The sequence below is a fragment of the Galeopterus variegatus genome, unplaced genomic scaffold (genome assembly GCF_000696425.1).
Source record: "Galeopterus variegatus unplaced genomic scaffold, G_variegatus-3.0.2 Scaffold3411, whole genome shotgun sequence".
NCBI classification, from domain to species: Eukaryota; Metazoa; Chordata; class Mammalia; order Dermoptera; family Cynocephalidae; genus Galeopterus; species Galeopterus variegatus.
In genome coordinates, this window is record NW_007729522.1 from 61,869 (window position 1) to 133,957 (window position 72,089).

The following is a 72,089-nucleotide window of genomic DNA, read 5'->3' on the forward strand; positions in this document are numbered from 1 at the left end:
AAGTCACCTGGAAGATGGATGGCCTGGTTCTGTTCTGCTCAGCACTAGCAGGAAAGGCCTTCCCAGGTGCAGGCCTGCATTTCCTCCTGCTTAAAATCAAAGTCTGGGGACAGGGCTTGCCTCTGAGGTTCATTCTGGCTCTAAAATTTTACAATAAATACCATTCATTTAGCACTTCCCACTAGGTATAGCACCAAGCTCTTCACAGGTACTATTCCATTTCATCATCCCAGTGGTCCCAACAGCTCAGCCTTGGGAGCCCCATTTTACAGATCAGGAAAATGAGGCTAAGAGAGGTTAAGTAGCTTGCTCAGGGTCACCCAGCTGGTGAAAGAGCTTGAGCAACAGTGTTACACATTGGGTTTCTCACTTTCCCATATGATTAGAAGGCTGAAGGTCAAAGAGTGGTGTTGCATAAATAAAATATTTATATATTTTATTTTTCCTATATTTTAAAATATAGAAAAATGGTCAGGGCCCCTGAGATGTTCGGAATCTTGCCGAGCATTTGATGTAACTATACATGTGTGCCCAGGTGTTCCTTTGTTATTGCCTAATGAAATTGTGCATGTGCACCCAGGTGTCCTGGGTTATGCACTTAAGTATAAAGGATGAGTGGCTCTGATCTACAGTGCCCCCCAACCCCCGAGATGCCCCCCGGGAGGTCATGGGGAGGCTGCTAATGCTGCTGGAGGCTGTTGCTGCAAGTGCCCCCAGGACCCTCCAAGAGGCCACCACCGCCGCTGCTGCTGAGGACTGAGCTCATGTCGTCTGCCAACAGCTCCTGGGTTCTTTCCCAGTTATCTAGTGTGGACCTGCATGTGAGGGGTCTGATGACCCAGCCTAGCATGTGAGGGGTGTGGTGGCCCAGTCTGTACAATGGGTTTGAAGGGTCTGTGGGCCCTAACTGTGACAATACAAATGGAAACTTAGTATAACTAAAATAATGAAATGTTTTGTCTCTAGTTATGAATTGCCTAATCCGACAACTGGCATAGTCACCTAGCTTTATAGGTGTGCAGCACCCCTGCTGGGAGCAGTACAAGAATCATGTCCCATAGAGCAAGGAGGACTTCTGAGCCAGAAGTTCCTGGGGGGGGCAAGGCTTACAGCCTCACAAACAATACTGTCCTCCCCTTCCAGGTTCCTCAGTGCTGCTATTTGTAGCCCAGAATCTTGGTTCTGACCATTTCACAGAGGAGAAAAAGCAAGCTCAGAGAGGTCCATCAGCTACAACAGAGGTCCAACAGGAATTGGGAGTAGAGAACCTGGGATCCAAGCCCAGGGGCCCTGACTGCAGCTTTCATGTGCTTTTTAATACATTCTGCTGCCTTCCTTTATAAATACCCCTTTCTGAAATCCCAGCAGCACTTTTAAGAGCCTCCCAAAGGTACCATGATGACTTTTATGGCACTTCTGAAGCCCCTGGTGAATACTGTGCTCCATGTTGCTTCTGCTCAGATGTTTGGCAAAGCAGACACTCCCCCCAGCCTGCAGGAAGCAGCTGCTGCCTCTTGGAGCTAACAAGCCTCCAGCTGCCATGCAGCCCTCAGCTGTAGAGCTTGAAGTGGATGGGAAGGGAGCCCAGCCCAGCCCATTCGCATCCCTCACTTTGACCTCTTCAGGCACTGCTTACCCACAGAGCAGGTACTGCCCAAAAGGAACAATCTGGTAACTTGTTGGGGCATTTCTGATTTTCACAAAGGTTTGGGGGAGTACTACTGGCATTTAGTGATTGTCTTAGTCCATTTTCTGTTGCTATAATTGAATACCTGAGACTGGGTAATTTATAAAGAAAAGAGATTTATTTTTTTACAGTTTTGGAGGCTGGGAAGTCCAAGGCTGAGAAGCTGCATTCAGGGAGGGTCTTCTTGCTGGTGGGGACTCTGCAGTCAGAGGGGGCACAGGTCATCACCTGGCAAGGGGGCTTTTATAACAGACCCACTTTTGTGATAACCCATTAATCCATGAATGGGTTAATCCATTCACAAGGGCAGAGCCATCATGACCTAATCACCTCCCAATCACCACCCACCTCTCAGTACTGCTGCACTGGGAACCAAGTGTCCAGCACATGAACTTTGGGGGGACACATCCAAACCATAGCAATGATTGAGGGTCAGTGGTGCCAGACATACCAGAACATGCAGGACAGTCCACCACATTAAAGAAGTGACCCAGGTCCCGCATGGCTCAAATGTCCCATCTCAAGTTCCCTTGAGCAAAAAACCCATTCAAAACTTATCTGAGCCTAGACCTCCACAGTCCCAGGGCTGTTTTATTTCATATAAAAATGCACCATTTCCCCTGTTTTACTATGCAATAAATTTTCTATGAAGACAACTACCACATAAATCAGTGGAAGATTTAAATTTTGTTTTGTCTGGAATTTTACCAAGCATTAGTTACAATTTCAGAAAATCATATCACTGGTAGTAATATTGGTTGTAGTACTGAATGGCCGACACTATGGAGTGCCAGCACCGACAGAGACTCTCACACTGCCCTGCATCTGCCGGCAGCCCTACATCTTCCAGTGTAGTTATGCCAGAGCATCTGCATAGTCAAAGACACATTATTTTCTCATAATTTACTTTTACTTCACCTTCATATTATACATAGAGCATTATTGTGTTTTGTTTTGTTAATTTTGTGGGTAGGTTATACTAATCATAAATTTCACTTCAAGGGTAGTAAGGGGCACATTAAAAAAAAGGGGGAGTCTGATAAGTCTGAGGAATCTTGTCTTAAAGGATCTGTGCAAGCGTTGATTTCAAGTACTTGAGGATTCATTCTCATGAGTTCAGCAAGATTGGGAAGTTATAAATTTATCTTGAAATAGGCTTTGCATTGTATTGATTACCTGTCTCCCTCACTGTACTGACAGTTGCTTGGGGGGTAGGAGAGCAGGTCTTAAACACCCCCTGCTAACCACACACAGGGCCCAGTACTGGGTTGGGGTCCCAGGAAGCACCCATGAGACCCGCCATGGCCTTGTTTCTCATGAGGTGTCTAGCACCCAGAGTAACTCAAGAGAAATCCCCACAGCCCATCCCAGAAGTTGAATCGTACTAGGGCAAAGCCTTGAGTTGAAAAGCAGAAGCAGCTCTCATGGTGGAATTTCAGCCATATTCAAGGTTGCAGAAGGAGCTGGGGAATATGGGAAGCCTCCCTCTAAGTCTGTTTTTCCAGAAACTCCATCATCTCTGAGCAGGATGTTAATCAGCAACAGTCCCACAGGGGTGAGGAAGTGGGGAGGCAGGGATCACACTTTGGAACAGCAAATATTTGCTGAAGGCTTTGGGCTGCGAAGCTTAACTTTGTCTTTGCTCTTCCCAGGTACCAGAGGCCACACACTGGTAAGAGGTAGTGGATTACAGGGAGAACTTCAAAGTGTCTAACTAGAGAGGGATGGGGAGAGACGATGTTCTTGTTTCCTCTCAGTGGGCACCAAAGTGAGTGGGTGGGTATCTGGACATCCCAGAGTCTCAGCCCTAGACTACACAGGGACTGTGCATCCAAGCTTGGGGCAGGGGTGGAGTGAGAGTTGTGCTGCAGACAAAAAGGGCTCCTCTGCAGGGAGGAGGGCAGGGGAGGGAGGCTTTGAAGGCTTGATATTTCGTCCACCACAATTCATTGCCCAGGTGAGCAAGCCTCCATCTTCCAGGGCTTGGGGGAGGAAGGGAGTGCTGCTGTTCCAGGCACACTGCACCAGGGCTCAGAAGGGGCAGGTGAGCTGCTGGTTTCTTACCACTCAGGTTCTAGTTAGGAAGATGTGTCCTCGTCATGCTTCACTGCTCCCTAGTCCCAGGAGCACCCCCTGCACTGCATACAGCTTCTGTACTATTCGGGAGACAAACAAAGACCTCAGGAGAGACATGGCATCAGCCAGCAAGCAGGTGCAGGAGCACCCATGTATTCCTGGGCTGCCACTCCGCAGACTGAAGGAAGAGCGTCAAGAAGGGAAGGTACGAATTAGCATTTGGAAGGGGTGACATCCAGCTGGTGTGCTGGGATAATTCCCTGACAACTGTGAAAGACAGAAGTACTTCTGAATTCAGGAGTATTCTGCCATGGGCTTAATTTACAAAGTAGTGCTAAATATGGTACATGATTGTCTTAGCTCAGGTTGCTATAACAAAATACCATAGAGTGGCTTAAATAACAGACATTTATTTCTCACAGTTCTGGAAGCTGAAAGTCCAGGATCAGAGTGCCAGTATTGTTGAGTTCTGGTGGAACCACTTCTTGGTTTGCAAGATGACTTCTTGCTATGTCCTCACATGGAGAGAAAGGGGAAGGCTCTGGTTTCTCTTCTTCTAAGCACTCTCATCCTTTTACGATGGCCCCATCCTTGTGATCTCATCTAAACCTCATTACCTGCCCAAGGCCCCAACTCCTAATGCCACCACATTGTGGGTTAGGGCTTCAACACAATGCTTCAGTCCATAACAACGACGAAGGCATGAAGCTGGGGAACGCTTGGTACACTGAAGGTGTTTACCCAACATTTACAGTACTAGAGTGACCCATGGAACTTTGGTTTGCCATTTAGAATTGGAAAGGATTTCCTAAACAGTGACATTTGGGAAATGCAGCAGCAGCATTTTATTGTTTCTGTAAGGTAGTGCTGTTCGGGCTGCAAGGAGTGAGGCCTAGAATTCTGTGGTGACATTCAGCATACACAAGGAGCAATGTACCGAGTCCTGGGGCTGGGTGTGGTTTTGTACCAGGCACAGATGAGGACTCAGCTCCCACATCAGGCACAAGAGGCCTAGGAGCTTCACTGGTCACCGCATTTTGCTGCAGGTGGCCCTGGGTCAAAATGAGGGTCTCTGCTGATGGAAGCAATCTTGAGGCCTGTGTCGCCCCCCTCCCCTACACCCACTGGGCTGGGTGTCCTGACCCACCCAGGCCCTCCAGGGGCAGTGGGCCCGAAGAAAATGAGGATAAAGGAGAGGGGGTATCATGGCGGCCTGCCCAGCCAGACACTGTGACACAGGCCTGGTGGTGTGGGCTGAACACCAAGACACAGCCAGGTGGCAAAGCCCAGCCCACACGCAGGTGCTTGGGGGCCAGGCTCTGTGTCCAAGGATGCAGAGATCCTGAAGAGGTGGCAGAAGTGGGGACAGCTGGTGGTGAGGAGCATGGGGTTGGAGCATCACCACCAGGGTGGAAAGTCTGGCTCCACTAGACCATGTGACCTGGGACACTGAGAGCTAGCCCACACCTCACAGGTGGCTGTGAGGATTGGATTAGATTGCACATGTGGAGTGAGCCCCAGGCTGTGTGCCTCAGCTTTGCCTCCTGCTTCTGTCCTGGGGAGCTCCAGGTACAGGAAGGAATTAGACCTATAAGGAACTATGTAAGAGAGGTGCAGGGGCGGAGAATTTTGAGCAAAAATTCAGAGAAGCTCCCCCATTTTCTCTTTTCCTTGCTTTGATTGCTGCTCAGGCCCTGCAAATCCCCAGCCAAACACATCACAGACCAAGGGCCCGCAGCCTAGTTTGCAATCAAGGGCAATGAATGAAGCAGACCAGTAAAAGTTTTGTGAGGACCTCCTGAGAACCCCAGGCCCTGTTCTTACCCCATCCTCTGCTGCTCCTCCCAGAGCAAATTGAAGGAAGTTTGCTCTGTGAAATAGTGCCCCTTTCTCTGTGAGCAAATGCAACCCCTACTTACTCCAAAGGCAGGGCTAAGCTGCAGAAGCCTAGAGATGGGCCCCACCCTGCAGGGAGGAGGCAGGGTCACTGATAATTGCTGACCATCTCACAAGGAGGAGACGTTTTATTAGGCATTGAAATAACCTCTGTCCTCTTTCCTCCAGAGGAAGTCTTGCTACTGAGGGAACAGACTCCTTGGCCTTTGCAGCTGACCACATCATGCCCAGCTTCCTGTGCCCCATCCTCCTGGAGGAAGTGTGGCTGGTGCCCAGTTTGTCCCCTGGTCCCAAGTCACCAGAGGCCCAGGCAGGGCTGGAGACACTGGAGACCCAGGCTCCTCAGAACCAGACTGGTAGGTAAATGCAGGCTCCCGTAGAGGATGAGGAGGATGAGGAGGAGGAGGAGGAGGAGTAGACCTGGTTGGAAGCCAGTAGGCAGCAGCTCTCCAGAACACTTCGAACTTCAGGTTCAGCCTGCTGCGAAAGATCTCCAAGAGACACGATGGCAACATGGGTTTCTCCCCACCTGGCATGTCCTTGGCCATGGCAGGCATGATGCTGGGGGCTGCATGGGCAGACCAGAGCCCAGGTCAAGAGCAGCCTCCAACCTGCAGGCCCTGAATGGGACCGAGCCCACACCTCTGCCTGCCCTCATCCACAAGGATTTTGGTACGAAAAAGGCCTTCTTTGATTTATCCAAGAGGTATTTTGATACAGAGTGTGTGCCTACAGACTTTCACAATGCCACACAGGCCAAAGGGCTCATGAATCAATACATTAACAAAGAGACTCAGGGGAAAATTCCCAAACTCTTTGATGAGATTAATCTTGAAACCAAATTAATTCTTGTGGATTACATCTTGTTCAAAGGTACTTTGATAACGTTCTGCTCTCACAAAGCCACAGGGCCCTAGGACTGTCTCTTCCTTTTCTTCCATTTGGCCAGCATATGGTTAATGCTAAATGATTTTCTATGAACATGTTTTCAGGTTTCACAAACAGACAGAAACGTGGATTGAACAGTACCAGCTACTTCCACTCAAAGCCCCAGCCCTGGTAGTCCTTGTAGTCATTAGTTCTCAAAGCACCTCTGCACAGCTCCCTTCTGACATTTGGAAGCAGCAACGTAGTCATTTTTTTAAAAAAGCATATTATCTGAGAAATTTAGGATTGTATCTTTGCTCTTTCATTCTCTATTTTTGTGATCTGGGGCAAAGTGACAAAGTCTCTGTCCTTGGATTCTTAATATAGAAAATAGGGACACTCCCACCTACTATAGAGTTTGGAGGCTAAATGAGATAATGAATGTAGAGTCCAACTATGCTTGGCAAATAGTAGACACTAAATATGTATTAACTACTTTTATTATTTGATAATCCTAAGCACCAAGGCAGCAGGCAGAGCAAGGGTCTGTGAAGCTCTGAGAGGCTGGCTTAATCAAGGTCACACAATAATGGCAGAAGCCAAACAAACAAGGGTCTCCTGACACCCTGATCCAGGTTCTTCTCAGCCCTGCCTCTCTATCAGGGTATTGGACATGGTGTAGATGCTGCTGTGACAGAGAGCTGGCACCAGAAGACTTGCCTTTCCTAGTTGGAGAAAAAAAGGCGATAGAACTCTCCCCCTCTATTACTTGAGCAAGAACAATGCTTTTCAAGGAGGGTGGTTTCTGCAGTGAGTTGTTGCTATCTTCAAGGAAATGGCTGACCCCATTTGACCCTGTCTTCACCGAACCCAACACTTTCTACCTGCACCAGTACAAGGCCATTAAAATGCCCATGATGTACAGGAAACAAAGCCTGGAGGGCCTTACAGACAGCCAGGACACACCCCAAGGACTCATATCCATGTGTAACGGGTCCTGTGCTCACATGCTGATGCCTCCTCAGCATTGTGGGGGCTTTCTCTCAGAACCATGCTCAGCAGTGATGGTCAAGAAATGTCATCACTTCTGCCACATTGGCCTCTGTGTTCATGGTGTGCTTGTGCATGGGTGTGTATGAAACAAAGTGGCATCCAGAAGGTCCCTTGAGCAGCCAAATCCTAAGTATGAAATATCACCAAACCAGCAAATATTTTTGCAAACCATTTAACTTTGATGAAATACCTAGTTGTAGTAGAAAATAAGATTTAAAGTCCAAAGACTTGAAATAGCATCCAAATTGGATGTTTTAAGACTTTCAGGCTAATTTATAAAAACACCTTTTCAACTAATTCATCTTACGTAGAGCTCTCTCCCTCTTCTCACCCAATGCTCAAAGAGATATTTGCCCCTGAAATGGAACTGTTTTATAGTTTCATCATAATCTATTTTGAATATAATTTGAAAAGCTCATGAAATTACACCACCTGTAGAGTGAAAGAAACCTTCAGACATCATCTGGCCCACCTTCAGCTAAAAATCCCCTCAAAAATATCCCTACAAAATAGCCCACAGTTTCAGTCTCTCTTAATTCTTCCAGTGACATTACAGAGTCCAATCCATAAATGGCTAAAATTATTTTTTTACATTCTGACCTGTAACTTCTCTATAACTTGTACTTTTTGGTCCTAGTTCTATCTCTAAACCTACACGTACTAGAACCAGTTTAGTTACCTTCCACATTGAATCCCTTCAGCTCATCAGTGTTTCTCAATGGAAGTGCTCTTGGTTTTGAGGGAAATTGTCTGTTATCCAGAGCAATTGTGTGTGTTGCATGACCGGGTTAGCATTCCTGGCCCATGTTCACTATCACCAGTAGTAACTAACCCTCAGTCATCGTTAACAACCAAGAAAATATTCCCATACATTTCCAAATGGCAGCTACACCTTACTACATTCTTTCTTAGCAGTGAGATTTGGTTAATATTTTCCCATACTACTGCAATTTTCAATTCCAAGTGAGATTAAAAATGGAATCCACTTAAGTAGGACCCTGTTGGGTATCCTTGGCCTGCAGTCAGACCTTACCATCTCAGGGAAGGTGAGACAATTAGACATAATGATCCTGCAAACCAGCACCTGAAAGAGTTTCTGCTGTCATCACCTGAAAAGTTGAAGAAATGTGCTGCTCTTCTTCAAAGCACCACCATAAAGTTTACATTGTAAACCATTAAATATCCTCCCTCTGCTCTGGGGAGTAAATTTTTACTCCAGGAAACTATAGGATTTCCAGGTGTTATTTATTACATTGATGTTTTCATTATTTCCTCTTATAATAATTATGTAGATACATCACTCATGTTACATTAATTCCTGAACAAAAGGGCCTCCCAAACACAGCAAGCAGCCTGAATATAGGCAGAGTTCAGGAAGGCTTCAGGGACCCTTGGGCCCGCCCCAGGGAATGCCTCAAAGCAGTTCCAGGTGCTGGGAAGCCCCTACAGAATGCTAACCACTCCTTGCCCCACCTTTGCCTGCCAGAGGAAAGTTAAAGCACTCAGTAGGCAGCGTGAAAACCTTTTAGGAGCACGAGATCAGCTCAAGAATCAGTAGCACAAAGTATATGCTCAATACATATTTATTTGAAGTATGTGTGCATGAATTGGCCAGCTAGAGGGTTCCTGGATCTATGCCCAGCATGAATTTCACATATTCCACAATATCTCACATTGGATTCTTGGGGCTCCTGGAATTGTCTTAGACTCCTAAGGCAGTCTCCAGGGCAACCCCACACCATCCCTTAACATAGATGAGCCCTGTACCACTAGGAGCATGGCCCTATGCATGGCACCACTGTAAGGAATTTTAAGGGGCTTAATTCCCTCCTCTCCATTGCAACACAAATGGTCTTCCACATTATTTCTTTTTCCAGGTTTTACAAAGAGCAGTGACTGAAGTTGATGAAAAAGGAGCTGAGACAGTGGCAGGAACCCGTCAGAAATTATTGCTTATTCTATGCCTCCCATTGTCAAAGTGAATCAGCCGTTTCATCTCATGACCTATGAAGAAACCTCTAGGATGCTTCTCCTTCTGGGCAGCACGGTGAATCCTACTCTCCTGTGACTCATGACATGCATAAGTACTTAGTGGTACAGTAAATGCTGAATCTGAGGTAGTTGAACCCACACAGGATATTGGCACTGGCTGGCAAAAGAAGAGAGTGTCCCCTTTGTCCTTGGCTAATTTGGGCTGTTCTCAGATAAATACAAGTATTAAATTGATACATATTTGGGGAAGATGTTTGTGCCATCTGGTATTTTAAGCCTGTTTCTAAGAGCCTTTGTTATTTGACTGAAGACTAGCTGGGCGGAATATCTTTACCTTTCTGTGTTGATCACATATCTGGACTTTAAAAAAACAGTAGATGAGAACACTATTTCAAGATGAAGCCTTTGGGAGAAAGACGTGCACATTCTGCTTGAGCCATGTCTCTCTCTCTCTCTCTCTCTCTTACTTTTCTCAGGTGCAAAATAAATATTTTATTTTAATCTATTACAAATCATTTCTTATTGACTAAAATTAGAGGGAAATAGCTATAATCAGTCCTGATCACACATCTGCCTCGATGTTGCCCATTCTCATGTTGTCCACAGTGCATCAAATCACTTGGCAGAGGTACTAGCTGAACCATAGATCATCCAGTTCAAAACCTTCATTTTACAAAGGAAAGAAATAGGGACCCAAAAGCAGGGCCACATGAGGACTTCCACAGGCCCTAGGCACTTTTCTCTTCCTGGGCCTATTTCTTCATAAAAATACATACAGTCAGCCCTCTGTATCTGCAGGTTCTGTATCCACAGATTGAACCAACTGGGAATCAAAAATATTCAGGGAAAAAAAATTAAAAATAAAAATAATGAAAAAACAAAAATTCTAAAAACACAATATAACTATTTACATAGCATTTACATTGTATTAGGTATTATAAATAATCTAGAGATGATTTAAAGTATACAGGAAGATGTGCATAGGTTATATACAAAAACTATGCCTTTTATTTTTATTTGTTTTAAAAATTATTATTTGTACATATTTATGGGGTACAGAGTTGACTATCAGTATTTGTGTACAGTATGTGATGATCAAATCATTATTAGCATGTTCGTCATTACAAATCACAATTACTTTTTGTGTCCTTTACCCAATTACTCCCTATCATCCTTTCCCACCTCTAGTAATATAGGTCTGTTCTCTCCTTCTGAAGGTTCAACATTTTTATCTTTCTTTCTTTTTTTTTATCTTAGCTCCCACTTATGAGTGAGGACATGCGGTATTTTTGTGCCTGGCTTATTTCAGTTAACATAATTTTCTCCAAGCTCATCCACATTACTACAAATGGCAGAACTTTATTCTTTTTTATGGCTGAGTAGTATTCCATTGTGTATACATACCACATTTTCCTTGTACAGCATCCATTGATGGACATTTAGGTTGGTTCCATATCTTGGCTATTGTAAAGTGTTGCAATGAACACAGGAGTGCAGATATCCCTTCAACATGATGATTTCCATTCCTTTGGATATATACCCAGCAGTGGAATTGCTGGATCATATGGCAGCTCTATCTGAGGTTGTCTGAAAAACCTCCATACTGTTTTCCATAATGGCTGCACTAATTTACAGTCCCACCAACAGTGTAGAAGAGTTCCCTTTTTATCTGCATCCTTGCCAGCATTTGCTAATCTGTCTTTTTGATAATAGCCAGTCTAGCTGCAGTGAGATGATATCTCAATGTGATTTTGATTTGCATTTCCTTAATGATTAGTGATGTTGAGTATTTTTTCATGTACCTGTTGGCTATTTGTATGTCTTCCTTTGAAAAATGTCTATTCAGCTCCTTTGCCCATTTTTTAATTGGATAATTTGGTTTTTTACTGTGAAGTTGAGTTCCTTGTATATTCTGGATAATAATCTGTTGTTGGATGTATGGTTGGAGAGGGCTGGCACTAGACCCTTCCCCATAAAAGGAGACCAAAGCAACAGACAAACTATGCCATTTTAAATAAGGACTTGACCATTTGCAGATTTTGGTATGGGGGGATGATCCTGGAACAAATCCCCTGTGGATACTGAGAAAGGAATGTATATATTAAAAATTATATATGTATATATTACATATACTTAAAATTAATATATATATAATAAAAATACTTCTCCAAGGTCCTCCAGTGCAGCAATGGCAGAGTCAGAGGACTGCTTCTTCTGAGTCTAGTCCCCAAGCCTTTTTCACTGTTCCTTCTTTCTACCTAAAACATCTGATGGGGTCCAGCTAAACAGGCAGCATGTATTGACCTTGCAGTTACCCACTGTAGTTAAATAGAATATAAGCATGGACTTTGTCCCAAGGTGAAAGGGAAAGCAGCAAATACCCCTAAAACTTTCTTAAACTGTCATTTTCTGTCATAGAAAGAAGGAAATATTTTAGGGTAAATTCAGAGAATCATGAATAGAGCTAACTAATTTTGGAGTGCCAACTGTGTTGATTAAATGCCTAATTGGATTTTTATCTGTTTGCTATCTGATGTTTAAATATACCTGAAATTAATTTATTGATTAGTTACCTTGATTACTAATATAGATCAGAGTAATATGAATAGATAATAATATTAAGAGGCTATCTAAAGATTGATTTTTTATCATTCCAAAATCTGAACTTTCATTCATTCCTGTATTCCTTCCAAGAGCATTAACTGACATTTGTTAAGGACTAAGTAATTCTAGGGCCTAAAAGAGATACAAAGAGAGAGAACTAACTCCCAGTGACCTTCTTAAGTGACTTGGTTGTGTTCAACTAGTCAGGGTTGTTTGTGGGAAAATAGTTGAAAGAGGAATGAAAGAAAATTCAGTCAAATTTCCCACTTTTAAGAAACGAAATCTAGAAGTCTATGAGAACACAACACCCTCTGAAATAAGTAAGGAAAAACCCAGTCATAAAAAGGTTCATTACTATTGAAGGATTCATATAGCATGCAGATCAAACCCCTACCTTCCTCCTGCCACATACATTGCAAAGCAACAGCAGCGTAACAACTACATCTAACACATCACCCTTTAAGGCAGAAAATGGCCGTATTCTCTATTTTTAAAATAAATACTTTTTAACATTCTCCCACATTTGCTTGAAGAAGTTCCTAAGATAAAGATACACGGTTTCAGATTTCCCAAGTACATACGCATAGAGAAAAAAATGCAGACCAATGAAAAATGTAACTTACCTCACATACACACAGAATTCAAGGTTTCCAACTGAAGGGGAAAAATTTAAATATTATACAATCCTTCACTATATTTGTGTCAAGTTTTAAAAATTGTTCCTCCACAGACACTCTCATCCACACACTCTTACGCACACATAATGTAACAACTGAGAACAGCCTATTGAATTAATCTAATTCATTTTATCCTCATTCTAAAACTCCTACTCAGGCTGAAGAGCCTGTTTCATTTCAATTCAGAGATTTCTTATATACTCACTAACTGCAAGAGAGACTGGACTCCTCCTTCCAGAATAAGATGTCCAAACTTAGGAGGTCAAATAATAGAAATGATTTTAATAATGTGTATGAGGTTGTGGAAGAAAAAATCTATATGCTGTTTATTTCACCTCTACCAAGTAAAATCCTTTAGTCCTATCTCCATTTTTGCAGTAAAATTGAGCTCTACAGGCCTATTTTTGTTTGTTGTAATGCTAATGAGTGAAATTCTACAACTTACTCTTAAAAATACAAATTTTAATAATCAACAAAAATATGGAGGAGAGGTTTTCCCTCCAGCTACAGATGGAGGAAGATCTTTCTCTGTCATACAACTACTTTAATGGGTTGATTTGATAAGGTGATATTCTTGTAAAAATTCTCAGTTTAACAATCTTGTTTCTGGTGTAAATGGAGATATGTGTAGATATTCATAACTGTTACCAACTTACTTTTTATTCCATTTCTATATCTGTCCTTGGAAGTATAATCTTAATAAATATTTCAAAGATTTTAGAAATTATCATGCTCTGTGAAAAAAAAATCTTCCAAAATTTTGATTGTTTTAATAATTTAGTGCCTAGGAATAAGATTGCAATTGACCTCTCTACATTCCTGAACTTTATTAGTACTAGTGATTTTTTTCTGTCAAATCACTTTCTCCTTCTTCCATGTGCCTGATGGGAAAATAAAAGCTTATACCTCTGCTAAACTTCTTATTTAACAAATAAGTTGAAATTATTCAAAGTAACAGTCAATGCAGAATATGAATCAAAGTACTGGAAAAACTGGGGCCGGCCCAGTGGCGCACTGCTACAGTGCGCCGCTTGGGAGTGCGGCGGCGCTCCCGCCGAGGGTTCGGATCCCACATACAGACCGGTTCCCGCTCACTGGCTGAGCGAGGTGCGGGCGCAACACCGAGGGTTGCGATCCCGTTGCCGGTCCCAGTCCGGTACGGGCGCGACACTGAGGGTTGCGATCTGTTGCCGGACACGAAAAAAGACAAAAAAAAAGGAAAAAAAAAAAAAAAAGTACTGGAAAAACTGATGGAGCTTGGATGTCCCATTATGCACCACACATTCCCTAGATCATAATATATTCAATTCCACATTACTGATGCTAGTAGAAGACATGATTAAAGCAGTTAAATGAAATCCACAAAGAATGTGCTGAATTACTTTAACCGGTACTGTCAAGTTTCTCATACCTACCAAATTTTAACTATGGACAAAATAAGTAGTTGAACAATTCTATTTACCTGATTGTTCTTTGATGAAGGGTATTAAGAATCATTAAAATTAGTCAGAAAGAGGCCATATGGAACACAAAAGAAAAACAAATGCCATGAAAAAGTCTCACACTGGGTAACTGTCCCCCAAGTAATTTACTGTTGACATCAATATGCTTCTCTTATTCATTATGTAAAAATGAACTTACTCTTTAATTATAGAATAAAAACTGCAGGAAAGTATTTAAAATTTTTTTCACAAACACAGGTATCTCATTAACCTATGTTTTATTTTGAGTAAATTCATTATTCATTATTCACATTATAAAAAGTAACCACACACACATATGCATTCACAAATTAGATCATCTTTATCATACATCAATATATTTTTAAAAAACAAGTATTTTCTAATATCAATATAGTTATATGCTGATTGCATTTTGAAATAGAGAAGCTGACAATAGCTTCATACAGTATATCTCAAGAACTGACATTTTAAAATTAAAAACTGCATATGTTCCACAAGCAAATTTTGATGGAAATATTAGCATTAGTACAAATAAATGCTGTTGACATGGCTTAAGCATGATAGCTTCGAATAACAGCTGATTCAAACTAGATTCATCATTTTAAATTAAAGACAAATACAATCTAAAATGTAAACAAAGTATTTATAAAATAAATTCTTCTAGGAAATAAAGGAAATCATCAATCTATTATTTTTAAGGTATCTGGAGCTCAAAGTTATCAGAGATATCTGTGGAATTTTCATTGCCAAATATTTATTTATTTGTTTGTTTGTTTATTTATTTATTGCGGGCCAGGATCAAACACTGGACCGTGGTGTTATCAGCACCATGCTCCAACCAACTGAGCTAAGCAGCCAGCCTTCACTGCCAAATTTAAATCTGGGAATATCCAGGTACAACATATTGTAACCATAATCACAGGATTGGTAAAACTGCAGACAGCTGTTTGTACCCTTTTCAGTATGACTTTTCAACTGGCCTTGGAGAGTCCTGAGAAAATGCAACATCTTTCTTACCTCCCAAGTCCCCCTCCAAGTGATTATCTAACTAGGGCAATTTCAGCTGATTTGTATTCTCATACAATTTTTAAATGTGAAAACTCTAGGATAATTTAGCTGGTTTCCTGCACAAAGGCAGATTTGTCTCTTTTGCAGCAGTAGTTAAAGCATATACCTAAATTTGTTTTTCATTACACTTCACTATAACATTGGAATTCTGTAACAACATTATTACTCAAGAAATATATATTATACCACCTAGGGAATCTAATTTCAAATGTGGAAAGTTTAACATCAGCTGCAATTATGTCTCTTTTCCCATTCATTGAAAAAAAAAAAAAAACTAAAAAATAAAAGGTCTCAGCCATTGCTTTAGCTTTTTTCCACCAATCACATTATCTCCGGCTGTCTTTGTTTTGCCTCCTTCATCAAGCAGTTGATTTAAGGATTGGATTTTCTGGATTTTCTTTGAAAAAGAAGGAAGGAAGGTTGGGAGGGAGAAAGGAAGGTAGGGAGGAAGAAAAGTGGGGAAGGGGGACAGAGGAAGAGAGGGAGGGAGAGAGAGAAAAAAAACAAACATAAAAAATTTTATCCATATAATGCTTACAAAGTAAGTGAAGAAATATAGATGATCTACTCTGTATAAATCTAATATAGGAAAGAATTCTGATTAAGGGGAAAAATGAATTACATGTTAAAAATTACTTAGAACTACCTTTAATTACCAAAAATCTTGTGTGCACCTAACACAGCATTGAATTTTATTCATACAACTTTTCCTACATTTAAAATTTTTTATAGCCATAATAAAAATTACACATACCCAAATGTATCAATTGTCAGGCCTTAAAAGACAAAGATATGATGCATACCTGCACTTCCTTTAAGACATTAATACTGCTAGATACTAGATGTGTCATCTCTATGACACTGAATGAAAAGTTGGAGAATGTATTGCATAGAATTTTTTAAGAAGCAAAAACAGATAATACTTTCTGAAATCACTTCATAGGCTTATCTTAAATAAAAGGGACGTGTTTTCATTTGGCTACGGCACAGCTCTGAACTGAGAGTAATACTTCACAGAAAAAGGACCAATGTAGAAGTCAATCACCTATTCCAGCTGTGTGGCAGTGCAAACTCATGACAAAGTCCAAATTAGAACCACATTATATGAAAATGTAGTTATAGACTTGTATATCCAGTCACATGTTTAAAAAGCAGCTGTGGATACCAACATTTCTCCTTCTTCAGAATATTCAGAAAAGAAGAAACAAATCAGATATGATTTGCTATCAGAGTGTTTGTTTCTAGGTTCATTTTTTAAACCACCGATTATGGAAGGATTCTATTATCGTGTAGTTCTATTTTTCCACAAACTTTTTGAAGTACCCTCATATATAATTGATTATATAAATAATTATATATTATATATATTGAGCAAGAGAAAATTCAGTCTATAAAAAGGAAAACCATGCTCAGCAATGAAAGATAAAGATAGTAATCTGCAATAAAGGAGAGCTGGTTTTAGTGGTCTTTACTTTTAAAAATGCCCATCTTTACTTTTAAAAATGCCTATGGCATGTAGAAAAATAAGTGGAGAAGAGAAGGCATTGCTTCTCATGTTACTGAATATGTTCCTCAACAGAAGAATTCCAGGGCAATTGTTTGAGAGGATGAGGACCTAGGGTGACAGAGAGGAAGAATCTTAGGATGCCAGGACTAGAAGGAGGCACCCTAGAGGATGAACCACGAGTCAGCCCTGCCATTTTACTGATGTGTACAGTGAGGCCCAGAGTGCTGAACTGAACTGTACACAGCTAATTAGCTGCTACTGAAACTGGGACACAAGGATCTCAGTGCTCTCTATAGACCACTGCCCTGTCCTGCCTCTACTCTCATGACTTTTAAATAGAACTTCCATAGCACAATCATTGAAGCAATAATTGTATGGGTAAAGAGTACAAGGGTGCTTCAGAAAGTTCATGGGAAGATGTGTGTTTTCTTTTAATTGTTTCTCCATGAACTTTTTAAAGTACCCTTGTATCCTCTGTAAATTAAGTACCCTCTGTATTAACACTACCAATCTGTAATATCAATATTACTTTTTTCTATTACTATTGCTTTTTTGTATTATATAGTCCTACTCTGTCCTTGAACTCCATTCAATAAATTTATTTCTAAATTTTGAAAGAAGTTGGATATATACACCTATATTTGTATATACCCAATGGCCAATTAAAATTTAGAATAAATTACCATATAGTTGTTAGTTTAGTTCCTAAAAGGGACTCCAGCATGAAGTTTCTGCAAAAAGATACATTTGATAAACTTTATGCAAAAATGTCCATAAATTAAGTGATATTTGTTTAAAAGAAAACCTGAATCTTGTTTAAATTCTGTTCTAATAAGAAAGTTCGGGTCTCCCAGATGGAAGAGGAAACTGTAACTATACTTTGGACACCCTGGCTGAATCATTTCTACCTTGATATGGTCTCATGGTGATTTTTATGGTACTACCCTCTTAAATGTTCAAGCTGAAAGAAACAAAGGTTCCAACAATTCAAACAAGATACATATAGAACATAAAAAGGAACCACAGGGGAAAAGGAGAATAGAGGTCCTTTATAACATCAACTTCAAGGCATAGGTATAGTTTGTAAATATCTCCAGTTGACTGAACCCACATCTCTGGGTTCTATGCTGTAGCAATTTTTCTTAAGTGGCATCAGTTGTACCCATCTTTTCGAGCACTGAGTGATTAAATACTGTATACTTAAGCTAGATGTTTTAAAAGGATACATTTACACTTGGTGTCTCCTTAGACATAAATTTCCTGAATGCAAGTATTTCACAGAAAAAATAGTAGATATCAGCTATTAGTGGAAGCCATTTAAATGTTTCCTGTTGATTCCCTAAGGTCACATTGTCTTTGCCATATGCAAATCATCTTATATCCACTAGCATAACAGTCACAGGTGACAATAACACCTTTTAACTTATAACAGTCCCTCATTGTAGACATCTTCTATTCTTTGGAAAGTACAAGCGTACTTCAAAAAGTTCATAGAAAGATTTATATTATCTTTTAATTCTATTTTTCCACGAACTTTTTGAAGTACCCTCGTATTGAACTAGGAAGGGAAATGCACTGAGAAAAGAGTAGGAAAATACACTGAGCAGTACCTCAGTTGATTACTTACAAGGTAGCCTTCCGTGGTTGTGTATCTTTACTTCCACTGCTCTTCGGATCAACTGAGTTACCTGTCCCACGGGAGGTACTTGGTAAGGGGCTATTAGAATAGGAACTTGTAACACTACTGGCATTACGAGTCCGGAATGAGTCATCTGAAAGTAATACATGCAGAGTCAGACATACTGAATATACTAAGATGTTAATCTAAGGAAAGAAGAAAAGGTTAGTGATAGCTGACTCTTTCTCTTTTACATCAGTTTTATGAAGGTATAATGTATACACAACAAGCTGTACACAGTTAAGGTTTTGACATACGCACAGTCCCGTGAAGCCATTGCCATATGAAGATGTACACACACCCATCACTACCAAACGGTCCCTTGTGCCCACTGCAATCCCTCCTTTTCCTCCCTCCCCCTCCCTCGCTAAACCACTGATTTGCATCCTGTCACTAGAGATGAGTTTGTGTTTTCTAGAATTTTATATAAATGAAATCACACTCTTTTTGTCTGGCTTCCTTCATTCAGCATAATTATTTTGAGATTCATCCATGTTGTGTATATCAATACTTCATTCCTTTTTATTTCTGAATGGTATTGTATGGATATGCAAAAATTTGTTTACTCATAGTATCTGTTTGGATTTTTTTTCCAGTTTTTGACTCTTACTAATAAAATATTCATGAACAAGTATGAATATTCATATACAAGTATGAACATTCATGTACAAGTATGTGTGTGGACATACATTTTAATTTCTTCTTAGTAAATGTCTAGGAGTGGAACTGCTGGATCATATATCAAGTGTATATTTAACTTCATAAGAAACTGCTAAATTGCTGTGCAGAGTTTTTCTTTTGTTTTTTTTTTCTGCATTTTCGCCAGCAATGTAATTGTGACAGAGACCAATTTAGCCAACAAAGCCTAAAATATTTACTATCTGGACCTTCACAGAAGTTTGCTGACCACTGGCACAAACTTTCAAATATATAATACTGTAAATGTTTATCTATAGATGATTTACAGTGAAATCCTATTGTTATTAACTTACTTAAAAATTACTGCAAAAATTTTCTGTCTGCTTCAGCAGGCCATCAGAACATGGTAAAACCTGTCCTACCATTTTGTCCTTCTTCTCTTTTAAAACCATTAAACTCTGGGTCTTGGCACAATGAAAACAAAATAACAGAGACAAGTATTTTCTCAATTGCTAGGGGAAAGTTTAATTTCTTAGGGATTTGATAAACATATAAATTTAGGAAAAATACTGTATTTAGAAATATAGAAATAGGTCATTTAAACAAATTTAGCTAGTTTTTGAAGAGCTTCAGTTATTACTTACCAGTTAGTGAAAGCACAGAAGTCTTTGCTAACCCTGAGGCAGAAGGTGAATATCCTGCTGTAGAACTTTTACTAGAAGAGAACATGATTTAGTTTAAAGTACAAGAAAATGCTTTTTTCACTGTCAGACATCTAACACCTTTTTTAATGCTTTCTTCTACTTCTTATGAAACACACTTACTGCTCTTAATTTCTCATTTGTTTTTTACTTTCCATGCCTCACAATACTTACTTTGACTATAACTTTAAAAAAGCATTTCCTTAAACTTTTGCTTCATCAGAATTACAGTTTTTCTTTTGATGCTCAGCCAAGACAGGTAAGATGGGTAAAATTTTCTTGGAAATAACTTAGCTTTAGTTATAATCCCTTTTGTCCATCTTGAGATCAGCCTATTGGCTAGGAACTCTAGATGGATCTATTGATAATGCTCAAAAATACAGCTGAAATTCTGGAATAAGCTATCTTTAATAAAAGAAAAACATGTTTTTGTTCATAATATATTATTTATCTGGATAAATGAATAATAAATGAATCCTCTTAAAGATATTTATGTTTTCTTAAAATCACTTTGCTTGTCAGTTGATATGCATTTGTTAAATACTATATGTGTATAGCCATATAAAAAATCATAGTAATTTAATTTATGCTGATTCTCAATCTTAACTTTATAATTTTATCTTCTCAGCTAAAGGAGAAACTAGACATTCATCTTTTCTCAGGAGAATTCACATATGAACATGCCAGTGGCTTCTTTATAGACAGAAATAATATTATTAGCAAATGGATGTCCATAGCCATTTACCAAATGGGGCATCCTCATACCCATTTAGAAGTTAAGTGGCATACATGATACAGCACCACCTTCCTCCTAAAATGGTATATGGATCCATGATACTATTATATAGTGTCATGGCAACATTCTTCCTGTAATGCCAAGATACCTATTTTTATGCAAATTGGTAGATTCTATTATTTTTAAATATCATGATCTTTACAGAAGAAAACTGACAAATTATTGGCCTATAAAAAACTCAAAATTGATTCTGATTTTTATAATAATGTAAATATTTTACATAAATAAAGATGTGTGCCTATAAAATAAAGTTTTAAACTGAATTGATGACAGATCATACCTAGCACATTTCTCTAAGTTGCCGTATTTTGCATGAAAAGCTTGATTATTAAAAGACTGGCTTCGAATCAGTTTAGATTTCTTGATTTCTTTGCCTAGAGCAATAAGCAGAAAAAGGGAAAATGCATTCAGTTAGTCCTTAGCTGACCCAATCCTCATTCCCTCCCCAACTACCACCATTTTCAGTAAAACACAGATGGGTCTAGCTTTCTTTCCTTAGTTTGAGCTGATTGGAGTGTCTCGTACCCATAATACCCATTAAGAACTACCAAAACAACTAAAGATAAAAGGCAAAAAGTACTTCAGAATAATATACCTGATCTAATAGAGTGACTTCCCCTGAAATTAATTTTTATCAAAGGAAAAAATTTTTATAAAAGAAGCATAAAGAGGTTATTTCTTACTTGTTGATGGGGTGACAGAAGAGGGTCCAGGAACAGAAATGGGGATGTTCTTGGGAAGACTTTGCGTTGGTGTCTTAGTGTCTCTACCTAAAATAAACTCTGTTTTAAGTTCTATCATTTCCTCTGAGTCCTTACTAATCTCCATAAATATACAAGACAACACAGAGAATACGGATCACCATCCTTAGCTAGGCAGCACTCTTTCCCAAATATTCTTACTTTATATATTTACATATTTCAGTCTTTGTTATTCAGTGATCAATTTCACAATCTTACAGCTGCTATTAAACTTTAAGCTTTCCTTTTCAAGAATATGAACCTCCACACTGGTTCCTACCATTTATTCATGTATTTCTAACATCTGTACCACATTAAGCAGCCAATTTTTGAAAACAACTTCTGAAAAATGAAAGAAAGTGAAGCAACTTTTCATATCAAATTAAAAACTCAGCATTGTCTTTCAGAATACCAGGATGCATGCAACATTAATTTTGTAACTGAGTGGGGAAGACACAGGAAAACTACTTACGTTTCTTTTCAAAGATTTTATCACTCATGGGTCTTTCATCATTCTGTTGCTTCTCTTTCTCTAATTGTTCCTGTTATTAAAACAGTGTCTTTGCATTAAAGATATTCTCATAAGCAAAATATTTGTTACCATTGACTATTACAATTTCTGATTGGTAAATGGCAAAATAATATTTTTCTTTAAAAAGAATGAGAGAAAAGGAAATGGTCTCTTGGATACTTTTTAAATGTCTTATTGAAATATACATAGAGAAAGTGCATAAATTATAAGTGAAAATAGCTCAATAGATTTTCCCGAAGTAAATACAACTGTATAACCAGCTCCAGTAACAAGAAACAAAACATTACCAAAACTCAGGAGCCCCTTATCCTAATAGAACAAATCGGCAAGAAAATCAATGAACAGAGCAAGTTCTGAACAAACTTGTCATAATTGACATGCATAGAACACTACACTCAATAAGCAGAGAATAGATATTCTTTTCAAGTGCACATATAAAAAAGAAAAAGATGGAGAAAATCGACAAGACAAAGAATTTCCACATAGAATTGGGCTATATAAAAAAAGAACCAAATGGGAATTCTAAACTTGAAAGTGAAACATATAAAATTTAAAACTATCTTTAGGTGTGCTTAACACAGTTATCTGCTTTCTCCATCTAATCATAGCTATCTTGAAGTCCTTGTCTGCTAACTCCAATATGAGATCCATCTGGGCATATTTTTCTATTGTCTGTCTTTGTCTTGGGTTTAGCTCATTTGGTCCTAAAATTTCTTGAGAGCCTGCTTATTCTCTACATCTTCTACCACTGGCAATCCTGAACACTAATCTTTGTCCTAGAAGACTGCTGAAATAAGGCACTTTGCTTCTCAGAGGATTTCCGCTTACATTTTTAATGTCTCAGCACACAAATTCTCAGCAGAGAAACAGAAAATATAAAAAAGAACCAAACAGAATTTTTAGAACTGAAAAATACAATATCAGAAATAAAAGAATTCACTAGATAGGCTCAGCAGCTGAATGGAGATGACAAGTAAAGAGTTGGTGACACAGGACAGATTGACAAAAGTTATTCACTGAGTAGCACAGAGTTTTTTTAAAAAAACAACAACAAAAAGCTTCATGGATGTGTAGGACAATAATAAAAGATCTAATGTATATGTAATTGGAGACCTAGAAATAAGAGAAAGAAATTGGAACAGAACACATATTTAAATAAACAAGGCCCAAATCTTCCAAATTTGGGAAATGACATACATTTACAGATTCAGTAAGATGAGCAAATCCAAACAGGATGAATTCAAAATAAGTCATGCATAGATACATCAAAAGCAAACTGCTAGAAACAAAAAAGAAAAGAAAAAATCTTGGAAGTGGCCAGAGGAAAAACAACATTACATACAGAAGGACAAAAACAATTCAAATGACAGCAAATATTTTATCAGATGCTATGGGGGCCAGAAGACAGAAATACTTCTTTAAAATGCAATAAAAAAAAAAAGGCTGTTGGGGCTTCTAGACAAGATGGCAGAATAGACTGTCCCCAGCATCACTCTCTCCCACAAATCAACCAATTTACAACTATAAAAAAGCAACAACAGCCAAGTGGGGGCTGCTAGAGCTCAGGGGAAGAGTAGTAGACACCAACGGGGTGCATGAAGGTTGGAAAAACCACGATGAGAGAAAGCAAAAATTGCTCCAACCATTTTGTGCTATGGCCACTTTAAGGCTGGAGCTGCTGAGTGCATGGAGCAGGAGCCAGCAAAAACCGCAGCTGTGCCCTTCAGATGAAGTTGCTTGGAGGCGGCAGGGGAAAAGAGGGACTTGGTGACCCCCAGGACAGCAAGACCACTAATAGGGTTCCTGTAGACCCACATAGGAGCAAGGAGCCACAACAACTAAAAAAAAGGAGCCACTCAGAGGTTGGTGAGTCATCGCAAGGGATCAGCGCACAGCCTGTCCCATGGGAAGTATTTGCAGCACAGGCAGTAGGGGAGACAGGCCCACTGGGGGAACACTGGGGCACAGCAAGGGCAGCTGATTGGCACCCCAATCAGTGAAGGACTGCTCAGAGGAGACTGGTCAGGAATATAGAATTGCATGGAGTGCAGTTTGATGAAAAGATTCAGGCCCAGATCAGAGTTTCTACACAACCCAGGTGCACTGATCTCTTGAGAGCTGGAAGTACCTATAAGGTCAACCATGAAAACCTGAGCTGTGCAAAAAGCCTTCCCTAGGGAAACAGCAGCAAAGCAGCAATTGCTAAACCACACAGCTCAAGTACTGGTTCCCACAGGAAGTTCCCCCATTTTAGAAGCAAAGGACAAAAAATAGTTTCAGCCCAGGCACACTGCCAGCTCCACAGGGCCCGACCAGGGACCAGCAGTATGGAGCCAGGGACTGGACCTCCCCCACCCACAACAAGGCACACCACCAGTCCCAAGGAGCATGATAAAAAATCACCTCCATGTGTGGCCCACCACAGCCACCACAATAACCACGGCTGCTGTGAAAGCAGCTAGATGCCACCACCACCATGCAGATGGTCTGCCAGCCACTGCAGTGCACTGACACAAGGAGAGTCATCAGTAGAGACCAAAGAAAAGAAGAGGATGTCTCTCTCCACAAAGCCCATTCCAGAGTGACAGAAAAAAGTATCTGCTCTACAATAATATTGGGGGACCTGAATACACCTGTCAGCACTGGACAGATCATCTAGGCAAGAAATCAACAGAGTAACCATTACTCTTTCAGTAGGAGAGAAGAAATCTAGGGTAATTAAAGGGGGTAGGTGGGAAGGAGAAGGGAATTGGGAGAGATTGGACAGGGGCATAAAGAATAAGTACAATCTGTAACAATATACATACTAATAATATTGATTCGATCAACATATGTCAACGTTGAACCCCCAAAATATGTATAATCGATTATGATTCAATAAAAATAAAAAATTTTAAAAAGAAAAGAAAAAGGTTGTCAACCCAGAATTCTATACATAATGAAACTATCCTTTAGGAATAAGGGTAAAAACAAGACGTTTTAGATAAAAGAAAAGTAAGAGAAATTGTGGCCAGAAGGCCTGAACTATATAAGATCTGCTAAAGAAAATTCCTCAGACTGAAGGGAAAAAAATACCAGAGGAAAATTGGATCCTAAGCAGTGAATGAAGAGCACTGGAAATGACAAACATCCAAATTAATATAACAGTTTACTCTCTTAAATTCTTCAAAATACAAATGACAATTTAAAGCTAAGTTGTCTGGTGGGGTCTTCAATGCAGATATAACTCATATAACAACTATAACATAAAGAATGGTGTGGAGTGGGTAAGGGGAATCATATCATTGTTAAATGAAGTGGTCCAATATTAACAATATGCAGACTGTAAAAGGTTAAGTATGTGTATTATAATCTCTAGAGAAACCACCAAAAAAAATCCCCCCCCAGAAAAAGGAGGGCGAACACAATTCACTAATATAAGAATGAAACAGGGGTTATCACCATAGATTATCACCATACATTAAAAAGATAATATAAGAATATTATAAACAAATTTATGCCAACACATTTACAGCTTAGATTAAGTGAACAAATTTTGGCAGGGGGGTGGAAGGGAGAGGGGAAAGTGACTTACCAAAACTGATGAAAGAAATAAAAAAATCTGAATATTTTTATATCTAATAAAGAAATTGAAACAATGATCAAAATCCTTTCCAAAATGAAAACTACAGGCCTAGATAGTTTCACAAGTGAATTCTACCAAACACGCCAAGGAATAAATAAAACGAATTTTACACAAACTTTGTCAGAAAATATAGAGGAAGTGGGAACACTATCCATCTTGTTTTATGAGGCCAGAATAACTCTAATGCCAAATTTGACTCCAAAAATGACAAAAAAGTAAATTATAGACAAATACAGATGTAAAATTCCTTAACAAAAACATTAGACAAGAATTCAACAATAAAGAAAAAGGTTAATATATCATCACCAAGTAGGGTATACCCACGAAATACAAAATTAGTTTACCATTTGAAAAATGTGTATTAACAAAATGAAGAAAAACCAAATATCATTTCTAGATATGACAAAATTCAACAGCCATTCATAAAAACTCTCAGAAAACTGGCAGTAGGAGGGAACTTCCTCAATCTGGTTAAGGATATCCACATAAAATCTGCTGCTACCATCATACCTAATGATGAAAGATTGAACTATCTCCCCTTAAGATCAGTACAAAGACAAGGATGCCCACTGGTACCACTTTTATTCAACTGGAGATCTTTAATTGTACTGGAGATCCTGGACTTTGCAATAAGACCAAAAAAAGAAAGAAAGAAAGAAAAGTAATAAATACTGAATAGAAGAAGTAATTGTGCTGTATTTAAAGAAGATATGAAGACTTACATAGAAAATCCTAGTAAATCTAAAAAACTACTACTAGGACAAATAAATTTATAAAATACGAGGTTAATATGCAAAAATCAATAGTATTCTTATTACTCCAGCAACAAAAAATTGGAAAGTGAAATTTTAAAATTATAATTCCATTTACAATCATGCCAAAAAACATAAAATACCTAGAAATAAATCTACTAAAAGACTTTCTTGAGCTCTACATTGAACATTACCAAAATTACTGAGAAAAAAGTAAAGACAACTAAATAAATGGAGTGGTAGATGATATTCATGGATTAGAAGACAGTATGTTATCATGATAATTCTCCAAATTAATCCATAAATCAATCCTAATTAACAAAATGTTAACTAAAATTCCAGCAGGCTTTTTATAGAAATTGACAAACTGATCCTAAACTTCATATCAAAATGAAAATGTCGTAGACTGGCCAAAGCAATTTAAAAAAGAACAAAGTTGAAAAACTTACCCTATCTGATTTCAAAAACACTATGAAGCTACAGTGATCAAGAGAGTTTGGTATTGCCAAAAAGATAAACATATAAATCAGTAGAACAGAATAGGTAGTCGAGAAATAGACACATACATATATGGAACACTGATATTTTTAAAATGTGCCAAAGCAAGTGAATGAGGAAAGGAAAGTTAAACAAGTGGTGCAGAAATAACTGGATATTCAGATGGAAAAAACTAAACATACTTAAAAATTAATTTGAAATGGATCACAGACCTAAATGTAAAAGCTTAAACTAAAATTTCTATAAGAAAACATAAGGAAAAGTCTATGATCTTGGAATAGACAAAGGATTCTTGGAATAAAAAAGAACCAGAAGAGAAAAAATATGTACGTATGACAGAGAGGTTGTATTTAGAATGTATAAAGAACTCTTATGTCTCATAACAATAAGATACTTAAACTCTGAAAACAGACATCATCAAATAAGAGATAAGAATGATTAATAAGCAAATAAAAAGATGCTCAACATTTCTGGGCATCAGGGATATGCAATTTAAAACCACAATAAGAGACCATGACATATCCACTAGTATAGCTACAATTAAGAAGACCGACCATGGGCCGGCCCGGTGGTGCACTGCTACAGTGCGCCACTTGGGAGCGCGGCGGCGCTCCCGCCGAGGGTTCGGATCCCACATACAGACCGGTTCCCGCTCACTGGCTGAGCGAGGTGTGGGTGTAACACCGAGGGTTGCGATCCCGTTGCCGGTCCTGGTCCAGTACGGGCGTGACACTGAGGGTTGCGATCCGTTGCCGGACACAAAAAAAAAAAAAAGACAAAAAAAAAAAAAAGAAGACTGACCATACCAAACATAGAGGATGTGGGGTAACTAAAGCTCTCCACCACAGACAATGGGAATGTAAATGGTACAGTCACTTTGGAAAAGTTTTTTTTTAATTGAAAAATAATTGATTATACATCTTTGCAGGATACAGAGCAGATCATTAGCATTTGTATGCAATGCGTGATCATCAAATCAGGATAATTAGCATGTTCATCATTATTACAAAACGTAATCGTTCCTTGTGTCCATTAACTAATTTCTCAGTAACTCTCTCTCTCCCACTTTCCCACTTGTTCTATTCTCTCCTTCTAAAACCTCAACACATTGTTATTGTTTTTGTCTTTCTTTTTGTTGTTGTTTTGTTTTTTTGTTTGAAACATAATTGATTGTACATGTTTGTGGGGTACAGAGTTGAATATCAATGCCCATGTACAATATGTGATGATAAAATCAGGATAATTAGTATATTCAACATTACAAAACATAAGCATTCTTTGTGTCCATTAACCAATTTCTTGCCAACTCCTTCCCCCTCCCCCTTTCTCATTTCCAGTTACCACAGTTCTGTTTTCTCCTGAAAGTTCAACCTATTATTGTAATTGTTGTTTCTTTCTACGTTATGTATTTATTTATTTATTTGCTCCCACTTGTGAGGGAGGACACATGGTATATCTCTTTCTGTGCCTGGCTTTTTTTTACTTAACATAATCTTCTCCAAGCTAATCCATATTGCTGTGAATGGCAGAAGTTCATTCTTTTTTATGGCTGAGTAGTATTCCATTCTGTATATACACCATTGTCCTTATCCAGTCATGTGTTGATGGACATTTAGATTGATCCAATATCTTGACTACTGTAAACAGAGCTTCAATAAACATAGGAGTGCAAGTATCCCTTCAACATGATGATTTCCATTCCTTTGGGTATATATCCAGTAGTGGGATTGCTGGATCATTGTTCTGTAGTTATCTGAGAAACCTCCATACCATTTTCCATAACAGATGCACTAATTTCCAGTCCCACCAACAGTGTAGAAAGGTTCCCCATTGTCTGCATCCTCTCCAGCATTTGTTATTCTGTCTTTTTGATAAGAGCCAGTCTAAATGGGTTGAGATGTTATCTCGATGTGCTTTTGATTTGCATTTCCCTGATGACAGGTAATGTTGAGTACTTTTTCATATACTTGTCGGCCATTTGTATGTCTTCTTTTGAGAAATGTTTATTCAGCTCCTTGGCCCATTTTTAAATCAGATTATTTGTTTTTTCACTGTTAAATTGTTTGAATTCCTTCTGTATTCTTAATATTAATCCCTTGTCAGATGTATAGTTTGCAAATATGTTCTCCATTCTGTAAGTTGTCCATTCACTCTATTGAGTGTTTCCTGTGCTGTGCAGAAATGTTTTAGTTTGATACAATCCCATTTGTTTATTTTTTCTTTTGTTGCCTGTGCTTTTGAGGTCTTATTCATAAAGTCTTTGCCCAGTCCTTCATCCTGAAGTATTTCCCTTATGCTTTCTTCTGGGAGTTTTAGTTTCAGGTCTTTTTTTTTTTAAACATAACTGTTACACATATTTGTGGGGTACAGAGCAGACCATCAGCATTTGTGCACAATGTGCTGATCAAATTAGGATAATTAGCATATTCATCATTACAAAATGCAATCATTCTCTGTCTCCATTAATATATTTCTCCCTAAAACCCCTCCTCCTACTCCTTCCCTCCTCTAGTAACCACAGTTCTGTTCTCTCCTTCTGAAAGTTCAACATATCATCATGATTGTTTCTCTCTCTTTCTCTTTATTTTTTAGCTCCCAACTATGAGTGAGAACATGCAGTATTTCTCTTTCTGTGTCTGGCTTATTTCACTTAAAATTTTCTTCATTCATCGTTGCTGTGAATGGCAGAAGAGAATGCCAAAAGAATGGCATTCTTTTTTATGGATGAATAGTATTCCATTCTGTATATATACCACGTTTTCTTTTCCAGTTGTCCATTGATGGACATTTAGGTTGGTTCCATATCTTGGCTATTGTGAATAGAGCTGCAGTTAACATGGGAGTGCAGGTATCCCTTCAACATGACGATTTCCATTCCTTTGGGTATATATCCAGTAGTGGGTTGCTGGATCATATGGTAGTTCTATCTGTAGTTGTTTGAGAAACCTCCATACTGTTTTCCAAAACGGCTGCACTAATTTACAGTCCCACCAACAGTGTAGGAGGGTTCCCCTTTCTCCACATCCTCTCCAGCATTTGCTATTTTCTGTCTTTTTGATAACAGCCAATCTAGCTGGGGGGGGTGGGGGGGGCTGGTATCTCAATGTGGTTTTGATTTGCATTTCCCTGATGATTAGTGATGGTGAGCATTTTTTCATGTACCTGTTGGCCATTTGTGTATTTTCCTTTGAGAAATGTCTATTCAGCTCCTCTGCCCATTTTTTAATCAGGTTGTTTGGTTTTTTAACTTTTAAGTTGTTTGAATTCCTTGTATATTCTGGATGTTAATCCTTTACCATATGTAGAGTTTGCAAATATTTTCTCCCATTCTGTAGGTTGTCTTTTCGCTCTGTTGTTTCCTTTGCTGTGCAGAACCTTTTTAGTTTGATAAAATCCCATTTGTTTATTTTTTCTTTTGTTGCCTGTGCTTTTGGGATCTTATTCATAAAGTTTCTGCCCAGTCCTACATCCTGAAGTGTTTCTCCTGTCTTCTTTTAGGAGTTTTAGAGTTTCAGGTCTTATATTTTAGTCTTTAATATATTTTGAGTTGATTTTGGTATATGTCAAGAGGTACAAGTCTGGTTTTACTCTTCTACATATCGGTATACAGTTTTCCCAGCAGCATTTGTTGAAGAGGCTGTTGTTTCCTAAAAGTATGTTCTTGGTGCCTTTGTTAAAGATCAGTTGGCTGTAAGTAGGTGGATTGATTTCTCTATTCTCTATTATGGTCTATTGGTCTGTGTGTCTGTTTTTATGCCAGTATCATACTGTTTGGGTTATGACAGCTTTGTAGTATAATTTGAAGTCAAGTGGTATAATGTCTCCAGCTTTATTTTTTTTGCTCAGGATTGCTTTGGCTATTCAGGGTTTTTTGTTGCTCCATATGAATGTTAGGAATGTTTTTTCTATTTCTATGAAGAAGGTCCTTGGTATTTTTATAGGGATTGGATTGAATCTGTAGGTCACTTTGGGTAGTGTGGACATTTTCACAATATTAATTCTTCCAATCTGTGAATGTGGAAAGTCTTTCCCATCTTTTGATCTTTTGGTGTGTCCTCTTTAATTTCTTTCAGCAGTGATTTGTAGTTCTCATTGTAGAGAACTTTTACCTCCTTGGTTAAATTGATTCCTAGCCATTTTGTTCTTTTGGTAGTTATTGTAAATAGGCTTGCTTTCTTGATTTCTTTTTCTGCTTGTTTGTTGGGGATGTATAAAAACATTAGTGATTTTTATTAGCTTTAATATTAAGTGTACCCTACAATATGATCCTTCCATTCTATTTCTTGGTATTTACCCAAGAGAAATAAAAACATACGTCCACCAACACTTAACTAATGTTCACAGCAGCTTTATTTGTAATATCCCCAAACTAGAAGTAATCCAAATGTGTCCATTAAGAGGCAAATGGATAAACAAATTGTGATATATCCATAATATAAAATACTACTCAGAAATAAAAAGAAATGACCTATTGATACATATAGCAATATGGATGTCTCAAAATAATTATGCTGATGGAAAGAAGCATGACAAAAAAGGATACCTAATATATGATTCAATTTACATAAATTCTTGAAAATGCAAATTAATCTGTAGTGACAGAAACTACATCAGGGGTTTCTAGGGACTGGAGCAGAAAAAGATATGGATTACAAAAGGGCAGGAGGAAACCTTTGGGGGAATAAAAATGTTTGGTGTTTTGATTGTGGTGATGGTCTCATGGCTATGTCCATATGTCAAAACTCATCAAACTGTACACTTTAAATATATGCAGTTAATTGTATGTCAATTATACATCAATAAAGTAGTCTTTTTAAAAGGCTCTCAAATATAGTTTTTCTTCCAGTTCATAAAATAACAGATTTCAAAGAGTCAGCACATTTAGTCATTTAAGAAGAAAAAGTAGGGCCGGCCCAGTGGTGCACTGCTACAGTGCACCGCTTGGGAGCGCGGTGGTGCTCCTGCCGAGGGTTCGGATCCCACATACAGACCGGTTCCCGCTCACTGGCTGAGCGAGGTGTGGGAGCAACACCGAGGGTTGCGATCCCGTTGCCGGTCCCGGTCCGGTATGGGCGCGACACTGAGGGTTGCGATCCGTTGCCGGACACGAACAAAGACAAAAAGGAAAAAAAAAAGAAGAAAAAGTAGTGTGAAATTTAAAAGAAATTATTTTTTAAGTTTAATAACAAAGCACAGTTAATATTGGTTAGCAAAGAGTATGTGAGCCAGGCACAGAAAGAAAAATACCCCATGTCCTCACTCATACGTGGGTGGGAGGGAGGGAGGGAGGGAGGGAAGGAAGGAAGGAAGGAAAGAAGGAGATAAAGGAAGGAAGGAAGGAGATAAAAGAAGGAAGGAAGGAGATAAAAGAAGGAAGGAAGGAAGGGAGGGAGGGAGGAAGGAAGGGAGGGGAAAAAGGGATGAAAGGGAAGAAATGGGAGAAAGGGGAGAAAAGGGAGAACGGAAAAAGAACAAAGGAAGACCACAATAATACATTGAACTTTCCGAAGGAAAGAATAGACCTATGTTACTAGAGTTGAGAAAGGGGGACTGGATGGGGGGTTAGGGAGTAATTCGGTAAGGGACACAAAGAATAATTACAATTTGTAATAATGAACATGCTAATAATATTGATTTGATCATCATAAAACTTTGAACTTTCAGGAGAGAACAGACCTATAGTTAATACAGGTGGGAAAGGGGGAGGGGAGGGGTGTTAGGGAGTAATTGGGTAAGGGACACAGAATAATTATGATTCGTAATGATGAACATGCTAATAATATTGATTTGATCATCACATACTGTACACAAATAGTGGTAGTCAACTCTGCACCTTGTAAATATGTATAATCAAAAATAAATAAATTTTTTTTAAAAAGAGTATGTGTGTTGCATGAGAAAACAACATACCATTTCCAAAAGAAGTAGTTCTTCTCTTTCTTTCTCTTGATCCAACAGATCTTTTTCATAAAACTTTTTCTGAAACTGTTTAAAGTTTAAAATGAAATTGGGCAACATTAGTGGTTTCTGCCAATTTTTAAACATTCCTTTCAATAAAAGGAAAAGAGAGTGTACTTACAGCATCCATAGACATTTCCATTCTGTCCAACTCTAATACAGTCTATAAAGAAAGTTTTAAAAATTATTCAACAATAATTAAATTAAACCAACCAATCATTTCTCACAGACTCCTTTTCCAGAGGTAGGTACAAAGAGGAGACTTCTAAACTATGTGGAAGGCTAAATGAGAAAACTCTGAAGTTCTGCCCAACTCCACATTATATTTATAATCAACCTTTATACATCAATGCTAGGATCCATTTTAACTTTTAAAAATTTTAAACCTTAGGAAGAGTAAGTCTAGAGGCATATTTTAAATACCCACTGCATGCAATTTAATTTCTATTATCTCCCAGTGCCAAGCTTTCCTAAATTTTCAGAAATAAATATAGTTTATGAATTTTTAAAAAGTATTTTAGCTAAAAATATGAGGGCACCTCGAAAAATTCATGGAAAGATTTGTATTCTCTTTTAATTCTATTTTTCCATGAACTTTTTGAAGTGCCCGTGTATATTGAAGCAAGCTATCGTTTGGCTTAAAATCCCTAGTTCCCTTCCACAGAAATTTTTTATCATTCTGACACTCTAACCAACAGAAGAGACTTTGCTCTGAAAGTATTCTCTCAATTTAGTATTTGTCTTTCACAATACAGTAGTCTGAAACAAATTAGTCCAAGCAAACAATGGTCAATCTCATCTAAGGTTCTGTTTCTGAGAGAGGACAGTACCTCTAAAACTTATTCAACAAGAGTAACTCTAATCATCAATATAAAGTACATTTATATATTCAAATGCCCAAAGCTATCCATTGCAAATATAAAATTTGAAGCTTTATTTTTATGCTCATATTTATGAAAAATTACAATTTATGCCATGAAATATTCCCTTTTTAAATAAAATTACTTCCCATGTTAAAAAAATAATAACTGATTTACGTAAGCTACTCCATTTTTATCCCAAACCTTTGTGTAGCTGCCTCAGAGGTTCCTATATTAATACCTCAGTTTGATAAACATTACATTACGGAATTTTCATGGAACAAATTGACATCATTATTAAACCATATTTAAAATAAGAGTTATACTCCAGAATAATCCATTGTAGATTAATAATCCATTAATTTAATTACATCATTGTTGTACTTATTTGTGGGGTTAGCTTGTATTGTCTCTTGAATTAATAAATTCTTTTGGAAAAGTAACTAACCCTCTCATGTTTATAATCTTGACAACTTAACCACTGCCTAAATTTCTATACTGAAATAGTAAGGACAGAAATATCTCTTAGAAACAAAAACTGTGTGTGTGTGTGTTTTCAGATTTAGATGCCTATCCAACTCTGGGTATTTCTGGTTATTTCAGTTCACGAAAGACAAATTCACATTTCAGTAAAATAAAATTATATTTTTTAATACTAAATTATCAAACCACTTTATTAAAAAGTTCTTCATAACACCAAGGTCAAGGGCTTGGACCCCCAAACCCTCCAGCTACCGGAAAAAAAAAAAAAAAGTGCCTCATGACATCTGGCAATGATCTTTAGGAAAAAAAAAAAAAAAATCAAAGGATTCTTTTTCTCACCATTGATGCTAATTTATTCACAAAATTAATAAATTAATTTTTCTCACTACAAATAAGTGTTCCAAAACTATGCATCCTGAAGCTCACATTCACATTCATAAAAATAATCACTTTAATTTTACTTGACCTTATAAAAACATTAGTTATATATTCAGCATAAAGAATTGTTGAAGATTATAAAGTATTTTAAGGTTTGACCCCAAATTTTTACTGTTTTAGCTTCCCAGCACTCCCAATCCATATATAATACATCATGCTAAAACAAAAAACAACCATAAGATACAATGTTACATTAATAAAAAAAGGAATGTGCTCAGGGGTAGGTAAGAGATCTATATTCTAGTCCTGGCTCTGCCATGTATTAATATCAAGCTGACACTTAATATTTCTAGGTCTAGAGCTTCTGTAAAGTCCAATGGATGGCGAATTAACTCTGAGGGCCCCTTCCAGGCCTGAGTTTCTATAAAATGTGACTTTCCCAATTTTACCAACAAAGTTTTACTGGATTGTAAAACTTATAATAATGTTTTAAATAAAGTCTGGGAATAAAGTATTCATTATTAATTGAACAGTGTTTATTGAGCACCTAACATGTGCCAAACTCTTACAGAGCTCATATTACTAGTAATAAAAGCTTAATATTTAAGTGACCTTTAGAAGGAACTTTCCTATCTAGGTGCGGCATACACATCATTTACAAACCATTTACTTATTCATGCTACTCTAGAAAGGATGTATATATTTTAACATATTAAGCTAAAAGAGTGAAGCTACATTTAACATAAACTTAATGCAAGAAATGCAATGTGTGGGAAGAGGGAGACTTACCCTTTTTACAATAGCCAGAACATCTTTATCTTTTTCTTGACATAGGAGTTTTCTCACACACATTTCTAACTGCTGAAGTAGATGCTTATCTGCAGGAATCTTCAGGGTAGATTTCACCTTGGGCAATAGGTAGCAAAGTTTCATTCTATAATAAATTAAATAGTATTTACTTTTGAGTGAATTTAACAACTAAGAATAATAGTAGCATGAAACTGAAAGAAAATTCAAGTTTTAGATAGCTTGAGAGTTCATTTATTCATTTATGGAGTCCCTATTTTGTGCCAAGCATTCATTTCTCTGGGTGCTGAGATACAACAGTGAATAAAACCAACAAAATTCTCTGTTCACATGGAGCTTAGCATGAGGGTAGGTAAAAGAGAGTAAACAAATACATAAAATATCTGTCAGATAGTGGTAAGTGCTATGGAGAAAAATAAAGCAGGGAAAGAAGAGGAGGGAGTCCCAGAGGAGCAAGATTAATCTGTTTTAAAGCAGGTGATCAGAGAGGGTGTCAGTGAAGGTTTCACTGAAGATGACATTTAAGAAAAGACCTAAAGAAAATTAGGAGATGAGCCATGTGAATACCTGGGAAAGAGCATTAAGGGCAGCAGCAGTAAATGCAAAAGCCCTCTAGGGGAAGCTTGCCTTGGTGTTGCCCCAAATTAACAAACTGGACATTGTGGTTGAACAGAGTGAAGGTGAGATTAGCAGGAGACCTCTGAGTGGTAACAAGAGGCCGGCTCATGAAGGGACTTAGAGGCCACTATAAGGAGACCGACTTTTTTTTGACTGCGATGAGAAGCCACTGGAGGGTTTTAAGGACAAAGGTGAAATGATCCAATTTAAAATTTTAAACATATCACCTGGCCACTGTGTTGAGATTAGACAATAGGTGGTCAGGGACAAAAGAAGGGAAACAATAGAGGAAGCGCCTGAAATAATTCAGGCAGGAGATGATGCTGGATTGAAGCAGAGAGAGGTGGTGAGTAGTGGTTGCATCCTGGATATATTTTGCAAGTAGCAGGATGTGCTGAGGGATTGGAGGTGGAGTAAGAGAGAGAAAGGATTTAAGGTTTTAACCTGAGCGAGTGGCAATTTAAATTTTAAACATTCACTTAAGGAAAAACAATTGGTTATTTACCTAGATAGAGAAGACTACAGAAGAGGCAAAGCAGATAAAGAAAGTCAGGATTTAATTTTAGACATATTAAGTCTGACATCAGAGAGTAATAAGTGCAGTTAAAGAAGAAAAGAGATAAAAGGATACAGTCTAAGGCACCACCACAGTCTAGATTGGGTTGAAAAGGAAGAGACAGGAGGCCAAAGAATGCCAGGGAGGTAAAAAGAAATCCAGAAAAGTTTAAAAAACCTTTCAGGAGGAGGTAGTTCGGAAGAAATGTTCTGCTTTGCTAAGCTAAAACTCTACTTCTTTGCCAGGGCTGGTTTTTGGAGAGGGAGGCTAGGTGGTTGTCTATTTTATAGCTGCTATATTCATTCATTCATTCACCTGAGTGCTCCCCAGATTATTATCTTTTTATTTTTACTGCAAACCTTGAGACAACTAAATCCCATTTCTAAAGCTTCCAGGACGCCAACTTTCAGTTGAGGATTCTTCATTTACAACAAAATTTGCTTTTTATTCAACCAGAAAAGGTAAAGAAGCTCATCCTCTAGAATTTTTAGCCCTGTAAATAGCAACAACGGCCTCAATCTCATTCAGAGCCCACCACACATACTGCTAAGCCTGGTGATGGTTTCCCTAATTAAGGAGTTCCAATTTTCCCAAAGAGAAATTATTTCCTTTCTGCATCTGGAGATAAGACTTCTCTGAATACCAACAGTCTTTTTCTAGCCTTCATATTGTCTAAACTCAGTGAATTTAAATTTTAAACATTCACTTAAGGAAAAACAAAAACACTTAACAGTCCATGCACACTTCATTCTTTATAATCCAAAGTATGTCTAGAAAAAATATATTTAGCAGAACCTACATAAGCCATAGTAGTGATTCATCTCTATGAGACTCCTGGGCCATGAGATTATAAAACTCTTGAGATTAGGGGCCACACCTTTCTGGTAAACTAAATTCTTTATGTACATTACCTCAGATATTTATTCTTCAGAAAACCCTGTGAATCAGGTACTAAGGAAATCAATGCACAGGGAGGTTTTGTAACTTGCTCAAAGATACAAAGCTAGTATAGAACTGGGATTTCAGCTCAGGCAGTGTAGCTCCAGAAGCTGTCCTCCTAACCTGTGTGGTCCTACTAGTCTTACTTGTGATAGCTTTCATTCTATCTGCACATCTCTATAGCATTGGGTAGAGGCTCAAAGCCAAGTGATGCTGGGCCCATTTCTTTGGCTGGCAGCTGCTCAGACAGGGGAGTGGAAACCAAACGGGAAAATTGCTATGCAATAGCCTCTTACCCAAAAAAACCTCCAAAATTCATGGAGTGATATTCAACTAATCTTAATCTGGTTTTCAAATTGACAGACTGCTTTATCATATTATAGTCAGTACTATGCTATTAGTCACACTGACCAAAGTAGAAATGACTTCATCTCCTTTTAAATTATTTTAGTCAAATGTTTGATGAGTGATAATTCATCACACAGGAAATTGCTTTTCTAGAAGCACAACTTCAAATTACAAAATGTTAACAATATAGTTGGACTCATAAGTTGATTAGGAAGAGCTAAATTCTAAAGAACTATAACAGGCTCTTTTCAATTTACTTTAAATGTCAGGGATACTCTACCTCTTATTTATATAGCACAGGTAAGAGAAACAAAAAACCACATCCTGTGTAGTTGCATTTTCTCACATTAAAAATATAAAACAAGAACCAAACTCTAGATTTGTTCCCATTAAACAATGCCCATAAATTTCTTAGATTAAACTTCTCAATACCTTTTGACAGTTCTGCTTGGTATATATCTCAACAGCAAGACTATCAATCTATTCTAGTTTATTGCCTCACCAACTCCTCCTGTATTGCCTACACAATTTAAGTCAGTCATTTACAAAAGATGCACTATGTCACACAGCATAAAATGAAGTGTGGCCAGCATGCAAAAACTCAGCCAGGAGCTCTAGAGTTGTGTTCAGGGAAGCTTTTGGCCAACTGACTCTGACTACGTCACTCTTTGCTAAGGATCTGAGTTCAAGCTCAGAACAGAGACATAAAGCTTAGAACACAGAAATCTAATAGCTGAGGATTTAAAATTCTTTTCATCTCATTATCAAATGTTCAAATAACTCAAGTAATAATATGAATATACTTAATACCTCTGAACCATATACTTAAAAATGGTTAAAATTGTAAATTTTATGTTACATATATTTTACCACAATGAAAAAAAGGAAATAATATGCTTATTCGGAGAGGTAAAAAAGACAAAATATACTTATTCTTTTTTTCAATTTCCAAGCAAGCCATTTTCAGGCCTGTTACATGTAACTTAACAGTTAATCAAATCCAATTAACAATTAGATTTCAAAATGTAAGGCAGTTGAACATGGAAGACAGGACAAAGACTTCAAGGCACCCCTACTCCTCTGAATAAATGGGATTCTAAAACTGGACAGATGCTCAACAAGCCAACTTTGAAGTGACAAGGCTGTTGATTAAGTCTTAATAATAGATAAATTAATTTTATCTACTCAATCTTCTCCTGATCCCAATATGTATATCCAAATTGCCAGAGAAGCTTGCCAATCTGGCTTTGGCTTACTACTCTCAACCCAATAAACAAAAAATCTGAGACAGTGTTAAAAAATCATGCTTCCAAGTCTTATTGATATTTACCAATTACGATTACTAAGAATGTCAAAGCAAGTATAAATTCTCCATTTGATTTTTGAACTGAGTAAGAAAAAGATTTTGCATATATTCACTATGGTAAATATATAAAAAATGCAATATTTTCTTTTTTTTTTTTCCTTTTTGTCTTTTATCGTGACCGGCAACGGATCGCAACCCTCAGTGTCGCGCCCGTACCGGACCGGGGACCGGCAATGGGATCGCAACCCTCGGCGTTGCACCGCACCTCGCTCAGCCAGTGAGCGGCCGGTCTGCATGTGGGATCCAAACCCTCGGCAGGAGCGCCACCGCGCTCCCAAGCGGCGCACTGTAGGAGTGCGCCACTGGGCCGGCCCCCAAAATGCAATATTTTCAAATATTTTCTTGGATTAGTAACATACCTCACATTTGCTACTGGATCATGTGTCAGTTCAATAGCAGGTAGAAAGAAATATTTACAGAAAAATGATTTGGAAAAGATCTCTATAATAAATTCACAGGTATCCAAAAATCGAAGTCTATTCCAATAACTTTTTCCTTGTCCCAGTTCTAGAAATAAAAACAAAAATTATCATGTTAATTTTTCCTACATGAAATTACATGTGACAACACAGACACGCAAACTCTGTGACAAGTTTCTTTATGCCCACAACTTTTTTAGCAAATACAAAAGGTAAGAGGAAACAATCATATTATATACCCCAGACTTGCAGACCCTAAAATACTGACACCTCAAAAATCAGCAAGAAGTTTTACTAGACATTACATTCAATTCTATAAGCATTTATTAGCTATTGAATGACTATACCTACTATTTTTTGATCAGCCACTATGTGTTAAATACTTTACACATATTATCTCATTTAACCCTGAAAAGCAATCCAATGGGACATACATACATAATCCCTCCCAAAACATAAAGATACTGAGATTCAGAGAGGTTAATGTCACATCGATAGCAAGTGCAGAGCTAGAATTCAAAGGCAGGAATAATTTTTCTTAAATAGAATCTTATAAAAGTATTCTAACATTTTTAGAAAGTGGCGATCCATACTTAAAATGGTAAACTCCAATAACCAGAAAATCCCTTTATCTGCCTATACTGGATAACAGGGTTTAATAAAAACATTAAGACATTATTGTCAAAGCAAGTGTACAAAAATTAACAAATTTACTAAGTAAATATAGTGTGTGCCACTATTTCTAGAATTACCACTTTAACTAAAGGTTTTTTTCTTGATTTTAGCCCTTATCAAATTAAAATAAATTTGCTTTAATTGACTTAGTTTCTTAAGACATTATAAACCTAGGCTCACCAGATTCACATTCATATGTATTATCATCTCTATTCAAGGAAAAAATCAAAACCCCACATTCTGTTAATTCTGTTAACACTGAATATAAGACCATAAATTAAATTATTAGACTCATGGATAGTCTATTCACAGGGGATACATTTCAAGATGCCCAGTGGATGCCTGAAACCTTGAATTAAATGACCCATAGCCAAGGTCTCCTAGGAAGCACTTTATGGCTTCTCTTTGGCATATCCAAATTGCCAGCATCACTACTCTTGCTCTTTGTGTCCATTATTAAGTAAAATAAGGGTTACTTGAATACAAGCACTGTGATTCTGGGACAGTACCTCTGAAAACCAAGATGGCTACGAAGAAGTGACTAATGGGCAGGTAGCCTATACAGCATGGATACACTGCACAAAGGGCTGATTCACATTCTGGGCAGGACAAGCAGGATGGTGTGAGATCTCATCACTCTACTTAATATTTTCAGACAATGGGTGACCTCAGGTTAACTGAAACCACAGAAAGTGAAGCCATGGATAAGACTACTGAATTTTAGTTTCAAATTCTATTTGATCAGGGTAGAAACTGGACTTTCAAAATGTGTACGTATTTTAACTGCTCAAATGTAGAAATTCACAAAAGAGGCCTCTGAGTAATTACTACTCTCATTCATCACAGATCTGATCTTGCCATAAGATTTCTAAAACAACCAAAAATTAACCTACGAAACTCAAATAAAAGTGCACACTAGATATTTACCAACATCAGCCTATTCGTGGCAAAATGATGCATAATGTAAGTTACAGCTAAGGCCAACTAGTTTGTTTAATTTCATTGTTTCAAATAGGAGACAGTGATTACTTACGTTCAATTAATTTTTGAATGACCTCATGTCTCTGTTCTTGTTTACGATTATAACGTAGAAAAATGCATAGAGTTCGTGAAGCTGCCTTTTGGACAGGTAAGACATTCTTAAAGAAATAAACAAGAAAGACTATTACACTAGCCTAATATTATATACTCTGAATAATTTGGTCCCACCAAATCAATCTTAAGTTATTGGCTAAAAGTAAGAGGAATGTTCACCACTTCTCAAATCACTGAACGTATATTCTTCTGGAAGTGTTAATTTAATGTTAATATCACTCAGGCAAATCAACTAATACATTGCATTACAAAGTCAATTCGGCACAGTTATGTCCAAATCATCCATATTTGATTGTCATTCCCTTGCCACCTCATTTTAAGTGACATTCTCCTCAAATACACATTAGCCACCCATTCTTTTGGCCATTCCCTAGCCTTTGTCACTTACTCATTCAACAAACATTTGCTAGAAGATACCATCTGTCAAGTATATTACAAAAAATATGTCACTTCTCAAATATAAATTTAGAGATCCCATGAACAGGTGTACTCTTTGATCCTTCTGTCTTAATTTTGGCTTCTGGCTCTTCAACCTCAATGGCATTCACTGAGATCTCTGGTCCATGATACAGATAAAAGCTTCGAATCTGAAGGACACCATGTCACCATGTCAATCACTTTTATCACTATTCCAAACCCCTTTGTCTTTTGATTTTCCATCACACTGGGCAGAATCTTAATTCCAAGTGAATTCAACCATTCATCTTTATTGGGTTTGGGTTCAAACCAGATATTAGAGAAAAATCTCTCAATCAGGTATATTGTATCCAGTATAAATTCATGTTCATCATCTTGACTTAAGTATAAATATTATAATATTCAATTACTGAAGATTCAGATTTTTATAGTGGGGATCCTTGAAATTCAAGTAGAATGAAACTTTATATTGCTAAGAGAATACTGCCATGACCTCCTCTCATATTTTACAGAGGCTATTTCCATTCTACTGGGTACTATTCTGTGTGGTGTTTTTAACCTGTTCAATGTAAAAAGAGGATATTTACTATGAATTAGAACAGAAAATCTTAAAAATGAAATGTTTAGAGATCAAATATAATGATACCTATAATTTAAAATTCTATAGCACAATGAAACAGAAAAAGCAAATATATAGCAATATACTATTTGTTACATTTAGATGATGGGTATACGGGTGTTCATTGTAATATTTTCTTTGCTTTTTTTGTACCTTTAAATTTTTTTCATAACGGAAGTAGGGAATAAAAGTCAACTTATATCATTCCTTTACTCAAAACCTTCCCAAGACTTCCCTTGTCTCAAAGCATACAACCTAGAGTCCACATCACTACCTGCAAGAGCCTGTGTGCTGTGAACCCAGCCACGTCTAGCTTTACTCTCTGCCACTTACTACACTGGCCTTCTTGCTGCTCCTCACATGGCCAAACATATACTGTGTTGCACATTTGCATTCACTGTCCCATGTGTCTAGATCAATCGTCCTTCAGACTGCCACATGGCTCACTCCCTCATTTGCTCAAGCCTCTGCACAAAGCATACTTGATCAGAGAGGACTTGTTCCTGACCACTATATCCACAATAGTGTCCTAGTAGCCACCATCACCTTCTTCCCCACTCGACCCTGCTTTTATAGTTCTTCATTGCACTTTTTATCCCTGACTTACTATATATTTATATGTTTGTTCATCACAAGGTATAGATCTTAATTGGATTCTATATGCAATAAAACAACTATAAAATAAACTTGGGGGATAATTGGTAAAATTATAATATGGACTAGATATTAAATGCTATTAAAGAATAATTATTAATTTTGTTAAATGTCCCCAATAAAATATAAGTTTTATGAGGGTAGGTCCTTTGGCTCTTTTGTTCAGTTATATTCCTGGCACCTAGAATAGTGCTTTGCACATAGTAAGCACCCAATATGTTTTGCGGAATCAATGAACAAATGAATGAATATTAGGTATAGAACTAAAACCAAAAATCTTTGTTTTTATAAGTGACTTCTCTAAGCACAAAAAATGTGCTATAATAATTATGTATTTCCTTTAAAGTATGGAACTAGCTCCTTGTAAAAGAAAATAGTAAAACAAATCTCTCAGGCGGAAAAGTACTTGTCTACCCTCTACATTGTAAATCATTTCTCTTTCCTAGCAAAAGAAGCTACGAATACAGAATAATTCTGTATTCGTAGCTTCCTAAAAACAAACATGCCTACTAATTAGGTTGACGCCAACAATTAAGATTAAACTTCATAGCACTTACCCCACCTGTTAATATATTTATTTATTATTATTATTTTATTTTCTATGACTCCCCACCACCACTACTTTAGGATGCAAGCTCCATTAGAGCAAGATTCTGTCTGCTTTGTTCACTCCTATGTCCTCAGCTGTTAGAACAATGCCTGACACACAGTAGGCACTCAAATTAAGTAACTGCTGAATAAAATTAATAAATTCTGCTCAATTTTATGTGAAATGTCCTATATGGTACATTCATGCTCTTAAATGTAAACTGGTAAGGACGTTACTGTCAAGTCGCTTTTTATATTGACACATCTACAATATAACTTCAATCTCCAGGTTTTGCTTTGATATATGAAACAAACTTGTAGGGGTGCTTATTAAATTATGCTTATTACTTTTTCACTGAAGTTATAAGTAACACCAATGATATAATTTTTTCTCTTTTTTAAATCTTTGAAACAAAAATTGATTTTGGGTTTTTGAGATGGCTGCTAGAATTCATAATCTCCCTTTTATTGAGAATAAACAATGAGAATTTAAAATACTTTTTTAGCAGTTTCTAAGATAGAAAGATTATCTGGAACTTTTTTTCTTTCCTTTTTTTTTTTTTTTTTTTTTTGCTGGCCAGTACAAGGATTGAACCCTGGACCTTGCTGTTGTCAGTACCAACTCCCTAACCAACTGAGCTAACCAGCCAGCTGGAACTTTTTTATACTTCAAAAATGGTAACAGGATGTCTTATTAAATGTATAGTGAACTGTGGGTTAAAGAATCCTCTCTGGAGGGGCCGGCCCGGTGGCGCACTGGATAGTGCGCCGCTTGGGAAGCGCGGTGGCGCTCCTGCCCGAGGGTTCGGATCCCACATACAGACCGGTTCCCGCTCACTGGCTGAGCGAGGCACGGGAGCAACACCGAGGGTTGCGATCCCGTTGCCGGTCCCCGGTCCGGTACGGGGGCAACACTGAGGGTTGCGATCCATTGCCGGACACGGAAAAAAGACAAAAGGACAAAAAAAAAAGAAGAATCCTCTCTGGAAATTTTTTTTAAGAAAAGTAGACAACTAACTTTATGAAAAGCTTTGAGCACAAACCTATTTTGAGGAATGAGTCTTTTTTTTTTCTTTTTACTCTAATTATAAGGATACCCATATTAAGGCATCCCCATTTCGAGTATAAACTTTATCTGTTACATAGCCACCCTTTAAGTACCATAAAACAAGAAGTAACCAAACTAATATAAAGATGCTTAAGGGATGCCTTGGCAAAGTAGCACAGCTGAGGTAAGACACCCAGGCCGTGAGTATATCAAAGGTGCACGTCAGAGCAGAAGGTCCTTTGCAGTCGAGACCCACTGAGATCTGTCAACTTTCCTCCTCAGAAGAACTACATGAAGATTGAAGTGAGTGAATTAACACTCTCCCTGGCAGTATAAGGTAAGTGAAGGTACCACCTGTTCATTCCTCTCTCCAGCTAGGTAGAAGATGATCAAGGGAGAACTAGTGGAGAAGCAAAAGGAAACCTGAATTCCCTCCTCAGGGACCTGGGAAGATGACATCCTGCTGGGCAAAATGGAATGAATTGAGTTTGTTGTATTATTTTGAGAATGTAAAGAATTTGGTAATTCCAAAATTAATCATGAGTTCAAGAGAATAAAATGAAAAGTCCTGAGCTCACATTTGTCATCACAATCGTGAACATTCTTTGTAAGAAACGATAATAAATCTGATCACTTGATATGACATGTGGCAGACAAGCGTATTTCTGTAGTAGCTTTTCATGAGTTCTCCATTTCAAAGAGCCTGCAGCTCGCTGTTCAGCGGCTGTGAGTGCTGGAATCAATTCAGGTAGTGAGGACAACTGAAAAAGAAACACACCAAAAGAATCAATGATAATTAAATAAATTGCAGCATTCAAATTATTCAGTCTTATATTGGGGAGGAAAATATTCCTGCTCATTTCAGAGTTTAGGAGGCATCTCAGTTTGTCACAGGTAGATAATTATCTGATGAAATTATCAGATATCTTTTAAAAATCCATAAATAAAATCTATGGTTACTGGAAACTAAATTTTGAAACACAGACCGGAATTCATCATTCTTCCTGTCAGACTGATGACCACAGCAACTCTTCTAACAGAAGTAAAATTTATTATCTGTTACTGTCCACAAGCTTTGACCATCTAAATTCCTACCGTTTTGTCCTCACTATTTGTGATTCTTGGAATAATCATTAATGCCAATGAAAACTGAAAATATGAATATAAACTCTAAAGACAATAAATAAGAATCACAGTAACACAAGCATTGCTAATGTAAGAACTGCAGAGGAAATTCAAGCTGTTCAAACACCAACAGACTTCTATACCAACTATGTGGCAAGCAGTATTTTAAATGCTTTCCACATTTCACCCAACAACTAAAGAATATACTTTCTTCTCATCAGCTCATGAAACATTCTCCAGGATAGGCCATATATTAGGTCACAAACCTAGCCTCAGCAAATTTTAAAAAATTGAAATCATTCCAAGTATCTTTTCAGACCACAATGGACTAAAACTGGAAATTAGTAATAAGCAAAACTCTGGAAACTATGCACATACATGGAAACTAAACAATAGGCTTCTGAATGACCTATGCATCCAAGAAGAAATTAAACAGAAAATAAAAAAATTTCTTGAAACTAATGAAAATAAAGATACATCATACCATAACCTGTGGGATACTGCAAAAGCAGTACTAAGAGGCAAATTTATTGCAATAAATGCTTATATCAAAAGAACAGAGGGCACGCCCCGTGGCTCATTCGGGTAAGTGCGGTGCTGATAGCACCGAGGCCGCAGGTTTGGATCCTATATAGGGATGGCCGGTGCTCTCACTGGCTAAGCATGGTGCAGACAACACCAAGCCAAGGGTTGCAATCCCCTTACCAGTCAAAAAAATTAAAAAAAAAGAACAGAAAGACTTCAAATAAACGACCTAACACTAAACCTCATAGAACTTGAAAAACAACAACAATCCAAACCTAAAGAAAGAAATAATTAAGATCAGAGCAGAACTAAGTGAATAGAGACCCAAAAAAGATCAACAAAACAAAATATTGGCTTTTCAAGAAGATAAATAAAATATATAAACCATTAGCTAGATTAACAAACAAAAGAAGAAAGAAGACTCAAATAACAAAAATCAGAAATGAAAAGGGAGCCATTACAACCAATACCACAGAAATACGAAGAATCAGTAGAGACTATTATAAACAGCTGTATGACAAAAAAATATGAAAATCTGGAAGAAATGGATAAGTTTCTAGACACAAATAAATTACCCAGACTGAACCAAGAAGAGATAGAAAACCTGAACAGACCGGTAACAAGGAACAAGATTGAATCAGTAATTAGCAATCCTCCAACAAAAAATATCCAGGTCTGGATGGCTTTATATCTGAATTCTATCAAACTTTTAAAGAGGAGTTAATATCAATTCTCCTCAAACTATTCTAAAAACTTGAAACAGAAGCTACTCTCCCAAATTCATTCTATGAGGCCAACATAACTCTGATACCAAAACCAGATAAAGACACAACAAAAAAAGAAAATTACAGGCCAATATCCTTGATGAACATAGATGCAAAAATCCTCAACAAAATATTATCAATCAGAATACAGCAACACATTAAAAAAATTATACACCATGATCAGGTGGTATTCATCCCAAGGATGCAAAGATGGTTCAATATACAAAAGTCAATAAATGTGATATAGCACATGAACAAACTCAAGGACAAAGACCATATGATTATCTCAATAGATACTAAAAAAGCATTTGACAAAATTAAACATCCCTTCATGATACAGACTCTCAACAAATTAGGTACAGAAGGAAAGTATCTCAACACAATAAAAGCCATATATGACATGTCCACTGCCATTATCATCCTGAATGGAGAAGACTGAAGGCTTTTCCTTTAAGTACAGGAACAAGACAAGGATGCCCACTCTTACCACTTCTATTTAACATAGTACTAGAGGTACTACTCAAAGCAATCATACAAGAGAAAGCAAGGGAATCCAGATTGGAGAAGACAAAGTCAAACTGTCTCTATTTGCAGATGACATGATACTATGTGTAGAAAAACCTAAAGACTCTATCAAAAAACTCCTGAGCTGGTTAATAACTTCAGTAACATTGCAGGATACAAAATAAATGCCTCCAAATCAGTTGCATTATATACTCAAATAATGAAGTAACAGAAAGAGAAATAGAGAAAGTAAGCCTATTTATAATTGTCATGAAAAAAATAAAATACCTAGGGATCAATTTAACCAAGGAGGTGAAAGAGCTCTATAATGAGAACTACAAACCACTTCTGAAAGAAATTAAAGATGACACAAAAAAATGGAAAGATATTCCATGCTCTTGGATTGGAAGAATTAACATTGTAAAAATGTCTATACTACCCAAAGCAATCTACAGATTCAATGCAATCCCCAATACCAATGACATTCTTCACATAAATGGAAAAAACAATCTTACCTTTCATGTGGAACAACAAAAGACCATGAATAGTCAAAGCAATCCTAAGCAAAAAAAATAAAGCCAGAGGCATAACACTACCTGACTTCAAATTATATTACAAAGCTATTATAATCAAAACAGCATAGTACTGGCATAAAAATAGACATTCAGACCAGTGGAGCAGAATTGAAAACCCAGAAATCACCCCTCAGGCTTACAGCCATCTGATATTGGACAAAGGCAACAGAAATCTACACTGGGGAAAAGACTGCCTCTTCAACAAGTGGTGCTGGGAAAATTGGATATCATATGCAGAAGAATAAAACTAGATATGCACCTCTCACCATATACTAAAATCAACTCAAAATGGATTAAAGACTTAAGTATAAGACCTGAAACTGTAAAATAACTAACAGAAAATATAGGTGAAACACTTCAAGAACTAGGTCTGGACACAGACTTTATGAACATGAGCCCAAAAGCACAAGCAGCAAAAGAAAAAATAAACAAATGGTACTATATCAAACTAAAAAGCTTCTGCACAGCAAAGGAAACATCGACAGAGTGAAACGACAATTTACAGAGTGGGAAAAAATTTTTGCTAACTATGCATCTGACAAGGGATTAATATCCATAATATACAAGGAACTCAAGCAATTACACAGGAAAAAAACAACCCAATTTAAAAATGGACAGGGCCGAGCCTGTGGCGCACTCGGGAGAGTGTGGCGCTGGGAGCACAGCAGTGCTCCCGCCGCGGGTTCGGATCCTATATAGGGATGACCGGTGCACTCACAGCGCTCACTGGCTGAGCACGGTGCGGCCGGTCTCAAAAAGGACAAAAAAAAAAAAAATGGACAAAGGAGCTGAATACACATTTTTCAAAGGAAGACATACAAATGGCCAACAGGTACATGAAAAAATGCTCAACATCATTAGTCATCAGGGAAATGCAAATTAAAACTACACCACCTCACCCAGTTAGACTGGCTATAATCAAAAAGACAGTGAATAACAAGTGCTGGCGAGGGTGTGGAGAGAAGGGAATGCTCCTGCCTTGTCAGTAGAACTGTAAATTAGTACAACCACTATGGAAAACAGTATGAAGGTTTCTCAAACTACAGATAGATCTTTCATACAATCCAGCAATCCCACTTCTGGGTATAGAAATCATCACGTCGAAAGGATACCTGCACTCCCACGTTCATTGCAGCCCTGTTTACAATAGCCAAGACATGGAACCAACCTAAATGTCTATCATCTGATGATTGGATAAGGAAACTGTGGTATATATACACCAGGAAATACTACTCTGCCGTAAAAAAGAATGAAATTCTCCCATTTGCAACAACATGGATGAGCCTGGAGAAACTTATGTTGAGTGAAATAAGCAGAGCATAGAGGGATAAGTACTGAATGTACTCACACATATGCGGGAAGTAAGAGAGAAAGAAGGAAGGAAAGGAAGACCACAGTGGTGTGTTGGACTTACAGAGGGAGAGAACATAACTTGAGATACAAAGTGGAGTGGGGGTAAAAAGGGAAGGGGGAGGGAATTGGGGGATAATTGGATGGGGGACACAGGGTACAAACACATTTGTGGTAATGTGCATGCTACCAGTATGAATCTGGCCTTCACATGTTGGACACAAGGGGTGACAACCAGCTTTGTATCTCATGAATATTCATAACCAATAAAATTAATAAACAAATAAAAATTTTTTAAAAGATTAGCAAGTACTCAAATTTTACATAAATAATTGAGAAATCCCTGATGTTGCAATTGTTAACACAGCATCAGCTGCCTAAGGGTTAACCTATTTCTTGTGCTTTTTCTCCATGAAGAGGAACTAACAAGGTTTTGTTCTAAAGAAGATTATTTCGGAGCATGGGATGCTTTGTTATGTTTATGCACTATTAGCATTCTCAATTCTATAAATATACGCTTTAAAATGTAGCAGTGAGGTATAATTTCAGCACCTTATCAACCAAGTAAGGAAGTATGTACCTAAATTATTACCACCTCACTGACAACTTGCAACTTTATCAGCACCGCACTCTACCCAGTGAGCCACGGGCCGGCCCGCAACTTGCAACTTTAAATTATTCACAAAGTTTGAAGGAAATATATTCCAACTTTATATTTATGGATATTTTAATACAAAAAGTAATGTTTTTAGTTTGTTTCAAGTAAATCTTTCCATTTCTAACAATAAACACATACTGAGCAATAAAAATAGCAAAATTCCACAGAGAAAAAAAGATACATCTCCTTCAAAAATTCTGCTGTCAAGATTCTGAACAAGACTGAAAGACATTTGTTGATTAAAATGATCGGAGACATGAAGGAAGACACAGCAGATGAGATGCAGGTGAAGAGCGGGGGGGCCACTGCTCTCTCAGGCAAGTAGCCCCAACCCAGCCGCTGTTACAGCTTTTATTACATTTAGCAAGCTAGTGCATGCAAGGTAAGCATTAATGCATAAGTTCTGTTATACTTTTCTCAAGAGCAGAAGGCCGTTACCTCCCTTCTCAAGCATTTGGTTATCTATAATGCGCCTCCTGGGAACATCCCAAGAAAGTGTTCTCACAACTTCAAGTGTTCTCAAGGATTGTTTGCAATCCTTGACATTTCTTGGTTAACTCGTTTGTGAGTTCGCCAAGTGAACACGTCCTTGGGTGCTGACCACAGAAGTCCATTAACCATTTCCTTCAGACATTTTTAATAGCCAAGATTTAGAAGAAATCTAAATGTGCATTGATAGATGAATAAAGGAAATGTGATATATTTATACAGTGGGATATTATTCAGCTTTAAAAAAGAAGGAATTCTTTTCATTTGTGACAACATGTATGTACCTGGAGGACATTATGCTAAATAAGCCAGGCACAGAAAGACAAATACTACATGATCTCACTTATACGTAGAATCTAAAATAGTCAAACCCATAGAAACAGAGAGTAGAATGGTGATTGTCAGGAGCTGGGGGAAAGGGAAAATGGAGAGGTGATGGTCAACAGGTACAAAGTTTCAGTTATGCAAAATAAACAAGTTCTGTAGATCTACTATATAGCATAGTGCCCATAGCTAACGATACCGTGTTGTATACTTAAAATTTCTGAGGGTAGATCTTATGTTAAGTGTTCTTACCACACACTCACACAAATAATAATAAAGTGGGTGGGCAGAAACTTTGGGAGGTGAAGGATATATCTGTGGCTTTGATACTGGTGGTGATGTACATCTTAAATATGTACAGCTTTTTGAATATCAATCATACCTCAATAAAGTCATTTAAAAAAAGATTTTTTTAAAAAAATGCTTTCCATACAGTCTTTCATGATGCCTTAAAACAATCCTGCAAAGTAGCATAATACTTAAATTTCAGAAACTTCTTTGATAAATGGGATTTACCTTATTTTCTTGAACACTGCTTTCTCCGCCAGTAGACATAAGTTCCAAGATTTCTGGAAGATGATCTATAAGAGCATCTAGTACCTTTTAATAGAAATATTGATTACTCTCATGGTGAATACTGTGTTTTCTCAGGTTAGTTAACTCCACATCTCAATTTCTACACAGAAATAGTGTTATTTACCAAAAAGCATTTTGGGGGTTCTGTTTTCTTACTCTGCCTTAACCAATTGAAAATGATCAGCATCATCAACTGCCTTGAAAAGAGATTTGTACGCCTTCCTCCCAATATTGTTTAAATAGTCTAAATCTGAGACGGCTACTTCCACACCACTAACATGCTCAACAACTGCCTCCCAACTTTTTTTTTTTTTTTCCTTTTTTTTTGTCTTTTTTCATAACCGGCAACGGATCGCAACCCTCAGTGTCGCGCCCGTACCGGACCGGGACCGGCAACGGGATCGCAACCCTCGGTGTTGCGCCCGCACCTCGCTCAGCTAGTGAGCGGCCGGTCTGTATGTGGGATCCGAACCCTCAGCGGGAGCGCCACCGCGCTTCCCAAGCGGCGCACTAGTACAGTGCGCCACCGGGCCGGCCCTCAACTTTTGAAAGGTGGTTTAAATCAGATAATACCCTAAGTGATAACAAAATATTGATAAGTTGAGCTTTGGCAAGCTAATAATCATTTAAGCAAGTGGGATATATTAAATACAGCATAAAAGAAAATATTACAAAGTCTTCATTAGTATATACTAGATGGTAAAATATTCCCCAAACAATGATAAGAGAAAAAAAGATATGAAATATGATCTATGATTACAATTGTATAAAATAAAAATATGTATATAGAAAAATATAACAACATTTATATAGAAAAGATATATAAAGAAAAAATATAACAAAATAGTAACAGTAACTGGAATTAAAGGTACTCTTTTGTCTGTCTACTTTTTGGTACTTCTTAAATTTTCCTTAATAAGCAAATATACATATACATTTTAAAACTGAATATATTTCAAAATCTAATATTTTTTAAAGATCTTCCCAATTTCTAGTTTATAATACAGTGATATACTGATTTGAGGCCTCTGGGCTAGTCAACTAAAAGAGTTCATGCAATTCCCAAGAAGTAAGAAAAAAAAAGGCATTGATATATTTGTATTTAATATAAAAGGAATAAAAACCAAAGAGTAAGAAGACATATTACCTCCAGTGATTCATCTTGTAATAATGTAATTAATTCTTTATGTATTAAATATACTCCAGAATTCAGAAGTTTAGACACCTAAAATGTAGCAATAAAGTCTCTCAGATGTGAGAATACTAGACATACAAAAGTTAGAATTAAAATTTTTTAAAAATATCTTTGTTAGATACTTCTAAAATAAAACTAGGTTACAACATAAGTATACAATTAGAATTCTAAAAAAATTATTTGCTGGCATCATCAGGTTTTTAGTCTGCTTTATAATATGCTAGAGTGTATGGATATATGGGGGATGGGTAAGTACAGAAAAATGGGATTTGCCAGAGTCATAACTTTTATATCACAAGCAGTAATGAGCCCAAGGATGCCTCTAGTTCACATGTTAAAGCCTTAGAGCAGCCAACAGTGTCTTAAAGGATTTCCCAGGCATAAGAGTATTTATTACAGTACACCACCAGAGCTTCCCAAAGAGGGTAACTTCTACTGAAGGCCTATAGTGATATCAGAGTAGAGGGTAACTTCTAAGGAGGCAAAACAACTTTTCCCCACCAAAAATTTTAATCAGCGTGAGAGGAATTGGGAAAGTCCAGAATAATCCAGCTCCCCCTGTAAACAGGTTTTTTTTCCTCCAGACAAACTCAGAGCCCACGACGGTTGATGCACGAGTATCTATTTTACTTTCTTTTTTATTTTAACATAGTGGGCTTGAGTGAAATTTTATTTGGGAAAAAAATGGTTCTTCAGTAAAGAGTGTTTTAAAATCCTTTGCTCCAACAGGATTATTTTTGACTTGAAAATATTTTCAAAATAATATTTTTCTGAGAAAAGAATAAAATTACAACATAATAAAGCAACTATCAGAATCTAACATTAACACCGTTAGGAAAATTTAAGTCCACCAGTGAGTTTTCATTATTTAAAAGGACAAACCTAAACTACCCCTTCATCTTATGGAGTAGATCATTCTTAGCCTACCTATGTTGTATCGTTGTGAGAATATGAAAAGTAGCCACCCAGCAAATATGTACATCAACAATCTCCAAACTCACTCTTACCAATCAAAATATTTGTGTATACACATGTATATGCATTTCAATATGTTTACTTACATGGTGTGATATTATGTCCACTATAAAACATGGATTAGAATGAAATATTAAAGAAATGAGATAAAAATAAACATAAATAGAAAGTCTAATACGGCATAAATACTGCATTCTCCAATCTTGTGCAAACCTCTCCGGAGACCACTGATCTCGCAAATACATGTGTACATGGTAACCAAGCCTAAACGACCACTTAATGCATCTTGGTGGTGAATATTCTGCTCAGCTGGCCAATGCCTTCTGCCCTCTCCCTTCCTCCAAAAGCAGATTTCTATATGTATATTTACAAAGATGACTCAATTGTGTAACACTGAAATTATTTTAAATAACTGTACCATTTAAAGGGAATATTTCCTAGATTTTGTACAATGAACATATATTTCATTCATACCGGAATTGTTATTTTAATGAAGCATATACTATCACCCAACAGCCAAAAGAATCTTAATTAACATTTATAATGATGCTGTGTATATCCTGCACATTTTTAGATAATCTAGCAATACTCTGACACAAGAACATAGTGCAAGGAAGAGGATGAAATGTTCTCACTGAGAATAAGAATGTACTATAACACTTATAAAGAAAGGAAACATTATGCCACCTATAAAGAAATTTTTAAGTAATAGCTTTGAAATTGACAAGTTTATAGCTTATATGTGTTTACTGCAACTATAGCATACAAGTGTTTATTGGGATTAGCCAAGAAACATACTCCAAATTTCAACCTCAAAGGTTTAAAAGTTAATTACATTTATCATAAAAGTTTAAATTCACTCCTGCTCTTAGTTTATGGAGAGTTGTAATAGCTATATCTAAAAGCTATGCTCATTAAACATCATCCATTTGCAGTAAAAACAATAAATTTAAATAATTTGTCTCTCAATTCTATTTGTTCTCAAGTGCTTAAGTTTAGGTACAAGCATCATTATTATAAAGCATAAAAAAGCTAATTTTACTTCCAAATTTGCAACACGCATATCTACCACAATGCCTGGCTTAAAGAAAGCATTTAGTATAGATACACTGAACAAACGGGTTAATAAATGAATAAATAAATATAATGTATTTATGTAAATAGATTCCATAAACATAATGAAAGAGAAGTGAATTATGGGAATTTTAAAACAAGATTTAGGACTAGATCATGAAAGAGATATGCAGCCTATATCTTAAAATAAATTTATCAACAGAAGTATACAAATATCAAAAAAAGCATCTGGTACACATAGGTACAATTAACAACAATGTAAAGTGGTATCAATTCTTCAGACTTACTTCATAAAAGCAAATAGCAATAGTGTTTCTGACGGGTACTTCAGGGTCATGACAAAGGCAGAAGAATGTAGGATACAGTTCCATGTGGAAGTTTTTAGGATCAACGAAAACAATCATGGCCTAGCGGATTGAAAGGGGAAGGTGAGTGGGAAGGAGAGTAAAACATGCACCAATACCTAATACTACAATCATTTCACTTAAATTGAAATCATGTCTTCTGAATTGTAATTTAATTAGAAATCATATTTGGAAGATCCAAATGCATGCACATAATTCTGATTTATACAAGGAGAGAAATACACTTTCACAAATATTTACTCAGTACCTACTACACATACTAGACTTAATGATAAGCAGCAAGTTCAAAAATGGCAATGTTTTTAATGTTATCTATGCACATATTTTAAAACAGGTTATAACTGAAATGCTCAGTAAACATAAACACATGATTTATTACCGGAAAGTTATAAGCACAGTTCTTCCGTACTGAAATATATTTCTTCTCCTGCTCTAGGATTTGGGGGGGAATCTGGTTTTCATTGTGTCCATTTTCTTGTTGCAAACCCAATGTACAAAGTTTCTTATAAAACTCCAAAAATCTCAAGTGTTGATCTGGAGTAAAAATTCCTAAAACAAATGTAAAAACCTTTGTTCAACATTTCATTTGAAAACAAAAATTAAAAAGAGAAAATCGAAGTACAATAAAAATATAATTGGAACCAAATATTTAACTAAATGGTTACAGATAGTTCATAAATAAAAGCAAGGAGGAAACAGTAACTATTATGAAGAAATCTAACAGGTTGTTTCACCTTATGTTAATTTTAATAATATTTTAATTTTAATTTCAAAAGTATGAACTATATAATACAGGAATTATGCCTGTATTAATTTCTGCAGTATGTATCATATTGTAGACCACTACTAACTAGTTGCTATGATGATAATATTGTGGCTATTTATACATATTGCTATTTACTTATGGGAAATATTCTAAAACTGCCTGCAGAAAAGATGTGTATGTGTCTGTAAAAAAGGAGCTTAAAAATAGAATCTGAAAGATGGCAAAGAGAATTCAAAATATTTTTAACGAATGGAATGATTCCACATTCATTAACTATCTTGGGGAGCTAGGAACTCATTATACAAGAATATTGCAATACATTTTTTAAACAGTCTACTAAATGTCTACAATCCACATAAAGAAAAGTTACAATCCACATAAAGAAAATGTATCACTATCCTAGATGGGTATAACTTAATTCTCACATTGTTATAGTAAGCTAAGAACTAAGTGTTAGCCAATTATGTTATGACCAATGTCAGTCTAAAATGGTGGCAGGTGGACAGGAAGAACACCCAAAATGGCTACAGAAAATGTCACATTTTCCAAGAACCACAAAAGACCCCCTCTCCTGCTTCTCCCTCACCGCCATGTCACCTTCCCACACACGTGATTTTCCCCACCTATAGGAAAGTCCCAGCTCAGCTTAAACTCTTGCTCTGTCCTCTCGTCCAATGACAATGAGACAGCTCAATCTATTAGGATATATAAGGCACTCCCTAGTTCTGCATGCAGCTGCTCCCGCTTCAAGAGGACAGCCCACCCGCTCGCCCCTGAAGCCCTCCAATATACATTCTGGCTGAGTATCTGTCTCTTGGTGTAATTCTTTGCGACTCCGGGCCATCCCTTTTACTAAGTAATACACAGTTACTTCAAAAAGTTCATGGAAAGATTCATATTATCTTTTAATTCTATTTTTCCACAAACTTTTTGAAGTACCCTTGTGTGTTCAAAATTCCAAGAGTTATGAATATTATCTGAAGCTGAATTTCTCACATAATATTAATTATTCAACAAATGGTTAAGAAGAATATACTTACTATGCACCAAAAGTTAATCCACCAGAGTGTCTATATTATCACATACCAATTAATACATAAGTATAAAATACTAAAAAATTTAAAGGGCTATGCTTCTTTCACTCTGTCATTGTTCTTCCAAATAGGTTTTCTATTAGTGAAAGAGTTATTTTCAAATGTGCTCTAAATTATGCTATCAAAATTCTAAGAACTCATAAGATTTTATACATTTAAAAAATAGATTTTACAACTAAGAGCTAAAGTTTAATGGCTAAGGTAAAAAAAAAAGGGAAAAATTATCTACAATCTTGAAATTCTTGGGATATATCATACCATATAGTCCATGGCACAGTTTTCCTAAATAGAAAGATAAAGAAATAAGAATTGATTCATCTGCTTTGAAAGATTTTTCACAAAATGATTTCACTAAGGGAAGTATAGTTTGACTTCTGTCATCTGGAAAACAAAACAAAATAATATACATTTTAGATCCAGTTAACCACACTGCACATGTGGACACTAATACACATACACAAATTCCAGAAAGAAAAATTACTATGTTAGCTTCATAGTAATAGAAAATATCTAAAAACAATGATAATGGAACTGGGTGGTAAAGAAGGGATAAGATGAGGGTTGAAATTATCAGAAAGTTTAATGTCATGCAAAGGGACTTGGACTTCATACTGTGGGCCATAGGGAATAGAATATAAAGAAAGACTGAGTACAAATTACAAAGCTAAGGTGATCAGGGTTTTGAGTCTGAATAACTAAAAGAATTCTAACACCCCTCGTATAAATAGATGAGCAGGAGGCACAGGAAACTTCTTATTCTCTTCTACATATATCTCATACCATGCTGCACCTTAAGCCCATTTTACCATTTCATTTTTTATTAAAATTAAATCAGCTTATAATATGTCCTGTATATTGAGTTTCATCACTTTTACTTCTTAGATGACTCTTCTTTAAAAGTTAATCAATTCTTTGAGTACATCTGCTTAGGTCATACGTTTTTGATATATTAGCAATATTTAAGTCTCAATTCTAAATACTCTCCAAATTTCCCACATTTCACTTAAACTTTCAGAAATGGATCACTACTTTATTAAGAGTCTGACAATACTAAGTAAAATGCTATAACAGGCTTATCAGTATCATTGCTATTACTGTTACTATTATCACATTTCAGCACCACATCTACTGTTTTTATTAATTATCATTCAACATCTATTGAATTTCTTACAGAATAAGCATATGCTAAGTAGCAGAAGCAGAAAGATGAATAATAAATGGTCTCTGAACTTGAGAAACTCAAACCAGCAAAGAAGCCAAACACGAAAAATATAAGATAACGTGATCACTGTTTCAATAGCTGGTATGAGGCAGGGGTCTGCAAATGTTTTTGTAAATGTTCTACACTTGGCAGGCTATCTGTCCCAACTAGTCAACTCTGTCACTGTACCACAAAAACAGCCACAGAAAATACATAAACAAATGAGCATGGCTCTGTTCCTATAAACTTTATTTACAAAAACAGGTGACAGGCCAGATTTGGCCTATAGGCCATAACTTGCCAACCCCTGGTATAAAGAGTTTGGAAAGATATCAGAGAGGAAATTTTATTCAAACTGGACACTAAAGAGGAAGAGAAGTTGGCTAAGAGAAAAACAGAAGGAAGGGAACAACAAGTATAAAAAATTTATATGTTGTGGGGCGAGGAGCCAAACTTTCATCAGTAATATTAGAAGAAAAGCAAATGAAGTGTTGACAATAAGTAACAGCACTGAATATACAATTAACATGGGTGAAAATGAATGCACTAATCAAGGCATATTATTTACACCCATATTGTAAAAGAAAATTCATTGCTAGCTTAACTGAGACGTGACACAGTCATCTCTCTACCCCAGCACTTGTAAGGCTTTTTCTCTGCTTTGGTCCAAACACTTTATTTGACACTTTGAATGTACCACTTGAAGAGGGGCCTTTAATCGCTCCCTCCTAGCCCAGGTATAAAAGCAAAAATCTTCCAACTCGAAGCAGAGAAAAGACTGTGAGGAAAGGCTAGATGTGTGAAAGAATCTGATAACAGCAATTAGGACTGGAGCATCAGATACAAGAAGAATGGGGAAAAATGGTAGGAAATCAAGCCATGAACATGAATGAGGCCCACATCTGTGATAACAGACTGTGAGGCAGTGAAGGGAAAGAGATCAAAGATGTGTTTCTAGTCCGGAACCTAGGGGTGCCCCATCATTAGGGGCAAAGAGATTCAGTCATTCACTTATCATGTATTACAGTTTTTACTCCTCTGGTTCGTCATGTTGCCTAAATGATTCACATCCACATACAACTATGGTTCACATTGCAATCATCTTTAAGAGACTCTCCTAGATCAGATAAAATGTTGGTAATCCAAGTAAATGTAATACAATTACACAATGGAGTTTTGCACCTAAGTACTTGACATTTACCCCTCCAAATTTCACCCTATCCAAATGGTTCATGTTTACTGACAAATGTCCAGCATTAGTTAAGAGTCTAGTCATATACTGAGGAGAGCAGCTAATTATCTTTGTGAATTGATTTGCATAACATTAAATTCCCATTCAAATACCCCATCCCAAATTTCTCCCCTCAATGCCATGAGATTTCTAGCATTAAAATATTATTAAGGAGAGGAAATTCATTCAGACATTCTTTCAGCCAAGATCTGTCTTAATGTCGACAAGTTGAAAAATTTAAAGGCTAATTACCAAGCTAAATTCTTAGGCCTATACATAAGTCAGTTAAATTTTGATGACAGAAAAAGAAAGAAGTATGGAATATGTAGCAACACTGGATGCAATGAGGCTAAAGTGGAAGCAGAGAAAACACCAAAAGAAAAAAAGTCATTAAAAAAGAGAGAGGAAGGGAGGCTTAACATTAATCATAAAACTTAACATAAGAAATTATGAATTTACCTTTACTTCTTATTAATGATACAAAAGATATGGAAAAACACTGCTTGCAGAAGCAAAGATGTGTGCACATAAAGATTTACCTGTATCAAATATGTCAAGCAGATTTACCAGAGTTTCAAAGGCTGCAAGTCGCACACTGCTGCCTTCATCCCTAGAGAGTTCTATCAACTCAGGGAGCACCATGCTTTTTGTAAGTTCTGTCCTGCACAATAAGCAACAGAAGAAAATAAATCAAATCAATAACTCTGTAGTAAGAACTTACTGAAAACAAGTAACTAGACTAGGTACTGCAGAAAATATGAAAAATCATAAAGATGCTGTTCCTGCTCTCCAGAAGCTTGCAGTCTGGTTGAGAAAGCATGACATAAACATAAGAAACATGGCACTGCTGGGAATAGCTTTTACATGGACATGATAATGTAACCACTTATTATTGATCTAACCCAAACTCTAACATAAATATACCAAGAGGGAAAAAAACATTAATAGTAGTTTCTTAATTATTTTAACCAATTCCATTCCCCCCCCAGCATAATATCACTACCTACACACATCTTGATGACTAATAGTTTATATTAAACTTTATAAATTGTAACACAGTTTTCCATTTTAAGCAACTTCAGCAAATGATCTGGACTAATTAGAAAAACTTAGCCGTAACTGGAGAAATCCAAACAAAATCTTTTTACTAGATTTCAGGGCATAAATTATTTTTCCATTCATGTAAAACATGATATTGCAATAACTAATTTCTATACAGAAGAATGATATGTCACTGGATGCTCAATTCGAAAAAATGAAACAATATAAATGCTTTTAGGAAATATATAATATTTATTATACAATCACAAATAGTTCTCATTTAACACTTTGTTTCTGCTTATTCCTCATTAGATGTCATTACAATGACACATGCTCTGAAAGGGGGGGAGCTCATGATGTGGCCAGCTTTCTTGGATATAAGATAAAAGATGGTATGAATTATAATTGAAATAAGATGTTGATAGAGTCCAAGAAAGTCAATACGAGCTGCAGAAAACCAAAAAACAAAAATTCAGGGCAAAGCTCAAAGACTCTAAGACAATGCAGTCAATTAGAACTTCCTACAATGATAGAAATGTTTATAATTTGCACTGTCCAATAGGATAGCCACATGTGTCTACTAAGCATTTTCTCACTAAGATTCAAAAATATCAACATAAAATGTAAAGGTACTGACTTTTCTGATTAAGTTTGTCTAGTATTTTATGAATTTTTTAATATTCAGATTCAGGCCTTGAAGGAAATTTTCTTCTGCTTTGTCTCTAGTTCTTGCATCTCTGCCATATGATGTGATCACTTCATGATGAATATCAGCTGTTCATGTTATAGATCACTTTTCCTTTTACCACATTTCTAATATCTTGTCTCTGAACAATTTCACATGTTTATCCTTTTGTCCTGAACTCTGACAAGGCTCAGAATCACTGATTAACTATAGTTTTTAACCAGTGCTTAACTGTTTACTATAATCACTTGAATTTTTCTATTCCATTTTTAATGTTTCTTAATTTTAACTAGATTTTAAAGTTTTTTCTTCCTCAGAAACTTTTTCAGGTCAGCATGTCCCATCATCAATTTTCAGTCTCATTTTACAACAGGGAGGTTTTCTAGAATTTTTCTGAAAATAAGTAGACGGTTTTTTAATTTTATCTATTGATTTTATTTTTGGTTTTTTGTTTTGTTTTCTTGGTTGTTAGCTATATAATTTAAATGGCATTAAATACAATTTTATTGTGGGTAAAGTAAATCGCATTTAAAGTGCACACTTACTTATGATTTCCAACAACAGTGAAACGCCTGGTAAACTACCACCATATCCAAGATACAGAACACTTCCACCATTCCCAGAAGATTCCACAATCTGTCTGACGGAGGATGGATCTGCTTTTTGTAACTATCTGTTTGCATTTATCATACAGTATATATATTCTTTTGTGCCTGGCTTCTTTCCCTTAGATTTACCCATGCTATAGTATTGCATATATAATCAGCATTTCATTCCTTTTTATTGTTGAACAGTATTCCATTTATGGACATACCATATTTATTTTGTTTATCCACTCACCTGTTGAGAGACATTCAGATTGTTTCAGTTTTGCCTATCACAAATAAAGCTGCTATAAATATGTGTGTGCAATTGTTGGTGTGGATATATATTTCCATTTATCTTGGATAAATACTTAGAAATGGAATGGCTGAGTCGCACAGTAGATATATGTTTAACTTTTTGGTAAATGCCAATCAGTTTTCCAAAGCAGCTTAACCATTTTACATTCTCACCAGCAGTGAATGAAAGGTCTAATTGCTCTAAATCCTCATCAACACTTGGTGTTGACAGGCATTTTAGTTTAGTCATTCTAAAGAATGTGCAGTAGTATCTCATTATGGTTTTAACTTGTATTTCCCTTTATGATTAATAATGCTGAATATCTTCCCATGTGCTTTTCAGTCAATGTGTTATATCTCCTTTTGTGACAAGTCAGCTCAAATGTACTGCTCATTTCTTAACTGGGTTGTTTGTAAGAGTTCTGTGTTATTGAGTTGTAAAAGTTCTTTATATATTCTGGATACAAGTCATTTGTCTGATATAAGTACTGTGAATAGTTTTTCCATCTGGGATTCTCCTTTTGTTTTGGAGAGCAAAAGTTTTTCTTGGACAAAGTCTAATTTATCACATTTTTATTTTATGGTTTGTGATTTTTATCTAAATAATCCTTGCCTACCCCAAAGTCATAAAGATGTTCTCCTGTATTTTCTTCAAGGAGTTTTAGAGTTTTAGTTTTCATGTTTAGGTTTATGGAAGATTTCAAGTTAGTCTTTATGTATGATGTGAAGTGATGATCAATGTTCTTTTTTTTTCACTTATAAATATCCAGTTAGTCCGGTACAGTGTTTTTAAAGGACTTTCTTTCCCTTATTAAATTGCTCTGGCACTTTATTGAAAATCAGTTGACCACATATGGTGTGGATCTATTTCTGACCTTTCTCTTCTGTTCCATTGATCTATATGTCCATCCTTTGCACCAACATTACAGTCTTTTGATCATATAGTTTTCTTGTAAGTCTTGAAATCAGGTAATGTAAGCCCTTCATCTTTCTTTTAAATTACTTGGCTATTGTAGGTCGTTTGCAGTCCCATATAAATTTTAGAATCAGCTTTTCTACACTACAGCCCAATTTTGACTGGGATTGCACTGAATTGCTAGATCAAATTGGAAAGAACTGATATTTTAATAATATTGAAAATATTGAAGTCTTCCAATCCATAAATATGGTATACATCTCTTTGTTTTTTAAAAATTTCTCTCAACACTTTTCTGTAGTTTTTCAGTGTAGAGGTTTTGAACATCTTTTTAAAAATTTATTATAAATGAAATTTTAAGACTTTCATTTTCTGAATATCTTCTACTAATATATATGAGGGGTCTTCAAGAAGTTCATGGAAGGATTCATACTATCTTTTAATTCAATTTTTCCAGGACCCTCTGAAAAATATAATTGATTTTTGTATATTAACCAGGTATCCTGAAACCTCCTTAAATCTATGTATTAGTTATAATAGTTGTTTTGTAAATTACTGAGAATTTTCTATGTAAATAGTGATGGCATCTACAAATAGAAATTGTTTTACTTCTTCCATTCAGATCTTTAGGCCTTTTAAATTTTTGTTTTCTTGCCTTCCTTCAGTGGCTAAAACCTCCAGTTGAGTAGAAGTGATGAAAGCAGACATCCTTGACTAGTTCTGAACTTATGGTAAAAGCATTCAATGTTTACCATTAAGAATGAGGTTAGCTGTAGTTTTTCATACATGCCCTTCATCAGATTGAGGAAGTTCCCTTCACCCCTGGCTTTCTACAAGTTTTCATCATGAATGATATTATAATAGGAGGACTTTAAGGTTATCTTGTTTGCCATATTACCAGAACTAGAAGTTTGATCGACTTTTTTCAAAAGTATGTTCTTCCTTTGCAATTTGAGTGCTGTATGTTCTTCTCCTCTATCACTGAAGGATCTTTTTGCAGATCGCATGTTTGTTTCTTTTTTTATTTTCTTTCTCTTTAGTCATCCCAACAAGGAGAGTTTTATTAGTACTGTTGTTTTACTGTAATGAATGTGAACTTTTTTTTTTTTTTTTGATGGCTGGCCGGTACAGAGATCCAAACCCTAGACAGTGCTGTAACCAACTAAGCCAACCAGCCAGCCCTGTGACCTCTTCTTAATTCACTATTCATTATCAATCTGATTATCCTAAGAATTACCCTCTTTGATCCTAGGCTAGTAATCCACAGTTAGCTTTCTAGTGTTTTTCAGCTTTTATTTAATATGGGTATTCTACCTGGAGAAGAATCTCTTAATTTTGCTTCCTGATCATCTTACTAGCGAGTAATAGTGCATATTTCTGCTTAAAGGAGTAATTCTTCCCTTGCCAGCAATAGCAAATAGAAAATCACAAGCCCCAGTCTGAACTGTTAACAGACTTCTTCCTAGCACTTCCCATTCCCAGGTGCCTTAGAACGTGACTCCCAGTGCAGTAGTAGGGTGCCTGCTCTCTGTCAAATCAGTAACAATCTCTAAACTAATCTTTTCCAAATTCCTTTCACCTATCTCACGGCTTCACCTAGACTTGACTGTAGAAAATTCCTGGTGGTAGATATGAGATCTTAACAATATTCCTAATCTCCAATACTGAAAGAAAAAAACTGTCTTTTTTTTTATATACAATCGGCCAACAGTCATATGAAAAAATGCTCAACATCACTCAGCATCCGGGAAATGCAAATCAAAACCACACTGAGATACCATCTCACCCCAGTTAGGATGGCCAAAATCCAAAAGACGCTGAAAGATAAATGCTGGCGAGGTTGCGGAGAAAAAGGAACTCTCATACATTGTTGGTGGGAATGCAAAATGGTGCAACCCCTATGGAAAATGGTTTGGAGGTTCCTCAAACAGCTGAAGATAGATCTACCATACGACCCAGCTATCCCACTGCTGGGAATATACCCAAAGGAATGGAAATCATCAAGTCGAAGGTACACTTGTTTCCCAATGTTCATTGCAGCACTCTTCACAATAGCCAAGAGCAGGAATCAGCCCAAATGTCCATCATCGGATGAGTGGATACAGAAAATGTGGTATATCTACACAATGGAATACTACTCAGCTATAAAAACAAATGAAATACTGCCATTTGCAACAACATGGATGGACCTTGAAAGAATAATACTGAGTGAAACGAGTCAGGCAGAGAAAAAGAAATACCACATGTTCTCACTTATTGGTGGGAGCTAAAAAAAAAAAAAAAAAAAAAAAGAAAAACAAACAAAATAATCCCCCCCCAAACACCCACACAAAAAAAAAAAAAAAACCGGGGTGGAGGGGAGAGGAAGATTTAATAACCACATTTGAAGCTCTTACAACGAGAAAATGGAGGGGACACATCTCGGTGGGAGGGGGGAGAGGGAGGAGGGAGGGAGGTTTTGGTGATGGGACACAATAACTAACTACATTGTATATTGACAAAAGAAAAAAAAAGAAAAAAACTGTGTATCTCTCTGTTTTTTTAATGTATTTATGAAAAAGTATGGATCAGGTATTAGTAGTTTTCAGCTATCATAATATGACATAATAGAACATAAGAACTCAAAATTAAATAAATATGCATAAAATCAAGCAAATTTGTTTCTTAAGAGGATCCTAATTTAACAAGCTAGGTAGGCTCTTTCTAATTTTACTTTTATAAATTAATCATAAGCAATAATCCTATATTAATTTTCAGAAGACTAATTTGAAAACACTTAACCCACCCATTTTTGACAGTGGCAAAATGTCATATGGCAAAAAATAAAATGCATATTCTACATCCTGACAGAGTGATTGGAACAGCAGTATGTTCTCGTAACAAGTTCTGATCCTGGTAGATTAATACAGATCTGAGCAAGATTGAATTAATTATGGTCCACAATGATCCAAAGAGAGTCACCTATACTTAGAAGACCCATCAGAAAGACGATTCTGAGATCGAAATAAGGGAATTGAATACTCTGTTGAAGCGTTAAGATTCCAACACAACACTTAAACCCTACTTAGCAAGAGGGAACACAGGACAGAGTACACTGCTATACCCTGAGTCTGTATAACATTCTAAAGCTTTCCCAAAGTATTAAATACTTGCAAAGATTATTTTAAGAAACTAAAAATGGTACAAATGGCTATAACCTGATTATCCTTGCCTGTGAAATGAAAAACCAGTGCAACCTCTACTAAAAATGAGAGGCTCCAATGTTTTTTGTACCAATTTAGAATCCTTTTAAAAAAAAAAAAAACCCAAGATGGATTTTGGATAAGACTCGCTTTAATATCATACTTATAGCTTGACATGAGGTCCATTTTGGGGGGTGAAGAGAAGAGACTGGCTTCCCTATGTCTCTCCTTTCTGAGCTTCACACATTCAAAGGGCAAGGAGCGCAACAAAGCAGAGAGTGGAAGCCTGGAGTCACACAGAGACACAGAAAGACTTCCATTAGAGTGATCCCATTTGAAATGACCCAATAATACAGCCAAAGAATAACCAGCCAAACAAAATGCTACAACTCTATTCCAAGCCTGGTTCATATTGGGACATTTTCCTTTCCTGGATCTAGGCATTTGGAACTAATCAGGTAACTATGGTGAAAAGCAAAGAAACTAACATTAATTGAATGCCTAACACCATGCTAAGCATATTCTTTTTTATCCCTTTTAGTCCAATCAGGAGGTACTTGTTATGATCATTTTTAAAGAGCACATAAAGTGTAGCCTTTGAATAGCACGCTTTCATGGAATATAGGAACAGGATATGCTTGTCTGGCAATCTAGAAATAAGATATGGCATAAGGAATTGAAAGTAAACTTACCCAATGCCCTGAGCTATATTTTCTAATTGCCGACACATACAAGATCGAACTTCATATTCTACATCTTGACAGAGTGATTTTACCAAGGGAAGTATTTCTCTCGTAATACTAAGGGAAAGGAGGAAAGAAACATGCAAATGGGTGAGTGATCAGAATAATTACTATTTTCAAACAATTATCATCAAAATCTTAACTTACCTTAATAATAACAAATACACTTTAATATAAAGCTTTATGTTTTTGTTTTTGTTATTTATTGGTTATGAATATTAATGAGATACAAAGCTGACTGTCACCCTTCATGCCCATGATGTGAGGGCTAGATTTATCCCGGCAGCATACCCATTACCACAAATCACATTTATACCCTGGGCCCCCCACCCAATTATCCCCAACCTCCCTCTCTCCCCCTTGTCCCCCCACCCCACTTTACAGCCCTAGGAATGTTCTCTCCCTCTGCAAGCTTAATGGTATACAATGTATTTTTACTTATGTTATTAAATTTGGGTGTTATCGTCAGCTACTTGTAAATTATGTATATGACAGAGTCTTCTTAAAATAATGGTTAATTTTGGATTAGCAGTTAAATGAGTTAAATGTCTATAGCTAAGATAAAAGGTGGTAGCCGTGAAATATCTGATTCTAGCAACCGTCAACCAAAATATTCTTCAACTTTATATTTCAGTCTGTGTCACAATTATACAACATTCCATTCTTTCCACTTGGTATTTATCATCTGGACAGAGAGCAGCAAATGAATTATAAGCAAGCTTCGTACAACCTTGAAACAAGATAAATTATTCAAAACAATGAATTTATAACAATAACATAAAAAAGTAGAAATTCCATTTTTATGTCATGTTTACTAGTTTTGGAAGTCTATAAGATAATGCCATTTTATCCTCAAAAGTACACTAGGTATGAGACAGGGAAGACCAAGATGGGCAATAGAAAAAAGTTAACCTTATTGATTTAGAAAAGCTCTGAGACTGAGAAGAAATGCATCTTAATAAGTAGTAGACATCTGTCTGAAAATTCTATAAAGTTAAAATAGCTAAACTTGTATGCAGTATGAAATAATACAAATCTAATTGTTAATCATACAGTCCCTAATATTTTAAATCGATTTAATAAAAATAGAAGATTATATACAAATACTCACGTATGGGCATCAAATTTGTTGGTCAATTTTCCTAAAATTTTACAACTAACTAAACGAGACTGGACTGTTTGGGAAAGTTGTGCCTTGGAAACAAGTGGATTCAAAATCTAAAGAGAAAAGATTTAGAGAACAAATTCACAAAGTCCTCTACATTCTTGGCACTAATGTCAGCTATTTTCTACAAATAGTATCTTAATGTTCTAAATATTTTTAAAGAACCTGAATTACAATTTGAGGTACATGATTGTTCATAACCTGGATCACCTTGTTTGTTTTCTGGGTTAGTAAAATAAAGATGATGATAAATTATACAATTAAAGACAATTGGGAACAAAAATTAAAGCAAAGCTTATGGTGAATTCTGCAATGATCTGTATGCATATGAAGTACAATTTTGAAATATGAATTTTCAAAAGAGAAAAGCAAAGTACTTACAGACACTCTAAAATTTATTTTATTCCATACAGATTAATTTTTTATATTTATCCTAATGGGACGGAAAACATTAGTTTCAAATAAATTCTACTGAATGCATAGTGACAAACACAATTTAAAAGTGACAACTGGCCAGTTAGCTCCTTTGAGAGAGCGTGCGACTGGCAACAACAAAGTCAAAGGTTTGGATCCCCTTACTGGCTAGCTGCCAAAAAATAAAATAAAATATTCAAGTAAATAAATTAATGTGAAATTAAATTAAACTAAAATCTGAAAAATCACATGTTAAATAATATATGGCGTTCTAGAGTAAAAACTGTATTCTACTGCATATCACTCTTCAAAAAACATAAAAGTGTCTATGTTATGTTATGCACTTAAATATGTGTAATCATTTAGATGTTTGGCATCAAGTATACAAACATCCTTATAACTTGAGAAACCTTCCCATTTTCAAGCAAGTATATTGGCATTGTGATAAAACTATAAACTGTATGAGGACAAAGAAAGAACAAAAACATTTAATGAAATAAATAGAAGACATTTCATTGATAACTGGTTTTTTCAACCATGACCTGTTTTAAAAGAAATACAGAAAGAGATAATGTTCATATAATGTAAGAGCATTTCATTAGTGGATGAATTTCCTTTCTGTTTTTCCTATTCTCTCATCTTAATTCACTTAAAAGTTTTACTGAAGGGTATATTGAACAGTGTTGAAAATTAAAAGGCAAATAACAAATTGGAAATAATATTTGCAATAACATTTGCAGGTATAACAGAGAACTGGCAATCTTAATGGGTAAATGGTATGTATAAACAGTGCCCAAAGGTTAGAATCAGACAACTCCAAAAGAATAAATAGAAGTAAAATAAATGTACGAGAAAATACTTAACAGCATAAGAATTTAAAAATTCCAACTAAAATGTAATTCTATTTTTGCCCCATCAAATTAAATTGGAACACTGTCACTGATAAAAGGCCAGTGAAACAGCATTTTCACATATTGTTGGCCAACAGCTTAAGAATAGTAGTGCCATCTGACCTAGTTATTTCATATTTTTGGAAGTTATAGTTAAAGAAATTACCTGAAAAACAGAAAAGCTGCTACAGAGATGTTCCTTAATGCTTATTTTAATTGTAAAATTTAAGTCTGTAAACAGGCTTAAATGTTTAACAAGTAACATATTTTGCAGCTACTACCAAATGAATTTAAAATAATATAGAAAAATAATGCTAAGTGAAAAACAACCATATGTAATTTCAATATAATCATGAATATAGCAAGCAGCAATCATATGTAGAGGGAAATATGATAGGAAATACACCAAAATCTTAAAAGTGGCCAAGTACAGAACGATGAATTATTTTTTTTTTCTATTTTCTGTATTACTTTCAGAATGGGAAACAACTTTATTCCTTTTTTAAAAAAAATTTTGACAAAAAACCTTACAATGACTTACTTATTAATATTTACCCAAAAAAAAAAAAAAAAGTATTACCTCATGCCTTAGGGTTTCTTTTGGCAATACTTCTATCACAGACAGAAGAGTTTCCAGCCATGCATTGCTGACACCTGAGTGACACAGCCATAACATGATAAATTAAAAGTCTTATTTACAAATTCAGTGTCAACTCAGTCATTAACAGTTACAACAGCATTTAATGGTAAAATGGGAATAATTGTTTTTATTACTATTCTAAGAAGTTTCTCTAGGTTTTGTCTTAGCCAACATCTACAAAAATTTTTATTTTAAAACATAATACTGGGAGGATATCTTTAACCCAAGGTGTGCTTTCTTGCAGTCAATAATACTATAAACATAAATGTCATAAAAGAAAAAAAATCCAAGAAAAAAGCACAAAACATAAGTTTTCAACTTTCAAGGATAGTGAACTTTGTGGTTTTTGTAAGGAGACAGCCATGGCTGATTTAAGTCATACCACCACTCAACACTTGGGCAGCATGTCCTCATTCAGTTATCCTCATCAGGCTAACAGGCTTCAAATAACATCAAGACCACATACAAGAAACAATAAATAAATATATAATTAAGCATGCCAGGCCCCTGACCTGCATCCCTGTGCTCCAGATGCAGTAGAATGACTTGGAGGAAGGAGTGGGCATATGCATGAATTGACACTGATTCTTCCTGTAGAATGGTCAAAAATGATACCGCGGCCGTTAACTGCATTTCCACTCCTGCAACATGCAGGACTTCCTGTATAATCAGAAAGAGTTTGCTATTTATGTAGATAAGAGGTCAGAAGTTATGATTTTCAGAAATTCAAGGTTATAGAAACCAAACATTGTCATATTTCACAAAATTACTAAATATGACCTTTAAGGGTATGTACTACTTATCATTTTATTTAAGAAAACGATAATAATCTATTCCTGATCATTTAGCTCATTGGACCACATAAAATTTAAATGTCTTAGGAATTTATAAAATAAAATAACACTCCATTGCTTTATTGAATGAAAATTATAAACAGTACATAAACCTTTAAACAACAGAGTAGGCATTTTTGATAGGTTTCAATTTCTATTTTACTATTTGTATTGTACAGTTTGTCATCCTGTCGAGAATGATAATGTCTAAACTCAATCACATGTTTTCATTACTTATTCTTCTGCTTCAAAAAGTAAACATTATATATGCTACTATAAAAAGAAATACATTTAAAAGCATATAAATATATTTTTCTCTTTAAGCAACTGATAAGAACATAAATTACCACAAAGTAAACTGTTTTTAAAAGAGAATTTCTAAAATATAATATATTTAAAAATTAATTATATCATAGTCATCTCCATTCACCATTTAAAAAATTTTTCAAAGTATATTCAAAATTAAAACGTACATTAGAATATTAGCTTTCAACACAGCAGTCAAAAAAAAAACTTCCTGAATAAGCCTCATCAAAGATATTATAGTACCTATACTTCTCTAGAAGTGTGTGTGAGTGTGGGTGTGGGTATTTGTGTGTGTGTGTAATATTAAAGGCAGCTAAAAGTATTACTTTGTTCAATTAAGTATGGCAATAATGGGAATTTTCTTTGAATGCCTTAACTAATACAGTAAAGTTAGTAGAACAACATGGAACTTACAGACATAAAACAAAGTTTCATATCTGTAAATTTAGGCAAATTAATGTTTCTGCATTATTTCCTGATGCATAACATATGAATTATAGCACTGTCTTCATAGAGGTTTAAGTCATTTAAACAGAACTTTTGTGACTTAACTTATTATGCAAAATGAGCATTTAAATGATGACTATTGTATATCCAACTGTCTCCTCTCTACAGCGCCCACAGATATCTAGTAGGAATCTCATCTTGTTCATACCTTAACTGATCTCTCCCCAGAACCTGTTTCTCCATCTTCTTCTCTGTATTACTTCTTACTTTATTACTTAATCTTCTCTCCCATCTTCTTCATCTCTGCAAATAGTAAATGACAACTCTGCCCTCCCTGCTGCTCAGCCCAAACACTTTCGGTCATCCTTAACTCCTCTCATTCCCTCACTCACCCCAACCAAAAGAACAGTAAATCCTGACGGATCTACCTTCAACACAGATCCACAGTCTGACCACTTGTCATCTCCATCACTACC

General features: G+C 36.3%; 2 protein-coding genes across 2 annotated transcripts; one reads left to right on the top strand and one right to left on the bottom strand.

Annotated features, from left to right (window-relative positions):
* The first annotated feature begins 6,023 nt into the window (after positions 1-6,023).
* On the top strand, positions 6,024-9,647 carry SERPINA10 (serpin peptidase inhibitor, clade A (alpha-1 antiproteinase, antitrypsin), member 10). The gene is given in 7 exon segments (XM_008584943.1): positions 6,024-6,108; positions 6,111-6,235; positions 6,277-6,545; positions 7,359-7,520; positions 8,544-8,625; positions 9,457-9,514; positions 9,517-9,647. Coding segments are annotated over 7 exon segments (912 nt in total).
* A 4,985-nt stretch (positions 9,648-14,632) lies between these two features.
* Positions 14,633-57,494, bottom strand: LOC103600644 (serine/threonine-protein phosphatase 4 regulatory subunit 4). The gene is made up of 17 exons (XM_008584941.1): positions 57,297-57,494; positions 55,558-55,727; positions 55,101-55,220; positions 52,717-52,794; positions 51,510-51,593; positions 45,258-45,440; positions 41,292-41,397; positions 39,524-39,671; positions 35,320-35,464; positions 32,931-32,972; positions 32,762-32,836; positions 21,917-21,986; positions 21,388-21,474; positions 20,985-21,078; positions 19,852-19,922; positions 18,518-18,662; positions 14,633-15,780 (listed from the first exon to the last, which is right to left on the bottom strand). The coding sequence occupies exons 1-17, from the start codon at positions 57,445-57,447 to the stop codon at positions 15,756-15,758; spliced, it is 1,794 nt and encodes a 597-aa protein (XP_008583163.1). The 5' UTR covers positions 57,448-57,494; the 3' UTR covers positions 14,633-15,755.
* Between the last annotated feature and the right edge of the window lie 14,595 nt (positions 57,495-72,089).

Bases quoted from the DNA above. Each gene is read 5' to 3' on its own strand.
- LOC103600644 (XM_008584941.1), bottom strand. From the start codon at position 57,447: ATGTATATTATTTTGTTTTGTTTTCCAGATGACAGAAGTCAAACTATA. The intron at 55,728-57,296 runs GTATGATATATC...CATTTGTTTTAG, and splicing joins ACTGTGCCATGGACTATATG to GAATTTTTACTCCAGATCAA. The intron at 21,987-32,761 runs GTATGTTGTTTT...TTTTAATAACAG, and splicing joins AACTACTTCTTTTGGAAATG to GAACAATTAGAGAAAGAGAA.